This window comes from Carassius carassius, chromosome 31 (assembly GCF_963082965.1).
Source record: "Carassius carassius chromosome 31, fCarCar2.1, whole genome shotgun sequence".
Taxonomy (NCBI): domain Eukaryota; kingdom Metazoa; phylum Chordata; class Actinopteri; order Cypriniformes; family Cyprinidae; genus Carassius; species Carassius carassius.
Window position 1 is genome coordinate 21,601,365 of NC_081785.1, and position 54,464 is coordinate 21,655,828.

Here is a 54,464-nt window from a genome sequence, read left to right on the forward strand (position 1 = left end):
TACAGCAGCAGGTGCTGTATATGGATTTTATTGAAAGGTATTTCAATAATTTATTGAAAATATTATTTTATTGAGAGGTGATCTAAATATTTGTTACTTGAAACTGATGGAAGATTGGACTTGCTGTAGTTCTATGGATGTTTTGTCCTCCAAGTCATGGCTTGGCTACGGTTTTATTTGATGGCAAAAATGGTGGAGGAGGCTTTTTTAAAACCCATTCCTGAGTGCTGTGTTTTTAGACACAAAGGTGCGTTCTGTGTGAAACCCCCCTTAGAGTCTGCACAAAAGAAAAAGCTTTTTAAAAAACATCCTCATGTCTATGATAAACGTCAAAATGCAGTCTTGTTAGGCAGCTCGCTAGGTTTTGGAACAGAACAAGACTCACACGATGTAATGAAGCAGCTCTCATTGAAAAAAGATCTCCTCAGACAATGCCGGCTGTTGGCAGGTTGTCTTTAGCTGACTGGAAGAGTGGCAAAATTACATCATAATTCATCAGCCACCAACCACAAAAAAAAGAAACCCAAATGGATTAAATATCATGTTCTCAAGAAGTTAAGTCACTGGAACAAAAGTAATGATTATAATAGTACCACGGCGAGTTGATAAAATGTGGGCTAAACTTGAAAGTTGTGGCCTGGCTACTCAAAAGTGTTCAAACAGATCTCCAACACAATGTCACCCATTAAACTTCTCAAGTATCAGAAGGAAGGACAGTCTCTGTGAATTTCAATAACATCTGGAGACAGCAGAATGTCAGCAGGGATTAGTTGACAGTATGAGAGAAAACTTCTTACAACTCAACCCCACCCATTACGTTTAGTACCACCCTGTAAATCCCTGAAGAATGTCCCAGTAGCAAGCAGACGTTTGAAAGGTGGGGTCAGGTATGCTATCGTAGCCAGTGCTGTGGAATAACTAAATAAAAGTTGCAATCTTCCTTAACCAAACACAGCATTGCACAATTTACAACTGGGCATGAAACCAACATACTATGTGGAGTTTTAAAGTCTGGTGAAAGAATTTTAAGTTCGATGAATTGCCGTTGCATAGTTGATTCGGGATTTTAGAAAGATTAGAACAGCATGTGTTGCTCATGCGCTTGCATGGGAACTGCATGGTTTAACAAATAAAGATCAGTCCCTTAAGTTAGTCTTTCTCCACGGCCCACAATCTAAAATGAGTTGACACACCACAGCTGTAAAATATAAAATGAAATGCAATCGCTTCAAAAGGGCAAAACATTCGGTTGTGCCATTAATGTCAAATTATTTATAATAGTATATTATTACAGCATAAAAGCTGGTAACTGGGATGGAGAGTGAAGGTAGGGCCCCAAAACTCCATCCCCACAATGAGCTGTAAATCATTCAAGTTTACCCCAATTTCTGATCTTCTGATCTCCAAACCAAACTTTTTTTTAAAGTGGTCATATGATGCGACTTCAAGTTTTGCTTTCTCTTTGGAGTGTTACAAGCTCTTGGTGCATAAAGAAGATCTGTAAAGTTGCAAAGACTAAAGTCTCAAACCCAAAGAGATAATCTTTATAAAATTTAAGACTCGTCCATGCCCTCCTAAAACAGCTCGTTCAAACACGCCCCCACGTCTATGTCACAATATGGGAATAATTGCATAACGCCGCCCAAATGTTCACGCAAAGAAAGGTGGTGAAACCTTTGATTCACAACTCCGTGTTGTGGAGACGCCATTTCATTGTGAAAGCGAAACTACTTTGTTTAGCCTTCCAAAAGAGGACACAACTAGAAATCAGTGGTAAAGTTGTATTTACAACACTGTTCCAGAACAGTTTAACACAAATATTCCGATGTGTGCAGCACATTTTATGGAGGACCGTTTCCTGATCCTGGGAGAGAAGATGACAATGTGACTCACAGTCTGTAAGTACGTTTACATATGTAAAGGATTTGCCACTGATGATTCAAATGCAAGTTTTGAGCAGTGTAGAGCAGCGGTTCTCAATTCCAGTCCTCGCGCCCCACTGCTCTGAACATTTTGTATGTTTCTCGTATGCTTCAGACATTTGTTCTATTCAAACCTAAGTGCCCTGCGAAGTGGACATCACAGGATATTCCGCCATGATTCCAGTTCGAAGCGAACGTATACACTCCATTGAAAGTGCACTGAAGTGTGCGAGACGTGAATTTAAATTGTATTTATTTACAGAGGTGTATGATGTCACATTTGTCCGTGTGTGAAGACGTTGCACAAATCCATAAATGAAATGTTCCAAAGTGAGGTAAACTTCAAGAGCAAGCAAGAGGAACTGCTCGTGTAGAGTAGCGCTTGTTGTATGTCATATGTCAAAAATGCAGACACGCTTTTATGTTTATGCAGCACAATGCGTAAATACACAGTACAAGTCATTATAATCAGTAATTATGTCCCTACTGGATGCAACAAATGGCTCGTTTGTAATGGGTTTTATTGTTTTGGTCTTGTTGTGCCACTGTGTTCTGACCGGGACACGCAACACAGTATGTTAAGGGGCGTAACATTTCCGACACTGGCTTGAGGCATTCGGCCAATCACAAAGCACTGGATAGATGGCCAATCAGAGCACACCTCACTTTTCAGAACGATAAGCTTTGTAAACAAAGACATGTTTCAGAAAAGCAGGGCATAGAGGAGTACAGTATGTGGAAAATAATGGTTTTTTTGTTAACCTTAAACCGCATAAACACATTGCATTACACCAAATACACAAAATAATGTTATTTTTAGAAACATCATATGACCCCTTTAATGGTAATGTTAAGTGGAATTCTGGCTGTGAAATCTATAAATTCAAGTCATAACAGTAACAAGTAAAATAAAATAAAAAGTCAGCACACAACACACGTAGTGAAAAGCATTCTCACAGATGATTAGGTTTCCCAATTATAGTTTCTGATATGAGATTACCTTGCTGGCTTGTGGGGTGTTAAGGATGTGTACAGTGCTGGGTTTGACACCGTTGGCTTTGGCTCTTTTGTAAAGTGCGAACCGGCTTTTCCTTCGCCCTCTGTCTCCATTGGGGAGTGAACCATTGTACCTTTTTAAAAAGAGAAAAGCGTAAATTAGATGACATTAGATGAGGGAGATTTTTAGTCTTGTTTCAGAATATAATTTTCCATCAAGTGGAAATAGTGCTTCACAGCTTTATATAGATCCCAGGCTGCCACATGAGCAGAGCAACACAGAATCCAGAAAGCAACTCAGGTTTCTGCAGAACTGGAATGCTCATCATTCAAAATGAGCTTTGTAATTACCATGCTTTTGCACAATTATTAAACCACACTGAAATATCCCTATAGACAGTACACGCTATGTGCTTCAAGTATTAGGGAAGGGGCTCTGCGTCATCTACAACACATTCTCACCACACAAGGTACTCGTGATAAAACATTACAAAACACTTTCACTTTAAAACAACGTTGCTTTAATGTGTATTATGAGCAAAATGCTCCAGGTTCACTCACTGTATTCAAATCTGCATAACTAAATGTTTCTGTCCACAAGATATGCAAATTTAAAATCATAATAGCATGTCTCCAAAAACATTTAAGAGATTGCAGGATTTCACATTTGAAATGAGAAGCACATTAACAACTAATAACTCAAAAGTTGTCCTTAAGTTTTACACACACACGCACGCAAAAAGACCATCTGAGGTTTTAACAAGAACACTACATGCAAGGACCAGGTACAAGGTTTCTTTTCTACACTTTAGGATCAACTGAGGTCCGAAACTTTTAAAGAGAACAAGTGCGGATTCACAAAGTGATTTCATGCCATTTTCTTTTAATTCAAAATGCAAAGTGGCTGATTTTTTTTTTTTTTTACATCAAATCTTAAGAGGCCCTTGTGGGTTTCATTAGGAAATGTTCAAGTTGTCAAAGTTCATTTAAAGTCAGACCTCTCTGTTCCCAATGATGATATATATCTGAGTAAAAAAAATGGAAGGGCAGGACTTGATTTTGTCCATCAGAAATTCACTGGATTGTTGTGGATTGCCCATTACTGTAATGGATTCATGTGAATTAAAAAAAAATAAAAATAACAGGCATAAATAATTTGCTATAAACACTGCAACATTCCATAAAAAATCTAATTTTGATTTAATGGTCAATAGAAAAATGCTAGCAACAATCTATTTACCGTAATACTCTCTGAGTTGGCACAGAAAATAAAAGTCTACAGATTCTATCAGTGTATAAAAGTAAATAAATTCATCAAGCTTCTGTACATCACCCAGATTACTAAATTAGGTGTGTTCATAATCATAATTAGGTGTGGTTGGATTTAAATATTTGAATATAAATATTAAATATACTTATGTAATTGCTGCAACATGTGAATGTTCTCTTAACAGCATGTGCAGATCTCATGAAGTTACTTCCCTTGCGCAGGTTCCTTTTAATGTTGCATGCAAACTTAGTATAATCTGAAAACATAACTGTCACTTACACATAGTAAAGAGAAATGTGCATCATAAAATGACACTCATTTTAAACTCACACAACATTTAATTAAACCCAATACATTATTTAAACAAGCTACTCATAGTTAAACACACCATAGTGCTCAAGACCTCTTAGACTAAATGCTGTCAATACAGAGACTTCTTTACGGCTAATGCTCTCAATGTCAAATGCAGAAATGTTAATCCATGCATTTATGACCTCAAGGTTAGATTATTGTAATGCTTTATTGGGTGGTTGTTCTGCACGCTTAGTACACAAACTACAGCTAGTCCAAAATGCAGCAGCAAGAGTTCTTACTAGAACCAGGAAGTATGACCATATTAGCCCGGTCCTGTCAACACTGCACTGGATCCCTATCAAACATCGTATTGATTTTAAAATATTGGTTATTACTTATAAAGCCCTGAATGGTTTTGCACCTCAGTATTTGAACGAGCTCTTGTTACATTATAATCCTCTACGTCCGCTACGTTCTCAAAACTCAGGCAATTTGATAATACCTAGAATATCAAAATCAACTGCGGGCGGCAGATCCTTTTCCTATTTGGCGCCTAAACTCTGGAATAACCTACCTAACATTGTTCGGGAGGCAGACACTTAAATCTAGATTAAAGACCCATCTCTTTAACCTGGCATACACATAACATACTAATATGCTTTTAATATCCAAATCCGTTAAAGGATTTTTAGGCTGCATTAATTAGGTAAACCGGAACAGGGAACACTTCCCATAACAACCTATGTACTTGCTACATCATTAGAAGAATGGCATCTACGCTAATATTAGTCTGTTTCTCTCTTGTTCCGAGGTCACTGTAGCCACCAGATCCAGTCTGTATCCAGATCAGAGGGTCACTGCAGTCACCCGGATCCAGTACGTATCCAGACCAGATGGTGGATCAGCACCTAGAGAGGACCTCTACTGCCCTGAAAGACAGCGGAGACCAGGACAACTAGAGCCCCAGATACAGATCCCCTGTAAAGACCTCGTCTCAGAGGACCACCAGGACAAGACCACAGGAAACAGATGATTCTTCTGCACAATCTGACTTTGCTGCAGCCTGCAATTGAACTACTGGTTTCGTCTGGTCAGAGGAGAACTGGCCCCCCAACTGAGCCTGGTTTCTCCCAAGGTTTTTTTCTCCATTCTGTCACCAATGGAGTTTCGGTTCCTTGCCGCTGTCGCCTCTGGCTTGCTTAGTTGGGGTCACTTCGTCTACAGCGATATCGTTGACTTGATTGCAAATAAATGCACAGACACTATTTAACTGAACAGAGATGACATCAATGAATTCAATGATGAACTGCCTTTAACTATCATTTTGCATTATTGACACACTGTTTTCCTAATGAATGTTGTTCAGTTGCTTTGACGCAATGTATTTTGTTTAAAGCGCTATATAAATAAAGGTGACTTTGACTTTTGACTTTGACTTCTTCCCATTGGCTCCAGCTCTCAATGTTAAAGTAATGCATGACTTCATTTTTAGAGGGAACAAGACTTTAAATACTTGCTTGGTCCTGACTAAAGCTCATTTGAATTGTTCTAGATCATTAGACATAGTGCGTTGGAAGTCTGTCTGAAACAGGTTTCCTTAGAAGGCACCTTCATAGGCAGCTGCTTTAACTTTCTGATTCAACCAGCATGATGTCTAATGATGTCAGTATGAAAAGTGAAATACAGTTTGACATGCCATGTTAAGGATGCATTTATCTGAAAGACAATAACAGGTTGGATGTGAGAAATAACAAAATAAATAATGTTAAACCCATTTTGAATTACACCAATCAGGGAGTTCTCTACATCTGAGATTCTTTAGGTTTATCATGTCCTTTCAGAGGTCAGAGATTGAATGACACTTCATTGTAAGGCCATCTCAGTGATTGGCAGAAACTTGAGAGTCAGCAAGATCCATCTCCCCACAGCTATCAGTCACAGAGGAAAGACACCATTACAAAAGGTGCATTTTCGAGGGTTGTAGTGTCCCACAAAGTCTTATCAAAAAGCTCAGTCAGTCTAACGAGAACAATGAACAGAGAGAGGAGGACTGGAGGCTCAGATGTGCCTGTGCCCAGATCAATAATACCCTCTTTCAGCCTCGGCTCTCTGTGTGCCAGCAGCCAATGCCAGGCAACCCCACTGAACCAGGGCAGCGGAAAGTTGGTACCATGAATTGTTTTTTTGGTTCTTTTCACCAGGAATATGCTACAGTAGGTCTGTTTGGCTCATACAGGTTATAAAAATTTTATAAATCAAACATTCCAATAACTTTTCATGCATCATTTCATGCATTCTGCTCAATTTTGAACCATGTCACAGTTGTATAATAAATGTTTATTCACTTGACATATAAGAGACACAAACCACTTCTACTGATAAACCTTGATTTTAGTTTGAAATTATCATTTATTATTCATTTTTATCACACGTCATATTTGTCGTTTTTCAGCTCATTTTCCTGGGGGAAACCACCTGGGTTTAAATCGACACACCAGTTACATCACAACTTGTAAACTAATCTCTGAATTCTAGATGATATACTTGCAAATATTTTTGACATTAAAGGCTGACATGTATGTCTCTGTCATATTTAAAATTACATTGTGTATTAAATAAGAAACTTCTTGCAGTACCTTAACAATAATGATTTATGAAAATGATTACTTCAAGAAACTTTTTGAAAACGTTACATGTGTATCTAGAAGCTGCGGTTGTTTTTTTTTTTAAATGCAAGTTGCCAAATAAGGAAGGCAACCACTGTAAGGATGTGAAATCAGACAACGCTTGTGTTACAAAACAAAACATGACACTCTCTCCGAGTAATGTTAACCACAGACCTTCTTAAATTTACTCACACCAAAAACCACTTTATAAAAATAAAATTAAAAAAACCCATAGGAAATTCCTGAGGGAACCCAGGGCGCCTGCAGCCAGCCAGGCTACAAATTGACATCAAATTAAAGACTGAAACAACGTTTTCTGTGCTCTTAGATAAGCTGCCTCAACAAAAACATGCGTATCTCAGAGCCCATGAAATTCATCTGTTGTGGTTTTAACCCTGTAAAGACTGACATATGAAAAAGTCCAAAATCAATTTTTTTTTAAATAGATAAATTACATTTTTTGGTCAGGTTTTTATTACTCCTATCCAATAGTCTGGGAATATGGAGGTCTCGTTTAAGGAGAGAGAAACACCAATTATATTCAGAGGCCCAAACTCAGCAGAAACATGCAATTTGTCCCTTTATATCTTGCCTAAGATGTGTTTAAATGTTTAGTTTTATTAATCAAAGCTGTGTAGCTTTTGTGGATGCAAAACATATAATGCAATTCAATACAATGATGCATAATAGAAATAAACGTTCCTCAAAAGCCTGATATATAATAAAATGTATATATATAAATATACATACATATATATATAATGGATAATCAAGTAAATCAAAGTTGCTTCAGTTCAGTAAATGTTCATCTTGAAATGCTACTAGCACATTTGAGATGCTTGAGGTGAAATATCTCAGATCCAGAGTTGGGATGATTTTGATTGTAAAGCTATCGAAATAATGGTTTTGCACATTTTGGATTGCCTTTATCGGACACATCCAAACCAGCACATACAGAGCATCTTTTAACTAACGAGGAGGAAGACATCCAACAAATTTACAACCCAGCAGAGCGAGCAGAAAACGAGACGGTCTCTGTGCTCAGTCACAGAACAGGAGGGGGAACACATAACTTTAGTGGGCTGCTTCCAAATTCCTCCACCGCCCTTCATCTCGTTGCGACTTCCCGTGCAGAAAAATGAGAAAATCCCATCAAGATCCGATCTCTGAGGCCAAAATAAGAGCCTTGAGGATTAAACCAGTTCACAGCTAAACCATCCACCCCCCATGATGGAGTAAAACGCACATCACATTTACAAAACGTGTTTCTAAATCATAGTGATAATCACCCTTAGAGGATGATTTTTCGTGCATAAAAATAAGTGCATACATGTAGTTCTCAGAGGCTCGTAAAGCTCACAAAGAGCGCACGTGTTGTACTTGTGCAGTAACGTGAGTGCGTGGATTTTAGGAGCTGTGTGTAAACAAACTATTTCCGTACTCTCCAAAAACGCAGTTATGAACTAAACGGAGGCTCAAAAATGTACTTGAGGGTTTCTGAAGAGCCCTATTGTGAGATTATTAAAGGCACGTCAAATAATGTAACTTAGAAACAGCGCATAATAGAATCCAAGTAGTGTCAATATTGGACAAACACGAGGAAAAATAGCTGCGCGTGCGGACTTACCCCAAAACCACGAGCTCGCCGTACTTTACGGGCTCTTTGGTGGGCGCACAGTGTTCCTCTTGACCCGGTGAAAACATGAGGCTTTTCAAACAAACACTCTCTCAATTACACGACGAAACGGGAAGAGAGACTTCAAAGGACACTCCAGGGTGACAGATTTCCCATTTACTTGCTCCCAATCTTACTTTTCAGAAAATAAAAAATAAACAGTTAAATCCTACATCCAAGAGATATTAAAAAAATCAAAATAATAAAGCCTTAATTCTCGGAGGCGTTTCATTATAGGAGTAGTGAATAACTCAGCGCTTCCATCCGCTGTAAGAGAAACAGTACTAGAAGGGTGGAGCGTACCATTCACTTAGAACGACTTTACGAGGGGAGGCATACGAAGAAACTTTCCAAAAATTATAGTGACTATTCCCATACCTTTGTCGTTGGTTGGTGTATGCTTAGATTCGGTAGAGAACGGTGTTTTCTCTGCACAATCTGTAATGGAAAATTTGATACTTTGATAGTTCACCTTTTAGGCTAAAAAGAATTAAAAAACGCACCCCCTCTAACGGCACGATCCAACACAGCGGCGGGTCTGAGGCGGCACCTTCAATTATGTAAACAAAGGCTAAAACGTCGACACATTTAAAGTAATATGCTTGGTTTCTATAATTTTAAAAACAAATCTTATCGATTAGAAATAATAATAATAATTTGTGGAAAAAAAGTTTTTATTTATTTGTAACTGTAACTCCTTTAGTGAAAGAAAAAGCCCACATATCAGTAATCAAATACATGTGTTTGCTTTTCCACTGATTTAAAACAAGACCTCTACGTTTTATTGTGTCATACAGGCACGCTCACCCAAAGTGCAAGGTATGTCATTATTCACCCTCATGTCAGAGTTTTGTTTTTGTTTTTTTCGGCAGAACACAAAAGAAGATATGTTGCAGAACATTGTGGTCCAAAGACCCCTTTGGCTCTCATTGCATACGTATTAATCTATCTTTAAAACAATCCCTTTAATTTACAATTATCATTTTTGTAATATGTTGATTGGGATTTGCCATTACTAATAAATTATTTAGACTTTCAGAAGCCCATGTGCTGCCATAACATATGTAAATTATGCAATAGGGTCTGAGAATATAAACTGTTGACCTGTTGTGATTAAAGCATCACCGTGTGAAATGCTGCCAGTCCCATCACAGACATCATGCTGTTCTTACAGCTCAGTCCACATGAATCAGCCATTTGCTACAAGTTTGCTTTTCATCCATTCATGCCTTCACAGAAGAAGCATTCAGATTCTGTTTAAGTGATGGGTTGGGAAGTCGGATAATAGATTTACTGAACCTGTATTTTAAACTTTTTGAGTCACTAGAAATGCACAAATGTTTGTTTGTTTGTTCGTTTGTTTGTTTGTTTGTTAAAGGCGAGACACTGCAGGTGAAAGGGGTAAACGTTTTGACTAATAGATATCACCACACTTTCCCAGATGATTCATCACAGTACAGTGAGACAAGTGTTTTGTATTACAGGTTTTCTGAAATGTTATGTTTATATATGCAAATGTGGCATTATCTCTAATTTGCATACATTTCCAGAATAGAAATCCAGAATTCTTGTTTCATTCAAGAGTCAGAGGAGGTGTTGGACGTCTTTGTTTATGACTCCATAAATCAGAAAATACCATCAACAGCAGTAAGTAATTAAGTAAAATAAATATTTGTCATGTTTTAGGAATAAAATGTTTTATAAATCAGGCAAATGATACAAACTTGCAGCATTGACAAGAAGAAACAATTTTGGGTTCACTTTCAATTAACATTTATATATAATAGAAATAAATAATTTTTTTTTCTTAGAGTGAAGAACATTTGAATAATCTAAAGAACCTTTTCCATTATAAAATAAATAAATAAATAAATGCATAAATGAATAAACATTTGCCCAGTGGAAATGTTTCACAAATGTTTCCTCATGAAACATTCAACCCCTGACAAATAATGACAGAACATTAGTTTGTGGGATTTTGTGTGTATATTTCTGACACATTAAAGGATGAAAATGTCTCTCTTGCTGACGTTTATATTCTCATTCAAGTGCATGTTGTCAGTTTGCTTCCTCTAAATGAATGAATGAATAAAATAGTGTTGTTATTGATCCCAGGTGGTGGGCTTTTAACAAACCTCACGATCAGCCGCTAAACTCTATCACTCCTCCATGTACTTTGATGGTTGTTTAGTCATCCACATGTTCCTGCTGAATGTGTCACCTCCACACTTCTGTAAAGGCTTGTAATCAGCCCACACTTTCGAAAAACAACAGGGCTCCAAATGACTTTGTCACAGCTGCAATTCATCCATTTGTTCTGTATTCATTATATGGTTAAATGTCACAGTAATCCATTAAGATTTTGAAGAAATAAGGAATTATATTTTGCTTAAAGACAATGAAGCCTTCTTGCAATATTTAAATACAAACACACTGACAGTATTTGTTGTGCTATATATATATATATATATAATTATATATGTATATAAAAAAGTCCAGATGCATAAAGCGAAGTTGAGAGAGAGGACAGGCTATAAACAAGCTTCATTTGCATTTTACAATAACTAGTTTATTAATTCATTCATTCATTTCAACTGAACATAAATTTCACCCCATACCTGTATTACAGAGCAATATTAACATGAGTTGACCAACGTGCTTACAATAGTTGAAAGTGTAAACACTAAAATAATAATTTTAAAGTGTTTTAATAATGAGTCGTGCAGAAGTTTGAGGTGGATGAGATCTTTTGAATGTTTTTGAAAGAAACATCTTCTGCTCTCCAAGGCTCCATTAACTTGATTCAAGTTGATTAAACAGTAAAAACAGCAATATTGAGAAATAGTATAATTTTAAATAACTGTTTTCTATTTAAATATATGTCAAATATAAATGATTTATTTATTCCTATCATGGTAACACTGAATTTTCAGCAGCCATTACTCCAATCCAGTCTTTCTTCGATTTGGTGCTCAAGAAACATGTCTAATTATTATCAATTTTGAAAGTTGTGCTTAATATTTTATTATGTAACATCTTTGACGAATAGTAAGTTAAAGAATAGCATTTATAAAATTATCAATTTAATGATCCTTGCTGAATAAAAGATAGATCATTGTATATATGTTTTTATCCACCCTTTTCCGACTGAGAAGATACTGTATACAGTATATATATCTTACTGACCCCAAACTTTTGAAAGGTCTCTCTTAAAATAATGTCTACTCATCTTCACTAATAAACAAACTAATGTACAGAATATACTTCTTAATTTTTTACAGAAGCTCTTTTACCTCGTTACTTTTAAAATGCATTAATTTTGAGAGAATTTGAGTGAATCATCTATTTAGAACATCCCAGATCTTGTGATTAATTACTGCAACACCAATCTCTTTTTAACCAGTTAGTTGCACGGTAGGCGCGTCCAAAAATCTGCTTCTATTGTTCTTACATCATGCCACTTCTGACCAAACAAACACAAGAACACAACATCGTGCTTAGTATGTTGATAAATAACAATGCCGTGTCAATGACTGCAATATTTCTCATCTTTGCCAACATGCTGACAGCATCCTATGAGCACATGTGTTCAGACAGAGTTTTTTACAGAAGTTACAGTCAACCCTCTCCCAAAACCCTCCACCCCTCCACACACGTGTCTGGATGAAGGATCAAAGACTCGGTCGCTGATTCCATCTTGATGGATAGCAGATGCAAAGAAAGGCATGTGTCTGGTTTAAAACTTTGAACTATGAGAATATAACTGCATATACAATTTATGAGCATGACGCATGACAAAATGTTTGCGCAATTTAAAGTCAAGATCTGGACTTAATCATAATTTCTTTTTCTATCATAATGCATAACCACTACTCAGGATGATCTGAAGACAACATTGCAATGCTAGTTTATTTTGTGGGTGACTGTCAGGGTGTTGCTATGCCATTGTTATACTGTCTTTTAGTGGATCCCTAGTGCTGAAGAACTCAATCTGATGATCACAGTTATGAAAGTTAAGAATGTTTATGACTAACAGTTCGAACTCACAGTGACTCTTTCTACGACAGCAGAGTCAGTAAATTATGCTGGTATTAGTTAACCTGTGTGAGTCTATCAGTCTGTGAGAGCGTCAAGAATATCTCTGAGGACGTTGACTCATGAAAGATATCAGGTTCAGGTCAGAGGAGTAATGTCTCGCTCTTCGTTCATGTGATATTTTACACCAATCTCACCTTAAAGCAATTAAACCCTCGGATTTTAAATTGATATGTTCATAATAAAATATATAATTCCATACTATCCTTACCATCTCTGCAGTATAGACTATGGGCGTTTCTACTTTTGAAGTGAAGTTGCAAATTAGTGCATTTAAAACAATTAAAATTATAATCAAGCACTTTACATGTGCTTTAATAAACATAAGTGTACCTCTTTAAAAACACAACAATATATGAGTAAAACGTTTAATTTGACATCATTACTTTTTAAAACGGCTGGCTATGCGTTAAGAAACAGTCATGAAAGTGTGCTCTCTTATGTATAAGTGGCCTTTTATTTCAATAATGTATAAATAATGATACTCTGAAAGCATGGAGATCTGTTTGTAGGCTTGAGGGTAGATCTAAACTGACTTCTTTCTTTACCCCAATATTAAACAATCCTGATTTCACCCCAGGAATTTTGGATGATGGTTTTAAACAATGGTATAATTTGGGACTTATTAGGCTTGGGGATGTGTTCTCAGACAATAAATTAATATAATTTGTGGAAACAAACTGGAAGTACCAGTACCAATTTTTTTTCGATTCCTCCAATTGAGACATTATATTACTAATAACACAACACTTGTTAGAAATTGTGAGATATCTTCTATTATTTTTATCTTCCGGAAAGATGTCTTTGGGTAGATTTTATGGTGCTGTGTGTTCAATTTCGTCTGTTGATACACAGAGAATTAAAACTAAATGGGAGGAAGAGTTATCTACTAATATTGATGATGAAACATGGGATGACATTTGGTCTTGTGCTCAGAGAATATAGATTTGTGCATGTACAAGAGAAATACAATTTAAAATCATACATAAACTCCATATTTCTCCTAACCGCAGGAATATTTTTAACCCCTCTCTATCGCCTATGTGTTTAAAATGTAAATCTGAAGTAGGTACCTTAACACATTGTTTGTGGTCATGTAACAGACTGCAAAGGTATTTTAGTTTTTTATTTTAGTTTTTGGTGCTGGGGGAAATTGAAAAGATTTTTAATATGCAGTTGGATTTTGACCCAGTCTCATTGGTATTGGGTATACCTAATAAATGCATAGTTTTGTCTGCTAACAAGAAATTGTATAATATTATCTCCTTTGCTGCCAGAAAAAATATTTTACTTAATTGGATTAGTGATAAATCTCCATCACTTAAAGTTTGGCATAAGATAATTTTCGTTGATAAGTTATCGTTGGGCCAGTGGCGCAATGGATAACGCATCTGACTACGGATCAGAAGATTCTAGGTTTGACTCCTGGCTGGCTCGCTCTGTGCTGGGGGAAGTTGTGGCCTAATGGTTAGAGAGTTGGACTCGCAATTGAAAGGTTGTGAGTTTGAGTCTCGGGCCGGCAGGAATTGTAGGTGGGGGGAGTGCATGTACAGTGCTCTCTCCACCCTCAATACCACGACTTAGGTGCCCTTGAGCAAGGCACCGAACCCCCAACTGCTCCCCGGGTGCCGCAGCATAAATGGCTGTCCACTGCTCCGGGTGTGTGTTCACAGTGTGTGTGCACTTTGGATGGTTAAATACAGAGCACAAATTCTGAGTATGGGTCACCATACTTGGCTGAATGTCATGTCACTTTCATTTTTGAGCTGATTCCCCTTGAGCGCCTTACCTATGTATTACATCAAAAAACAGGCCTGTTTTATAAAGTCTGGACTACATATCTGGATTATATGGATCCTCATCTTCGCCCTATTATACTACAAGGAATATTGTAATTGTGTAATGATTTAGGCATTTAACTTTTCTGCCCTATTAATTTATTTTTTCTCTCTTTCCGTAATCTGTTATATATGGGATAGACCTGTTTTATTTAATAATCTGCGCTATGTGTGTGTGTTTTTGTTTTGTTATTGTTTGTTTTTTTCTTTTGTGCGAAGTCTCGTTGTTTTTGTATTACAGTGTAAATTCAATAAAAATAATTATTAAAAAAAGTAAAAAAATAAATGTACAAATAACTCCAAGAACGTTTCTTAATAATCATATGGCTTGACGCACACCACAAGTGCACATTTAAGCACACTTCTTTTCCACAAGGGTATACTGCGCCTTGTATGTTAAAACTGAAAAAATGCAATATATGCAACAGAGGAAAATGTGGTGTAACTCAGAGTACGGACAACAATGCATCCGAAAGCTCTCAATTCTCTATTAAGGAAGGAATTAATTTATTATTATTGTTTTATTATTTGGCTTTCATGGTGGCAAAGCAAGCAGCCTAATGGCTTAACTGAAGTAATGATTCATTCAGTACGTGAGTCACATGTTGGTTCAAACGTGTAAATATTATACCCACCAACAAACTTTAACAGCTTTATGCAGCACCATTCTTATATTTGCAATGCCTAGTTATCTCCACTCTGTGACCCACACTTTGTAAACCACTGCTCTGGAGTTTCATGTCATTGCTGTAGTATTGATATATGTCCACACAAAAATGACTGGAATAGCAGAAAGACACTAATTAGGAGGAGAATGCACACTTTTTGGACTTACATGGAGTTTATCACTACATGTGACTACTTTACCTCCATGATGCCAGTATATGATGGTAACATGTCTATGGTGATAGTGTCATGGACAGAAGCAGGTCTGGGATCAGCTGATTGCAGGGAATGGCTGGAATGTGCTGAGACTGTGCTAGCGAGTCTGCTGACCTCAGAGCCACAAAAGAGTCTTGTTGTTGTCCTTTTAACTTGTTCTTCACCTTTCATTGAAATCTAAATCATTGCAGCTTTGTGGAGCAAGACAAAGGTTAGTGAAAATGTGTGATGAAGGCTACTTTGAATTTGAAGCATTGTGTGAACATTACGAACACGTGATTCATTTAAAGGGGCAGTTCACCTGATCACGTTGCAAACGGTTACCAGCAGCATGGACATTCTACTAAACAACTCATTTTTGTATGTTCGATGGGAAAAATATTACTCATTTTGTCTTATATGAGGGTGATTAAGTAGATGCTTTGCATCAACTGCATTCCGTTCTCGTCATGAAATCTGATGAAGTTGTCATGAAGTTTTCGTATTTCATCGAGAATTAGCTTCACCATGAGAAATAATGGGAATTTTGCAATCACGTTATTATAAAACATTATAAATGTGGGGTTTTTTCCCGTCCAGACTGCAATTGAGACATAAAATTATGACTGCCCCATGCTGTAGTCAACTCATTACAAGTTCATTTTCTGAAATCTATAACCAGAAAATCAAAACTACTCAAAACTCATTTATACAAACCTCAAAAAGAGAAATCCCACACAATCAGCAAGCAGTGAATTGTTATACTTTACAATTCCAAGATAAGACTCACCGTCACCACTACATGAAAGAAAAAGTTATAACGGTTATAAAAAATAAACTGAGGCCACACTGCATTTTTAATCAAGCATCCCTTTTATTACCGTTCACCTGTTTTACAAAAAATGAATGATCAGTGTTAATGAAATAAGCAACAGTATAGAGTGTGATGATAACAGAAGAGGAGGATGCCTCCGTCTGAGCAGCACTTGAAGAATTGCTTCCAGTGGTGTTTAGCACAGATTTAACCCGTCTTTCACCCACGATACCATAACATGTCCCTCAATACAACAGGCCCCCAGGAAAACAAATACTAAACTAGGCAGAATTAGTCAGGAAAAGCATTTATTGGTTAGAAACTGATCTCTTGCAAGTGCCTCTGAATTTAAGGCTTTCAAGACAAGACCTGATTACATAGTGAATGTCAGTAGATTATAACAGTTAATTTATTTTTTAAAACAACACAAATATCCTCAATGTTCTTTATACGAAAGGATAAAAACCTATCTGGTTGAAGAAAGCTAACAAAAAGTAGTATTCAATGAATTTGGAGTGAAAATAGGTCAAATGAAACATCAGCGAGTCTAACCGTCTGGTCTTTCGGATGCCTTTGCTCTGTATGTCTAGTGAATATGAGGAATGCCACCGCATTCGAGGATCCGGCTCACTGAGTGCACGTCGTCAGGGTCCTTCTGGGAGAGCGGGAGCCCAGGCTGGAGTGTGAAGGGACTGAGCTGGAGATCACATGGTAAACAGGGCTGGGATCGGACCGTGGGTTATTCTGGTGTGATGTCATGTGGCTTTATGAGAGCACACTGAAGTCTTCCTCGTTTCATTACAGTTTATTATTAGAGTATAATTTATCCCCATCATCCTGGAACAAAAAGACATTGAGGCACTTGTTTAACATAACTTGTTTGGGAGCAAACATTGCCAAAAACAGCAGTCAACAGAATGCTAAATGGATTTCCAGAGTCACTGGAAATTACAGGTAATAAAAAAAAAAAAGGAACGTACCCTTTCGTTTCCCTTGGTAAGCTGTCTGTTGACAGACTGAAGCAGTTCTTGTAGTTCCTGTACTGTCTGATTCAACCCTGCAGTCATCTTCTCTTTACGGTCGATCTCCTCCTAAGAACATGAGTCAGACAGACATTTTTTAAATGTCAACATTTTCCAAAGGCTAAAATAAATGACCACACTTGCAGTATCACTGGGATACTTAGAGTTTTTATTAATACTTGTATATTTTCGTTTGTTTTCAGTTGTAAAAGTATGCATAGTTTTGTTCTGTACTATTTAGTTAAATATCTTTACGTAGGTGTATACATGCATACATACATATATACATACATATACATATATACACACACTCACCTAAAGGATTATTAGGAACACCATACTAATACTGTGTTTGACCCCCTTTAGTCTTCAGAACTGCCTTAATTCTATGTGGCATTGATTCAACAAGGTGCTGAAAGCATTCTTTAGAAATGCGAGTCCATATTGGTAGGATCACATCTTGCAGTTGATGGAGATTTGTGGGATGCACATCCAGGGCACGAAGCTCCCGTTCCTCCACATCCCAAAGATGCTCTATTGGGTTGAGATCTGGTGACTGTGGGGGCCATTTTAGTACAGTGAACTCATTGTCATGTTCAAGTAACCAATTGTGACATGGTGCATTATCCTGCTGGAAGTAGCCATCAGAGGATGGGGACATGGTGGTCATAAAGGGATGGACATGGTCAGAAACAATGCTCAGGTAGGCCATGGCATTTAAACGATGCCTAATTGGCACTAAGGGGCCTAAAGTGTGCCAAGAAAACATCCACCATACCATTACACCACCACCATCAGCCTGCACAGTGGTAACAAGGCACGATGGATCCATGTTCTCATTCTGTTTACGCCAAATTCTGACTCTACCATCTGAATGTCTCAACAGAAATCGAGACTCATCAGACCAGGCAACATTTTTCCAGTCTTCAACTGTCCAATTTTGGTGAGCTCGTGCAAATTGTAGCCTCTTTTTCCTATTGGTAGTGGAGATGAGTGGTACCCGGTGGAGTCGTCTGCTGTTGTAGCCCATCCGCCTCAAGGTTGTGCGTGTTGTGGCTTCACAAATGCTTTGCTGCATACCTCGGTTGTAACGAGTGGTTATTTCAGTCAAAATTGCTCTTCTATCAGCTTGAATCAGTCGGCCCATTCTTCTCTGACCTCTAGCATCAACAAGGCATTTTCGCCCACAGGACTGCCGCATACTGGATGTTTTTCCCTTTTCACACCATTCTTTGTAAACCCTAGAAATGGTTGTGCGTGAAAATCCCAGTAACTGAGCAGATTGTGAAATACTCAGACCGGCCCGTCCGGCACCAACAACCATGCCACGCTCAAAATTGCTTAAATCACCTTTCTTTCCCATTCTGACATTCAGTTTGAAGTTCAGGAGATTATCTTGACCAGGACCACACTCCTAAATGCATTGAAGCAACTGCCATGTGATTGGTTGATTAGATAATTGCATTAATAGGAAATTGAACAGGTGTTCCTAATAACCCTTTAGGTGAGTGTGTGTGATGTGATATATATATCTCTCACACACGTATGCAACCCTATAAAATAGTGGTATTTAAACTTATGATCATTATTAAGTGATTAAATCAGTTCTCCTCAAATTCACACAGGTGTCCTAGTACAGTAACCTCTGGTGTAGCTCATCTCATTAATCCACTCACATCTGACAACCAAAAACTGTCCACATATGTTAAATCGTATATTGTTTTATCATTTAAAAGCTAACAGACTTCTCACCGTTTGCGTGAGGCTGCTGGTCTCGATCAGGTCAGCTTGGCCTGCTTCTTTAATGATCTCTGCCTGAATCAGCTCCAGAGACTGCTGGGCCTGTGACCATGTGACACAGCATTCAATCAGAGGAAGACAATCACAAGCTTCTCAACCACTTCAGTGTTTTCAAATGTGGATGGTTTACCTTATAAAGATCTCCAGCCACTTTCTGTCGCTCACTCTCCTCTGTCTCAAGCTTACACAACGTCTCAGTCAGCCGAGTCTTAAGCTGAAGAAAAACCCCAGGCAAATATCACTTTACTGACAAGTCAATGATGGACAGTTCACCTAAAACGAAAATCATTTACTCACCCCCCCCCCAACTCTTTCAAAACCTGTATGTCCTAAGACATTTTTTTCTCTAACACAAATGTTTGTGGTAAAGTTTTGGTTATGATAACAGCTACTTCAAAAGTACACCGACATAGAAATTTAAATTGAATAAATGTAACTTTCCTTTACAAAACGGTGAAGCAGGTGATGACTAAATGTCAAAACGGAGAATAAAAGGTGACAGATCATACAACAGACAAACATTTACCACTAGAATAAATAAAAAAAACACACACTACTGTTCAGAAGTTTAAAGTTGAGATTTTAAGGATTTTTATTTTTGGGTGAACTATCCCTTTAACTGTCACTTCTCATCAATTGCCAAAAAACTTAATGAGCCCAGATCTTTTGAACAGTGGTGTGTGTAACAGACAAGAGCTGAGCCTTTATGAATGAGCTTGTGCTTGTGTGTGCATTTCCAAGTTTGAAGCAAAGGTGGCAGTGAGTTAAACCGTGACCGCAGAGATAACAGATCAACACATCATAACTTTGGCAAGCTGTACCTGTCATCTTTAATGTTTCATATGATCAGGACTTGATCTTTTCTCAAGAACAGCATTTATTGTTAAATTAATGGCAATTTTTGATGCCGTTTTGTCATTATTGGATCATGACAGTGTAATTTTTGGGAAATGAATTCACATTACAACTGAATTAATTGAAGATAACAGATAGTAAGCCCTTGCCATAAAGTCCATGCCTTTGAAGCGAGCACCCTCACCCATGTGAGCTCAAGAGGAGAAAGGGAAAGCTACTTCAGTTTAACCAGGGGGACGTCTTACCAAATTCAACTCCTCATTCTGCCTGACGGCCTCGGTGAACGAGCCGTCAAGTTTGCTTTGCAACTCAGTCAAGAGATCTCTGAGCTGAAATGAAGTTTGAGATGTTTAAGGAACGAGTGGCGCTGAGAAACTAGGTGCTGGCTTTGGAGGAAGTCTCTGAATTTGATACAATAAATAATGGTCTTCCTATTTCCAACACATCCACGGAAGATCAAGACTTGTAAAGTTCTACTGAAGAAATGTTGTGTTCCCCGAGAAACATCCAGGAAAGATAAGCATTACTGATTACCACAGAAAAGAATTCTGACTCGCTTACAATGGAAGTAATTGTGGCAATATTTCAACCTTCTACTTGGAAGAAACAAGTCGAAAAAATGTCTTTCTCTGGTAATCGACAGCGTGCTGTTAAAGCATTGAGCTTAACTTGCATTGAACCCGGAACATTCCTTTAAGACAGTTCTATCCTCAGTCCAGACAATAAAAGCTTACTGCAAAGATCTGCAGGTTAATGAGAGCATTGAAAATTGGCATTTAGTTTAGCTGCTAAAATCTAATGTGTTAGACATTTAAAAACGACACAACCACAAGCAAAAAAAACGAGAATATAACAGAACGAGAGAAGCACAAGCATGCAGTAATGCTTCTGAATGTCAATAGTATTTGTGCTAACCTCGCTGACCTCTGACACATAGGTGGCGCTCTCCCGCTCCGCTCGCTCCAGTTCAGCCTCCAGGTGCTGTTTGTCTCGCCTCAACTGCAATATATACATTGCAAAGCAGTATTCAAAGGCATATTCTTCAGCAGGAGCTATTTTGTTTGTCAAATTCAAGGTGAAAGTTGTACTGCGTTTGAGAGCTGATAAAGAGCAGGTTCAAACTGAAAGCAAACTCACACTCTCCACATCTCCATCTGAGCTCAGTCTGTCCACTTCCTGTTCCAGTGCAATTATCCTCTGAGTCATCTAAACACCAAGAGCATCACATTTTTACTTTGCAGTCTAACCTGACGAATCTTATAAAACTGCTAGGTCACAGTAAAAAAAAAAAAAAAATTACGCATTAAGACTATTATATAAATAACAATTATGCACATTTTAACCCAAATTGTCTTTTTTGGTATATCACATTCTAATAATTCATTTAGTTTTTTATAATTAGGTAATACATTTACTGGACTTTACTACTATTAGATATTGCATAACTAATATTATAGAATAAAATATAACATATATAATACAAAGAATCCGAGAAAAAAATGATCACTATTTCTGCAAAAATATTAAGCAGCACAACTGTGGTGACACAGAAGACTGCAGTAATGATGCTTAAACAAAGTCAGCTTTGCTATCATCGGAATAAATTATAAAATATATTAGAAAACTTTATTTTTTGTAATCATTTCATATTGTTTTTTTTTTAATTAGCATAAGAGTAGTCTCTTATACCATTACAAAAAAAAACTATAACTCTAACTTATAATATAATAACATATAATAGTGTCAAAATGCATTGACATGATGCAATGAATCCGACAATGACTGAATGCATCAACTGCCAAATGCAATAATTGATTTACTGAAATACTACTAACGATGCACTGCAGGATTTATTAAAGAATCATAATCATCCTTTTTTGCATTAAACCCGATTAAAATGTCAAAGGAGTAGTGTAGGTCTGAGGAAAGCCAACGTAGAGTGTTTGTTTTTACCAACCTCTCTGAGATCAGCCTGTGACTGCTCCAGCTTCTCCCTCCAGCGCGTCTCCTCCTGCTCCACACTGCTCTGTAGCCGCTGCAGGATCCCTTCCTGTGCACCCAGCACCATCAGAACCCCTCAATAACATCACTACTCACCCCTCAGCCCACTGCTGCTAACACACTGTCAGCTGTCACACATTCAGACAGATGCCATGAACTTACCGTCTCTGCTAGCACTTTCTTGTACGTCTCACAATCTTTCTGTAGAACTTTCTGGGCCTCCTCAGCCTCCTTTAACTTTTCTGCTAAAACCTGTCCAAAAAACAAATCTTGTACTCTTCTGAATGTTTATGCACCCACTTGATTCAGAAAGCACTGGATATTGTCTCTGGAAGATTTACAGTGCATCTGTACCTGGGCATCTCCAGCTCCTGAAGCAGGAGCAGAGGTCACTTCTCCAGCTGATGTCTCAAACTTCTGTAGCCACTGCTGGTGCTTCTGCATGATCAGAAAGTAAATGTACATTAGAGGATTCTGCAATCATGCACAGGGCACTGAAATACACTGTAAAAGCAATGCACATTTCTGCACAGATGTGAATCCTTTTTCAGAATATAAATTAACTGTGCTTTCCTTGGACAACTGTGGTTACATAATGTTTTTGCTTTGCATGCATGCATGCATGTGTGTGTGTATTGTGCACCTGGTCTGTGGGCAGCGGCACGTGTGGCAGGAGTCGGTGTAGTAATGCTCGGCATTCGGCCTCCGCTGACTCCAGCACCGTCTGATGCTCCTGAGGAAAAACACAGATCAAACACCCCATCAATCAAACTGCTTAAAGGTGCTCACATAACACTTCATGGGTCAGTCACCTCTCCATAATCAACACCACAAAAACTGTGCCTAGATCTCGATCAAGCCCCTGGTGCTCCCAACCAAAAATAAGAAATTTCACTCAATCTCATCATAAACTCTGATGTAATATTTATCACATGTATGCACACAAATTACAAACACATCTGTTTAGTCCTAGACATCAACTTTTTATACTTCTAACACTGAACACTTTTAAACCTCTACCCTTATCAACACATTCAAACAAGGAAACCTCTAAAACCCAGCGCTGAATCACAGGAACTCAACAAGAAAATTGCTTTATAACAATTGTAAAACACCGTATATTTAAAAAGAAGCCAAAAAGCACAAATAAATGAATAAAAATAAATACAATTCTACTTCATTAGACATTTCTGAACATTGCTAGCCTTTAAAGTCACTATAATACACTGAAGCATTTACTTCAACAGTGTGCTGCTTTCCAATGAAATGGGGTATTTTACAAGAAAAATAATCGTGGACTTTGAGTAGTCAAGTAAACAGGATATTTAAAGGGAAAGGTTGATACATAAATTAAACTTGTAATCATTTATGTACCCTCATGTTGTTCACTCTTCTGCAGAACAAAAGTAGATATGTTGATGATTCTTGTCAACCAGTTTATTTCTCAAAACATCTTTTATGTTCCACAAAAGAAAGCCATAAAAGGTCGACCTGGGGAAATTATGACCAATTTAATTTTTGGATGGATTAATCCTTTAAATCAGAAATAAGTAGGAGTTTATATCCATTGGGAACTGACTGGGATTGTGATTAGTCAGTGTTACACACCAGAACGGATCCAGATCAAATAAAAATGTGCTACAAAAATACTAACCAAGGTATTACTTTTTGATTAGAAAAAGATTCACATTTATTTGGTATTTGGAATAACATGCACTGTTGATTTTTCTTCACAATAAGGTTTTGGACATGCAATAAATCAAATTTCATTTTGCTTTAAATGCCAAATAACAAAACTATTTTTATTTTTTGTACGCATTTAACTGAATTGAACAGACCCACAAAAGAGTAGGAAAAGAAGCTAACAGAAATCTGTCGAATGCTGAGTTTGTCCAGCAGGTGCAGGGCTGGGATTGAAACAGCTGGAGGTGACCGAGCAGATGTCACTCTGGACAGTACATGCCGTCCACTCGACTCGAGACAGCAGAATTACTCCTGATGTAAGCAGGGTTAGTTATAGCCTCAGGACCGTTTATAGAGTCACTGCTTACTCTATGCCTCGCTACATTTAGCTGAAGCCCATGAAGGGGCAGGAGTTTCTGGTTACTGACAGGTCTACACACCTGAGAGAGATGATGAGACCTTAAAATGTGTTGGGAAAGGGGAACACGGGATGGATGAAACCAATCTAATAAAACATCTTCCAAAATAAATTTTTTTTTTGGATTTGTTCATTTTCTACCCAATTTGCTGTTGTGGAATGATTGTGATTAAGATTTAAGTTTGTGCCGACAGAACAGTGGAAATCAGGTGATCAGCATGCTGGGAAAGAGGAAATCAAATGACACGATGGGCATGAAATGATGCTTAATCTAATAACAAAAAAAAAACAAAAAAAAAAGGATTAAAAACAAATAGCTGCACACTCATTTCAGGCGTCTAGTTTCAATTAAAAAAAAAAAACACAAAGGAGAATGTGTTTCAGTCAAAATTTCTGAGCAAATTTCAAAGCACATTGCAGCTTTTTACAGCTCTCAGCATTCAACATATTAGTAGCATGCAGCTGAGCAATTTAGAGTTGTAAAATGAGTACGCAGCCATTCAGGAAGAGGTTAATAAGGAATGAGAACTTTACTGGTCAATAAATGGCAGAGGCTTATTGGAGATGCTTTGATTTGACTCTAGAGTGAAGTAGTTTGGGAGTTGTGGTGCGAACCTTGGCGCTCTTGGCGAGTTTTCCCTGAAGTATGGTCTCGGTGGCTGACAGTGCCTCCATAGCGCTCCAGTTTTTCTCCCGGAGCTCCTAGTCAGTTTCAGAGAAACACCACTTTCAGTTCAGCCTGCACTTTTGCCAAACAAACGATTGTCCCATTCATTTTGCCATTCATAGAACCATGTATACAGCCCAAAGCACAACCTGGGCAGGTCCATGTACCATTGTTTTACACCGATATTAAAGATACACAAAATTATGAAGGTTAATAAATAACAAAAAAAAAAAAAAAAGTTTATACATGTGCATGGAGTTTAAATTCCCTAACAATGACCAAACTTGTCCTGCAACTCAAGGAAAAAAAAAATGAAAATGTACCATGAAGAAGGTTCAGCTAAAAAGCAGTCGAACAAATGCATGATGTATTCAAACAGATTACATCATAGCATACCTAAAATAGAAAAAATAAATAACATTTACTGAGGTGATGTACACAGGTGCTCCTAGACCATCTAAATCAGCGGTTCTGTTCGTGTGATACGACAGTGATCTCAGACTTTATACTGATCACTGACAACCACTATGTAAAAAAAAAAAAAAAAAAAAACCTTTTTCTAGGTCACTGACATTACTATCTCATTAGAGTATATCATATGTATTTTCATGGACATATGCGGTTAATAATTATCACTAACACTTAAAAGTACCCACAACATTTGTACGAAATGCATTTCTCAAAGGTTCTGGGATGCACAGCATCTGGTCAAGTCTTGAGATCTGCCATTCGGATTCAAATCACCCGCTTTACATGCTCATTAGCATGTGCATAAAGCAAGAAAAGCTAAAGCTTGGCTAGTCCTCCTCTGTCTACAGGAAGAGAGCTGCTCTTACATTGTTCTTCTTACGATGAAGCTCCACCGACTCCCTCAACTCGAGCAGCTCTTCCCGGAGGTCAGATATCTGCTTGTCCTTCTCTGCCAGCCTGAAGACAGACACGGAGCAGAATGTGTGTATTACGCCAGTGTGATAAGCCTTTATTATACTAGAACACATACTCATATATCATATATAAAACAACATGAATCTTACGCTGTTAATTCCTGGCTGGAAACTGCTAAAACGGTTTGCTTTGGGGAAAAAAAGAGACACACTACTGATTACATCAATGCAAGATACAAACTGAATGTCACAATGTCAACACATTAACCTAAAGTAGATTTGAAGTGTTAAATTCATAGTTTGTTGTGGTTGTTCGCTGCATCTGATATGAATTTCTCAACTCTCTTACCTGCTGTTGTTGAATTTCCTTCTCCAGTTCTCCCCGCAGCCTCTCAACATCCTGATCCTTGGCCATTAACCTAAGATATACACACATGCTTTATTAATCGTTACAACTCGACAGTCATTTTGTCTGGGAAGCTCCTAAAGAATCTTGTACATTATAATAACTGTATGGTGTCAAATTGTGGCCAAAAGATTAGAGCAAAATATACCATTTGGTAAAAGCTACAATTGGCGGCTTTTTATTAATGGAACAGGTTTTATTAATGGAATATTCTTAAATATCACATAAATTATGTTTCAGGAATTGGCTTATCGAACCAAATTTGAGATCTTTGGTAAGTGCTGGGTGATACGTCTAAAAATATTAAATCACACATAGTCAATTTTTTTTCTACAACACTCAATATCCTCCAGATATTCATCATTTCATATTAAAATCACAGTAGTTTGTTCTATATTATGTAATATAATCCAGATATGTGTTTCATACCATTAATACAGAGCATTCCACATGTTTGTTAGATCTTGAAAATGAATGTAAACATGACATTGTTTGTTTACAAGTAAACTTAACCTTCAAATTAACATTCTGTGTTTTAATATAAATTCATCACCTGAAATGCTGAATAGTTCAATTCATAACAATTAGTTTATTTATTCTTTTTAAAAGTAAATCAAATAAAAACATGAGACATAATATTACAACAAAACACTGCCAGTTTTTTACTTTTGTAATGTGATGAATTTCAAAAAAGATCCATTGGGATTAATCGAGGAGCAAAAGGTCATGTGACAGGAGTGATACATACTGAACATGAAGCTCCTGGATTTTAGAGTTTGACTCTTGAGTTTCTCTGCTCCTCAGCTGCACAAGTTCAGTGTTCAGAGTCTCGACCTGCTGTTGTAGATCCTGTGAACACACACATATAAGTCTTTAATACAGACAGTTCTAGAGCACTGAATCGTCCAAATGAACAGAACTCACTTACCTCCACTGCCTTCTTTCTCTCCGATTCTTTGTTCATCAATAACTGCAAACGTTCCTCGACTGATCGAATGTTTTCATCCTTCTCCTGAATCCTGCACAAATCAGAAAGTTGAAATACTTCAGCACTCAAGAAATAGTTTCTGCCTTTATAAACTCACATTTAATGCGATTTCTAAGTGCGTGTTTTCCAACCATAACAAAACTTCATAGTAGCATATTGCAGGAAGTCATCATAGTGGCAAAGATGGTGTGCTATATTATAATTATTATTTATAGCTGCCGAGAAAATGTGTGCACATGCAAACAGCAGGATTTTAATGCGTAGAAGCATACATACAACTGCTTGCATGTGCACATCACACACACACACACACACACACACACACACACACACACACAAAGAGTGAATCCACATGGGCACATGTATGGTGTAAAGTACAGGTATAACATTTAGATGCTAGGTTTAAATGCTCTTTCTTGTATGTTAGTTTTGTTTGTTTTTTTCGTCAAAATGATGGAAAACAATATGTACTTTTTCGTTTCCGTTTTTAAAAAAAGTCAGTAAATGATTAAATATTATGTGTACCGCACCCTCAAACAATCCCACCTTACAAATGAGACCAGATCAAGGGTTTTATCCAGTGGTGTCATATTTCATAGAACAGCACAATCACACTGCTGTCTGAGGTTTCATTTGTATGTGGTGTGCAGTTTAGTATGTCAGTAGTTATTTTTCTGTATGTTCTTGATGAAACATACTGGGAGGCATTAAACTGAAAATGGGCCCCGCTCTGGACTGGTTGTGACTACGCAACTTACTTCTGCTGTAGCTCTTCTAGCGTCTTTTGTGACATTGTCTGGAAAAATGTGTTGGAAAGAAACAGGATGAATGTGAGCAGGCAGTTTTGGCAGGTATTAATCACAATATCTCTCTATCCTCACAAGCAATGTCTGTGTGTGGTAATGGTTCTCACTACCTGCTCTGTGGCATGTTTCTGTACTGCCTCCAGCTGCTGTTTCAAATCTTCATATTCATTTTTGATTGCCTGTATAAAAAAATAAAAAATAAAAAAAAGATTTAACAGCTGTTGCAAAAGCATTCATGGTGCTTTAGCTAGTTATATATATATATATATATATATATATATATATATATATATATATATATATATATATATATATTAATACAATGTGTGTGTGTGTGTATATATATATATATATATATATATATATATATATATACACACACACACACACATTGTAGATTAATTAGGAATTAACAAATTTTTAACACTTCTTAAAGACTTCCTTGTTCACCTTGAGTTCGTCTTCTTTATTGGCCACCTGAATGAGGCTAGACTCCAGCAAATTCTCCACCATTCTCACCTTCTCATCACGTTGCTGGAGGCTAAGATCACAAAACAACACCCATTAATTACTGATCATTAATAAACAATACACGGCACTGCGTTTATAAGGAACTTTTTTTCTGCTTGGAAAATTTTAATTTTAATAATTTTTTTAATTTTTTAATTTTAATAATTTTTTTGCAATAATTCTTGTTAATTATTTATAATACTGGTCATCCCTTGAAAATAGTATGAACATTTTTTATTTATATGTAGACATACTGACATTTGATTTTTAAAATCTATCTAACATGAAAACAGTTTATAGGTATTGGCCTGATTTTTTAAAATCAGTGTAGCACTAGTGCGGTCGGTATTTTGTTTATAATTCTAACCAATTTCAATGCACTCACTTTTGCTTTAGTTGATCCATAGATACAGCCTGAAGAAAGAGAAGAAACAACAGTGGTGTGCGTTAGTGTATAAGTGCATAATGGATTAGTGGATAGAAAGGCAACTGAAGTCGAACCTGCTCAGATATCTGTGCCTGCAGATTCTGGAGGTCCGTCTTCACTGTCAGGTTTTCATTGTGTATGGCCTGCAGAGGGCAGAAGGAGGGCCGTGTGATCATTACACAGCGGAAATCACACTTCAGTTTAACCGGCGTGAGCAGGAACGAGGGTGGTGACACTTGCCTGCATTTTTGTCTCCCTGCCGGCGCTGCTGCTCCTCTCAGCATTAAGAGAATCTTCTAGACTCTTCCTCTGTAGCTCTTTTTCAGCCAGCCTAATGAGAGACACATGCAAGATAACATATAATGAGGTTTAAGACAGCTGAATGCCTTAAGCTGTGTCCCAACAATGTGAGGCATGATAAAGCGTCAAGAGATAAATCTGTTCCATGTTAGGACTTTTGGCTGAAAGTAGAAGGTTATATTGGTCCAAATCTCATTCTACATATCTGTTTATTAAACCACAGATACTGTAATTTGATTGCTTCACATAGCAGTTTACTTGACGCTGAAAACTGACTTGTCAGGATGCAGAGTCAGGTCTGTTTGACACCACAAGCATCAGCATTGTACAAGTGAAGCAGCAGGGTAATGCATTTCATGCTTTCACCAAGTGATTTCTGGGTTGAAAAGAGCTGGGTAAATACAAATCAATATTACAGTGTTTTTATAGCTGCAGCCATTTGTTTTTGTGAAATTAAATCAATTAATACGTTACCATTCAAAAGCTTGGGGGCAATACGCATTTTAATAACAGCAAAAATAATAATTAATTGAAATAATATTACATAAATTAATCCTTTTAATCTGTAAGGGTGCATTAATCGGACCAAAAGTTACAGTAATATTGTTACACAAAAAAAAAAATCTTTATTTCAAATAAATACTGTTCTTTTGAACTTTTTATTAAAATCACAAAAAAGCCTAACCCTAAAAAAAAAAAATCCAGAAATAATATATATTGTGGTTTCCACAAAAATATTAAGCAGCACAATTTTTTTCAACATTGATAATAATAAGAGATGTTTCTTGAGCAATGACGCTGATAATTCAGCTTTGCCAAAACAAGAATAAATTACATTTTGTAAAACACAATTTATGCTCACTGATTTAAAGTTATTTTAATACTTTTATTTATTTATCAAAACCTGATAATTAGCGGGCAGTTCAATGCCTAATTATTCAAATACTAGCGTGCGTTAACACAGCATTACAACAGCTGGCTGATCACAGACACGGAACAACAATAACCAGACTCCGTTATAATCATTCTTGATGACTTTAATAAAGCAAATCTGTCAAGCAAACTGCCAAAACACAGACAGCATGTGACATGTCCCTACCAGAGACTGTAATATACTGGACCACTGTACACCACAATAAAGCATGCACATCAAACTGTCCATGGGACAGAGTGGTCTTATATCGACCGTCAGGCAGAAGCTGAAATCAGCTAAACCTTTAATAAGGAATGTAAAAAGATGGATTTACAAGCCAGCATCGACTGCACTGATTGGGTTGTATTTGAAGCTGCTGCCACTGATCTGGACGAGCTCCCAGAGAATGTATGTAGTATTTGGATTCTCAACAAGGTCCATTGCCCAACACAAAATCAAACTGCCGAATGCATAAACTGTATTTTCCTGCCTGTCAATCTAAAGGAAACGCTGTGTATGGCATTTGAGGTCATTTGTAAATTACTATAGACAAAGTCTAAATGAAACAATTTGCAACTATTACGGTTATTACACTTGTATACAAAACAAGTGTGTGTAGAGTGCGTGACATCACGTGTACTAGTGCTGGTGCCAGTAGACAACCGCAGGCCACAGTCACCATCACACCCCTACCCACACCAACTCTCTACACAAACTTTAAAAGCCCATTCCTGCTTTAAACGCGCCACCATCATCCCAATCCCAAAGAAACCCAAAAATCACAGGACTTAATTTGTCAATGGATCACCAGCTTCCTGGGAGATAGTGAGACTGGCGAAATTCATGTCAAACAACTGCACCATAAGCACTGGTGCTCCTCAGGGATTTGTGCTCTCCCCACTACATTTCTCCCCGTACACCAACACCTCTGCTGCCCCCTCAGTACAGTCATCAGACTCATCCAGGATGATGATGACTCTGCATACAGAAGCTAGGTTGAGCAGATGGATGTCTCGGGCAGTCTTAACAACCTGGAGCTGAATACACTCAAAACAGTGGAGATGATCATGGACTTTAGGAGAAACCCCCCCATCACTCCCCCCACTCAGAATGAGCTTTATCAGAATCAGAATGAGCTTTATTGCCAGGTATGTTCACACATACGAGGAATTTGTTTTCGTGACAGAAGCTCCACAGTGCAACATAATGACAGTGACAGAACAAAATACACAAAATGTAATATTTTTTTTTTAAAAGTAGCCAGTGAAGTTTCTGCCGTGTACTGTCAATGTGAATACCGCAACCTTACCTATTAATAAGGTTGTTAAAATATATATGCACCGTTTACATGTGCAGTGTGAAACATGCTTTACTTTGTGCAACACTTTAAAACAAGGAAGCTTTGCTGTGATCACTTACAGTTTTTGAAGCTCATCGAAATGTGATACTGCTGTAGCCTAAGAGGAACAAAAAAAAGACTCTTAGAGATGACTGTCCACCAACAAGTAGAGACAGATTCACCTTCATCCAGGAACCCACACACATACCTGAGTGCTGAGCTGAGTCTGAAGATTATCAATCTGAACTTTCAGCATTTTGTTTTCTTTGAGAAGATCCTATAAACGACAATGTTGTGTGATAATCTGCAGCCATATGACATGCACAAATGCTTCTTTAGAGTTCAAGGCGTACAGTGATTCCTCAGGTACCTGGACTTGTTCCTGTAGTTGGTTGTCAGGCTGCATGGAGTGCTGAGACACCTCCAACAGCTGCATGACCTTCTGCTCCAGAAGCTTGACCTTCTGCTGCTCCTGCTCTTTAAAGACGAGTGTGTCCTTCAGGCTGCTGTGGAGAGTCTGGATCTCCTTGTTTTTACTGGTTATCTCGCTCTCCACAGCCATCATTTGATTCTGCAGATCTGAGAAGACACAGAAGACGCTGGTTAAGTGATGTGTGCTGAACACTTGATGTCTGTAAGAGGGTGTGAGTGTTTGTTTCTACCTTGTTTAGCAGCCTGAAGCTTTTCTCTTTCTGCATTCACGTTGTGCAAATAGGCCTGCAGCTCTTCCCAACGACATTTCACATCCTGCGACAAAAGATAGAAAACAGTTTCAACTCAATGGGGATTAAGTAGCTAAATGTAGTGGCGCTACAAACAGATGCTACATTTGAGAGACATAAAACAGAAGCTCAGCTGTTTTCAAGAGTTCCTATACAAGCTAATTCTGCCAGTGTTGTAAGGAAAATGTTATTTTTGTATCCGTGTATTTAGGCAAGCACCTTAAGCTAAAAGTTGACTTAACATGTTGGTGTTCTGTTTCATCTCAGAGCGCATGCACAGAAATCCTCAGCACAAGTTCTCTTTTGTGCTTTTAAAAACATTTATAAATTGAATATATTGATTGTAAAATCAAGCATGTCCCATTTTGCAAAAGTCAAAATAAACTTTTAAATCAACTCTTCAATTGAACGTCAATTAGCACAGCATGTGAACATAACTGTTTAAACTAACATCCCACTTCTAATCTAGTGCAACATATTTTATACACATCATAAAACTCTTAAAAATGTTTATTTTATACATTTTGTAAATGCCTTGTTTGGTGTTTTAATAAAAATGGGACTCATGGGATGTTAAAAAGTTGTTAAGTTGTTAAAAGACGTGTATTGTGCAAGGCTTTGTGACAATGATATGACAGGCACCTCCAGCTGGGACACATTCTGCTTGTAGTTGACTTCGAGACTCTTCCGTTGCAACTCTTCCTGCTGCAGCTTGTTTTTGGTCTCTGCTAGCTCTTTCATCAGAACGGTGTATTCTGAATGCAGTTTATTCAGCTCGGATGACTGCCTGAAAACACACATTAAATGTAAACCATCCAAGTATAAAAAATCTTGTGAAAAGTTTAAGTGTCAACATGGAAGTGCTCTAAAGTGGTCATAGTATGAGGAATTACAATTTCTTTGGTCTTTTGAGATAAAATAGCTTGACTGATCATTTCAGTCTGATCTTAAAGGGATAGTTAATTAATATTCCAATTTCTATCCCTTTAACAGTGTATTTGCCACATCTGAACATTAATTAATTTGTGAAAACCCTATTTAAATTCCAAAAAAACTAGAAAAAGGCTAGAAGATGATCATAAAATATTACATTAGCAATCCTGACACTATAAGTGGACCAAAGGAGGGGAATTTGGGAGTTGGTAGGACTCACTTGGTCTCCATCTGGTTGGTGGTGGAGCATCTCTCCACGGCGTCTCTCAGGATGCTGTTTTCCTGCTGCAGCCGAGCGATCTGACCGTCCAGCTGTTCTCTTAACTGTTGGAACTGCAGAGAGAAAGATCACTTGTCATTGGATGTTCTTACTCATAAAAATACAACATCAAGCATGCTTTTTTATGCTGTTATGACTAGACCCCAACCGATATATCGTTTTGCCAATTTTAACGACCGATATGCAGCCGATTTGAACTTTTTTTAACAGAATAATGCAGATAACATGCTTCAAATGGTGTCATTATGTATTTTGTCTGGCAGAGCACACTCCATTGTTTGCTACTAACGACCTAAATGAAACGCTTTAAAGCTTTAGTTTATCGAAAACAACAAACTTTGAACGGCCATATCTCCGTAATGGTGCAGCAATTCCACTCCAAATTTCGGGATCCCTTCAACTCAAGGAACCCTGTCAAACACAAAATGAGTGTATGTCTACGAATGGGACCACCCCATGTCGACAGCCCCCAGGGTTCGGGAGTTATTGGTGGTTAAATTCATGGTCCGGCGACGAACGATCCCGGAGGGCTACTGAAGCACGGAGGGTAGAGGGATCCCCTGAATTTTCTGGAGATCTGCCAACACGTTCACGAGACGGATACACCAGTCAACACTTTCACTTCAGTAAGGAGATCTCCTTCAAGCAGCATTCAAGCCTCATGCGAAGTGGACTTCACATGATATTCAGCCATGATTCCAGTTCCAAGGGAACGTACACATTACATTCAAAGGGCATTAAAGTGCACGAGATGTAAATTTAAATTGTATTTATTTACACCGGTATATTATGTCACACTTCTCAAGTAAGTTTTGTATGTGTGTGAAGACAAATCAGTTAATGAATGTTCAGAAGTGTAATAAACTTCAACGGAATAAAGTTAAATGGAATTGAATTAAAGTAGAATACACTTCAACTTTACTGTTCAGTGCACTAATGTCAGACTCATTTCGGATAATAAAGTTTACTGTTAAATTGTTAAATGCCCTGTCTCCATTACATATCTTTGTCACGTCATTATAAGTGTTTGATCACCACATTTGAGCGATCATATTATGTATATGTACTGTACATGTATATATTCTGTTTATGTATATACTGTATTCTATATAAAATATATATATATATAAAATATATATATATAATATATATATATATATATATATATATATATATATATATATATATATATATACAGTCAAATGTTTGGACACACAAATGGGAAAGTGTCCAAATTTTTGATTGATACTTTACTATAATATACACGAAGAATATCGGCCAATATATCAATATCAAACGTTTTACTCCCTTATATCAGTATAGGACCCAATAATTTGTCTTCCATCAAGATTGATTACCTTAATCTGCATCTCCTGGTAGCTCTGAGATTTCACCTGCATGATGTCTTTCTCTCTGGCAACACGATGTTCATGCAGCACAGACTCCACACGGCCAGTCTTCTGCCTCTCAGCTTGCAGTTCCTGAAGTCCCATTCAATAAATTATTTTCCATATTGTCTTAAACAGTCTAATTAATTAGAATTTTTTCTCAAATTAATTTCAATATTATACAAGTTTATTTACTTTATATGAAGTATACAACTTTTGCAAAAATAGTTAACAATAGTTAAGTTAACAGTGTTAACAACCCTGAGATGATTATTTTCTAGTAATAAACAAAGTAAACCTAAATATTTAATTAATTAATAACCAACAAACCTTATTCATGGAAAGCACCACACACATCAAAACCCGGTACTAACATAGGAAATATAAGTGAAATAAATGACTAACCTGGCTTAACTGTTTGACTTTGCCCTTGGCGATGGACACCTCCTCCTGAAGTGTGCTCAGAAGACGATCTTTCTCTGCGAGCTGCTGGGCCGAGGGCTCAAACTTAGCTGCAGACTGAGAAAGCAAAACCAGAATAATCATCAGAAATCTGACAACTCAAGCTTTCACTATCAAGCACATTGCATCACTTGCACGATGGTAAAAAAAAACACTAAAAGAAAAATAAAAGTCAATCTAATCCTCTAACCTTATACCAGTTGTCCAAAGCGTTGGGACTCCTGTTTCGGAGCAGTGAGACGAGACTGACCAGATCAGAATCTGACAGCACAAGTCCACTCAGACTGGCCAGTAGCTCCTTGAGCTTCACCTCGGAGTTCTCTGCACAAAATCAGACACACATCAGCCTCTTGCTCACGCCATCAGGAAATTATCACAATTCCTAAATCCTCAGTAGGCAGTATTTAATGGGATCATAGGATTTGATGTCTCTTAATATGCCTTCTTTAGGACATCCTTTGTAATTTCAAGATGGTGGGGAATGCAGGGAGAAATGCCAATTATGAATATACTTATAACTCATTCAACATGGAAAAGCATCAATAAATTTTTTCAAAATAATTAAAATCTGGCTATATTCCCCATTCAGTGTACTACTGTAAAAAAAAAAAAAAAAAAAAAAAAAACCTGTATTAAAAGATACCAAGTACCTTTGTTAGTTTCGCTCTTCTGTTTCTTGCCATGTTTAGCAGGTGCCGGAGCAGGGGGCGGAGCCTCATTGTTTTGGTTGTTCTGCTGGTTCGTCTGAGTGACTGGGGCTGAGGACTGGACATGTGCCTCATCCACTGAAACATATATGACCACAGGAATTATTAAAGCAATACAGAACTAAAACCATTACTCATCATGTTGTTCCAAACCTGATTAACTTTGTTTCTTCACTAGAACACAAAATGAGAAGTTTAGAAGAATGTCCATGCTGCTCTTTTCCATAAATAACAGTTAATGAGGAAGATAACTTCCAAATGAAAGTTAAAAATGCACTACAGCAGGGTCGGAAATTAACGGGTGTGTGGCAAAAATGCTACAAAAATGAACAAAAACGCCCCGCAAATTCAAGATAACGGGGAAAAAAATGCCCCTGCACAACTAAACTTTATATATTACAGCTGTCACGATTAAAATGAAATGTTACACTGAAAGAAAAGCATCCATGCGTGTATGCGCTCACTGACTGAATTCTCTCATTATATAAACAACAAACTGCAGATATGATGCAAGTTAGAGATCAACTTTCCCTATTAGAAGCTTGATTGATTGTAATTTTGTAATAGTCATCTATTTTGCCTTCATTGTACAGTTTTTTGGGGTGATGATAAACATGCTTTGTGGTATTGGTTTTTGTCTTCACGGGTAAAATAAGAGAACTGTATATCAGGTACCTGTGGCGTAATCACGGACTGTTATAAGGACTTTTATAATTTTTTTTTTTTTGGTCCTCTCATCAGTGTTTTGTCACGCAATATGTTTTAAGGAGAATGGGAAGTGACGTACGGGGAGAGGGAACTCTGGAGTTGAATCGGGGAAGCGGCCTGAGTCTAGAGCTTAGATCGGGCCCAACAAATCAAGCCCGACCCTACCCGAGCCCGAGCACGTTGTGTCCGAGCCCGGCCCGGCCCGTCCACTGTAATTATGAGCCCGATTTAAACCCGACCATTTTTAATATGTGGGCCGTTATAACCAGGGGCGGCGCCAGATTTTTTTTTTTTTTTAACCGCAGGTGCTGCTGTGCTAGATCATTTAGACTACGGGGGAGCTGCGCAGTTATATATATATATATATATATATATATATATATATATATATATATATGCGTGCCACATTTAATGCACGAGACTAGGCCAACACATATGTTGTCACTCCCCACGACTAGTTTAAAATGTTTCCATACCTTCGATTTTCCTCCAAACTTGCTCAAAGTTAATTCTCCTGTTTTAATTTTTTTCTTTGCTTCTTCAAGCTCCATGTTGCACTTATTCTACTGAATAGTACAGCACGCACAGCAGGTGTGATGCGTCACGCATGCGAGACTGCGAGTGGACGAGACGCTGCGCATGACACGTGACGTGCTTTATCAAGGGCCCGACCCGACCCGGCCCGAGGACGGTAGCGGGAAATATCGGCCCGGCCCGGCCCGCGGTGTTTAAATGGACAAATTCAGAAAAAAAATGTCAAAATGCCCGTCTTGGTAAGTATCCTACCGCAGACATGGCAGGCGGCTGAACGCAGGCCACTGTATCAGTGTATTCTCTTAAAGTGACAGTCTTTATATTAACAGAAACAGCAACAACAAAGAAACCACTCACTGCTCTTGATTAAAAAGCTTTTATAACTTTAATAAAGAATAATCTTTAATTTAAATAGTTCAATAAGCAATGCTGTTTTACATTTGATTACTTTATTCAATTTCTGTACCTAAAAACTTATGCTAGACCTGCCAAAAAACAAAACTGAAAATCACTGTTTATTGTTTGTATCTTTACTCTATTGTATTTATTTGTGCTGCTGCTTGTAGTTGGCTAGAATATTCTTCTTTTTTATTAGAAAGTATAGTTTTTCCATAAACATAGGACATACCGAACTGTGACTCTAAAACCGTGAAACAAACCCAACCGTGAAAAAGTTGAACCGTGCCACCCCTAGTATTAATGTGATATAACTTTCAATACATTTTGTTGAACTTTTCTTATTGATTTTTCGTTAAGATACAATTAATTCAAGTCTACATATGTACATATCGATTGTATATTTTTTCCTTAAGTGGTTTTAAGCTGCTACTGGCTTTAAATATCCCAGTAGGTATTTGATCCGCCCATTACCTTATTTGTGCAAGAAGTACTTTTCCCTTGCTGTTATAATGTAAGTGAAATTGTTACAATTTGCATCAACATAACATAGTGCCCTATGATTTCCATGATGCCGAAACACAGAGGAATCGCTAAATCCAGTCATAAAAACGGATTTGCTGTATAACGCAGAATGTCATGGAAATTTGTCAAAGATTAATCAACTAGTAGGTCATTACATTTATGGGCTTTACGGAACCTTGCCATATATCTAACAGACCAGATGCCCACTTTATTGATTCACTGACATTTCCTTAGGCTCTCATCGTTGACTCAGAGAATTTTAACCTCTCTAGTTTGTCTGATTTTGGCTTATTCTTACCTGTGATGACAGGATCCACCTTCTGCTTCTTCTTCCTACGCCCACTGCCGCTCGAGGCAGTTTGTGGTGCTGCTGCTGTGGCAACAGGGACGGCTCCGTCCTTTGCCTTTAACTCCACCTCGATGATCAGAGGCTCCACCTTCTTCACCACAGGAGGAGACAGATCAGGCTTGGCCTCAGGTGGATGCTCTTCTGTGAGAAATAAAGGGTCAGGCATCTTTAGAGAGGAACATGAGAAGAAGTGTTCTGGGTGGTTGTCAGGATGCTTTGAATGGTTTTTGAATGGTTCTGGTTCTGAATGATTTTTAGTAGTGATGCACTGGAATTTCAGCATCTGGAAATATTTGGCAGAACAAAAACCAGCTGTACATGCATGCAAAGCGCCTGCTTCATAACTGAAGTATACTTTTGGGCTTTACGGTTCACAAACTGGATTGCATTCGTGAATGAGAACATTGCATATTTTTAAGGAGCAATTGCATAATACATATTCTTATTTGTAGGAAGTCCACTCACCAGACTCACTCTTCTGCTTCTTGGCTTTCTTTTTGTTGGTAGTCTCAGTGGGGCCAGGGGGCGTGGCCTGACGCTGCAGTGGGCTGGATTGTTTGGTCAAGGGGAGGGGCGGCTCCTTACGAACAGAAGGTTTGGAGCCATTGACTTCTGGTTCTTCTGAAGTTGGAATAGTAGTTGGGGTTTTACGGGAAAGGGGTACAACCGTTGGGGCAGAAGCTGGAGCAGCAGTTGGAGAAGCTTTTGGCTTTTTCTCTTTCTTTTTCCTCTCTCTTATCCCAGACAGAGGTTCTGCCAGGACTGGAGCAGCAACAGGTGGATTCACGGGCACCACCTCAGAATCTTCATCATTCGAGGTAGGGCTAGTGGCATCAGATATATTGAAATCCCTCAGGTCTTCCTCTGACTCGCCGTCCCCACCTCCTCCCAATCCACTTCCACCAGTCTCCTTCTTCTTGTTCTTCTTTTTCTCGTTCTTTTTACGAGTATCGGGCTTGGCCAGAGGCAATTTGAGGTCTCGTTTTTGGTAGGCCAGAACCTCCTCATAGGAGGTCTCTTTCATGAAGAGCCAGAAAAAGAGGAACATAAGAGCAATGACCAGCGACGGTGCCAGGATGAGAAGGTACTGTGAGTCAGCCATGTCCAGCGCCATTCTTGAAGAACGCAATAAAGAACAGAAAGACAGAATTGAGAACAAATGTTCAGTCCAGCAGGATGCATGACAATTTGGCCAAACAGCCACTTGACAAATGCAATCTACAAAGAATCAAAATTTGCCAAAATACTAACATGAAAAAAGGCATAATATCAAGACTACTTAACCAAACCAGATGGTCACTCATTAACTGTATGTAAATGTAAATAAATTAATGGGACATCAGCCAAACTAAACGGTCAAATATCATCCACTCGGATATATCCGCTCTGGGACCCGGTTAAAAAAAATATCAGTTTCACGCCCCCAAAACGCCGGATCCGTCTGGACGAAATGCCTATATGATACAAAATGTATGCATAAACAACTAAACGTGTCTCCGTGTGAAAGGAGACTAAATGTTAAATTATTAAATTAATGATTGTTCTGATCTGTAATAGGCTATGTTACAAGTCAAATGAATCGCAGTTGATCCGTGAACCATACAGACCAGGTATGCATGTGATTCGGAGATTAATTTGCAAATTTACAAGTTCAAGCGATTTTAAAAGCACAAGAAGCAGCGAAAGAACTCGATTCATTACCCAAGCACTGTTTTCAATGTGTGCAAAGCAGTTACACACACCTGAAGACGCACTCCAGGAAAAAAAATATCACCTAATTACAGTTATCACCAAAAATATCAAGATTTTACTTTGTCAACATCGAACACCCCTAGTGGCAACCGCATTACATCTTGCAGCTGCAAAACCACAAACATAGCTGCTAACAGTTAACCAACAATTATTTGGAAATATAAGCCTAATGTGACGGCACAAGACGAAACCTGTATTTGGCAGCAGTGTGTACAGTACATGATGATATGGCATCCTTTTCCTGCAACTACATAACACTCTTTGGATATTATATTGCTTTTGTAGCATCTAATTCTAAGCAACAGACCTACAGGTAAATCACATCATTTTACCCCTCAGAATCAATCTCATTATCATCTTAAAAACCTTGAGACAAAGTTGTGTACTGTCAGTTGCTATCCATTTGTACTTTCAACAGGTAATGCATTACAGAATGCCTCAGGCAAAGCAGAATCGTCACACTTTGGCACACTTATTCAGCAAATTGCATTGGCTGTTCAAATATGGCCAACCAACAGTATTCACTGACTGCTCTGTGGTTGACTTTTACTTGCTTCTCTTACTCTAAAAATCACACCTAATCGCCGCCTCAATATTTCTGGCTTGTCCGTTTCACCTCCACCCTTTAACAGTGGTATGATCCAATTAGTATGTGTGCTGAAGGCAGCAATCTGGGTTTGCTGACATCAAGCTACGCACCCATGAGCGGGCAACACTCACTCTCACACGTCCACTTTTTCAGCGAGAACACAGACTGTAAATGAGCATAATGATCACCGAGCTAAATAACAAAGCTTAAACAGCCTCTATAATATAAAACAAACAGCATTTGTTTGTTGAACAGATGACACTGTGGAGATATGCAAAGCCAGAGCGGTCATTCAAGACACCCTTCACTAACTCAATTGACATCTCAAGCACAAAATCAAGCGCAGAGGGGCTTTGCAAGCAACAAAAATATCACTCGAGTACACTGATGCAGAGTGGTCGCAGATCTAAAAACAGCACTGACTCCCCCTTCAATGATAATCTATACAAAGCTTAGCCACTAAAAAGCCTCAGAGTGACCTTATAAGAAAAAATCTTTTCTGAAGGGAAAGTCAGTTTTGCATTTGGTTGACATTCAAGCCAGTGGAAGTAAACAGCATCAAAAAAAAAAAAAGGTCTGATCAGTGTTCTTTTAGTATCAATATAACTATTATAGTTTTTGTTAATATTTTGATTTAGATATTATTTCTATATTTTTATTTTAGGTAAGGTTTTATTAATTTTTTAGATTTTATTGATTTTTAGTAATTTTACATTTAAAATAAGAAATTATGCCTTGGGAATTAGCTGATTTATTTTTAAATCAGGTCATGTTTTTTTTTTTATTTAAAGAAATGCAATACTATAATGTTTCAGTTTTAATTTGATGATCATGAAAAACCCAGAGTCGGACAGAATGAAATAGTTTACTACCAATAAAAAAAGAAAGAAAAAAAAATCTATGTCTTGTCTCATGTTTAATTACGACGAGGCAACAAGGAAAAGACGGCCTCTTAATGGAAGCCATAAAAGTGGATGTTTGGTTGAGTGGTTTCGTACAAAACAGAAACTGTACACTATTGTACTGGATGTCTGGCTGAATTCTGCCTTCAGGACAGTGAGGAAAACCAGTGACGAGAAGCACCAGATCCTGGAACGGCCGTTTGCTCTGTGTCTGACTGGAGTCTGTTCAGTTCAGCATGTCCGAGAGATTCACTGTGTTGGGAATATGGATAAGCCGATTACATTAAGAATACATTAAGGATCACCATTCTACTGCAATTTCCCAGGAGTCCTTAAAGAGGCCATCAGTCTCCAATTTCCGGTCACATCTCACAGTGTTACTTAGCCAAAAGAAACCATTTCCATGAAAGATGCATATGAACTCTTTATTTATAGTATGTCATGTTCTTAACAAGCAAATAGTCCCATTAAAGGCAGAGATGGAATCAGGGTGGAACTGGAATGCATGTCATTTACAAAAATCTGTATAATAATAAATAATATTTTGTCTGATCTGATTGTGCTTTCAGTTACCAGAAAAAAAAGTGTAGTATTATTAGCTCTGCTTAAAAGATTCTGCCTTGTTTAAACAGACTAAAAAATGTTTGAGCAATATTTTCCACTGATATACATATTTTTATTGGTTATTGATTATATAGGGTCTACCAATAAATGGTACCATATTGTTAATATGCAATACAGTTCACATTAATAATGAATTAAATTCATTATTATTAGCAAAGTATTCATAATGAATGTTTTATAGGCGTAGTCTAATAATCATGCATTGTGTCAAAAAGCAGAATTAAAACAAAAGATTAAATCCATATCCATTATCAGACACATACAAATAGTTAGTTTCATTCATACAAAGATAATAATAATAATGCATATTCTGCATGGGCGTAAGTATTAAAGTTGTCATTAATATCAATAAACAATCATATCTGCTTACATAAAATATTTGTTTTAAATATACTAAAATAGAAAACAGTTCTTGTAAATAATTAAATGTTTAACAAAAAATGTTGTTTTTTATTAAAATGACTACACTTAGTTTGCTTATCAACTACTCATTGCAGCCCTAATTAGTCAGTTAAAATGTTGACGTAAATGTTAAACAAAAAAAGCCTACAATATAATACTAGTGAGAAAATACTTATGTGAAAGCATACTAGATTACCGCAAATGAAGGAAAGGAATTTTGAAAACATACAAGACAGGACAAGCAGCTGTTGAGGTGTAAGCTAAATCTGCTCATTGCCCTTACTTGCATATTCCTTGTTAAGTAAGTGGAAACACATTTCTTAGGCTTCACGTGTGTTAGATTCACACAGCACACAGATGGGTGTGGTGCGATCACTTGCTTTAAACTACGTGTGCTTTTCTGTGCCCTGCTAAGATGAAAATGGAAAACAAAGGTGTGAATCACTTAGAAGCAGTGTGTCTGTAAACGCTGCCATAGGCTGAGATGTTTAGCGATGGCGAATTTGTCAGAGACCGTTGATTTATGTAGCTGGTGCCAAGCAAAGTGGACCGATCTACTCAACAACACAATGCCGCACTGCCATCTGGATTAGTAAACACTTTGCATGGCTATGTTCAGAATACCATACTGCTATGCTATTTCTATTTCTGTAGCGTAGAGCATAGTATGCAAACTGCATGCATGGAATACCCGTCTGGCTTATATTTTCCAATCACAGAGGTTACTAGGATGGGTATTGAATCCCACAATGCAATGTGGTCAACCATTTTCAATGTCATAAACCAGATGTAATACCAACCCTTATTTTAAATATCTCATTGATCAGGCAGCCAAAATTTGGCAGAATTTATGAATCATTTACTTGAATTAAAATGTAACAATATAAATACTTTCTAAAAAATTTACATTTTAGAATTTAAATGTATTAAAATCTTCATTATTTCCAAAATTAAATTCCACAATTAAAAATGCAATGCAATGAGGTAACGTGATATATTTCTTCTTACGGTGCTAACTAAATGTTTTTCGTTACATATTGCAAACAGTTTCAATTCCTATTTTTACCAAATTGGAGGCAGTATATATTCCAATTCAAACATAGCCAATCAATAGCTGGGTTTCCTTTTCTTGTGTGCACAATTGAAATATTTTTTTTGGGGGTTGGGATTAAGGGATTTTTATTTTCTTTCGAAATGTATTTCCATCACTCGTTTCTGATGCAACGTGCATAAAAACAGGTGATGGAAACAAAACTATTCCCATGATCGACTACTACTCACATGACTTTTGAGTCCCTGAACTGAAATATACCCATTATTACACTATTATTTGTACAGGACTGTTTAAAACATTCAAATGGTCCCTCAGAAACATAGAGGATAAGGATAGGAAAGCCTTTCTTTGTTGTGTTGTGAGTTTCAGCTCAGGAGGCACAGGAAGTGAAAATGAAGTCATCTACTTGTCTTAATTACGTAAACCTCTCTGTGTTTATTTAAATACACACTTCTCAGATAAATAGTTTAGACAAAGAGGTTGAAAATCAGGGTCCGTATTGACAGCACTGTGTGAAAAGAGCAGCTCTTCACCAATATTAACAAACTTACAGACTTCACAAAATGCTTCAATAATACAATTCTCTGTAATAACATTTTCTGTTGAAAGATGTTTTAGGGACTGGACATATGCTTTGTGTTTTAATAAAAAGCCAATGTTTGTATTAACATCACAGGCGATGACCATGATAAGCTACTTGATGTTGCAAGGTAAATCACAACATTACAAATTTTGAAAAAAAACTGTCTTTTGCAAGGACTGTGTATGGCAAAATCTTATAAAAAATTATGGATAAATATCAAACTAATTGATTATGCATATAGAAACTAGCCTATATATATATATATATATATATATATATATATATATATATATATAGTGAGAGGGAGATAGCAATAAATACATACTATACACACACAGACACACATATATATTCATATTTTGCTATAGATACATACAAATATTTATATGGTGCTTCATGGAAGTGGGTGGATGCTAAAGAGCGCAATTTGCTTGTTTTGATTGTCTAATTTGTGGAGATTTCTTTGCAGAATCTTGGGTAAAAATGTAAAACAATTATTTAAATTTTTTTTTAAATAATACAAGCTGATGGCTTCAACAAAAGCATATCCTTTCAATTAACATCCTTTGAGCTCACATTAAGTCTGTCTTTAAAGCTTTATACTTTGCTTTTTTTTTAAGCAATTTTTCATGGTCAAAATGACAGGCATTTTTACTTCCGGAAATCCAACTGCTATGAGTCATCTAAATTGTAGATTTATCTTCCCATTAGAAATGACTGTATATTTTAAATATACCTGCTAGAAGTAGTAAACTCTTAGAAGTGTGCTACACCAGGCATGGATTAAAAGCCACAGCACAATCCTGATTTCATGAGGTCGAGACCCATGTGTCCCTGTCATGAAGGCTTCCTCTCATTTCTTTGAATGGCACGTCAGTGCGCATGCGCAAACTTAAAGTGACTATTAAAAGCCACCCAACTACTACAGACAATCCTTACAGTTACCTGCATCGAGAAGAACGTGCGAAGAACCAGAACCACTAGTCAAAACAGGCTCCAGTGGCAGTGTTTCTGTGAAAACTCCAGACCAAACAAAAAAAATTTCACTGTGAGGAAGATATTTACACTAACAGGTCTACAATAAAGCTCACTCCTTCGAGATAAGGTAACAGTAGGTCAGGACAAGGAGCAAAGTCCGTACAGAGCGCCTGTCCCTCGCTGAAATAACTGCATGACAGTCGGGATTAAAAGTAGGTCGACCTGTTCACTAAGAAACTGACTTACACTTCACTAGCCATAACTCATGACAGACCAACTAACCTTAACCAGCAGCACAAGCACAGCGTGTTTCAGCTCGACGGCGGAAGGTGGTGAAAATATCAAAATATCATAAAATCTTCAGCTCTATCGCACTTATTAGTATCACTAGCTTAGCTTTAGCTTTTAAAGAAAGAGGCGTGGATTGTTCGGACATCATCAGCTTGTTCATCAGGCTTAAAACCCGCACGCAGAGCACAAATAAACTAGCATCGTGAGCTCGCGTCCTCTCGGTCTACCGACAGCCTGGATCTCAAGGTTTCAGCATTTAAACCCCTGTCCTGTGTCCCGGCGGTGCTGTTGACGCATTAAAATTCACGTGTTTTTGACCCATTTGGCCTTCCATATAGCGGAGCGCACAGCGCGCTAGGCCCCGTGCGATCTGCTCCATCCACTCACGCTTCACTTCACTTCCACCGTCTGGATATAAAGCCGCTGCTTCACGTACCTGCGGTGGTGTGTCCTCGATATTACTGTTATTGTCGGGATGTGAAGGCGTTCCTTAAGTGGACGCGCTGTGGACTGTGGCTCCGGGCCGGTTGTAGGCGGCACGTCGGCTTGTTTCGCTCCGGCAGGGTCAGGTCAGACTCAGTGTGGGCTGAAACGCAGCGAGGGAGAGGAAGACGGAGCCCTGCCAGGGAGCCCAGGGATGACGAATTCCGGAAATCTCGCGAGCGCTGGAGATCTTGCTCTTGATGAATGGGCTGGAGTTCACGAGCTCAGAAGAACAGCATGACTAGTACAGAACTGCATGGGTTGGTTTTACTCACGATGTTTTTAACCCTGTAAAGCCTGACATATGAAATAATAAAGCAACTTGGCCTCAATTCAGTAAATCTTCCAATTGAAATATTAATTTCAGTATGAATGTCATTATTTTGTTAACTTTATAAAAATCTATAGATTTCACAGAATAAAGACACATGTACCACAACTTGAAATGAAACTAAAAGTCATTTTACTGCTAATTGCTACAAAGTATGAACTATAAGTCAGATGACAGAATGCAAGCGGTAGATTATATTATTTGTTACAGAAGGCTTTAAAGGGTTAAGTGCAGATATGAATACTCTAAATATAAAAGGGTGAATTTGGCGGTTCAAGTCTCACTGGCCTAGCAAGCTAGACTGACTATTATTACTGATACTGACTGAACATGTTCTGACTCAAGCTAAATATAAAAACTGTAAAGCTGGGTTGTTTACTTTACTTCAGACCTTGAGTTTGTGTCTCTCCACTCGTCTGTGCATTAGTTATGAGGTATGACTGGTCACTCCTCTGCAGGCTACACTGTTACAGAAATATGTGATGACAAGGGGCTCATAGACTCGTTGAGTGAATGATTCACTGCTTCACTCATAACTTGTGTTGTTCTTAAACGAATCTGTGTTTTTAATGAGTTGGTTGGAGGGAAAGGTTCAAGACTCACTCAAAAAGACCTTCTGGTGTTGTTGTTCCAAATATCAGCACATCTATGATCACCAGCTGTCAAGCCAGAGGTGTGCCAATATTTGGAACATCAGCACTCTTTCTTATGTGCTATTGCTTTAATATACCACCCACAAATACAACATGTCAAAATCTCATAGACGATTACATGTACAGTAGCCGCCTGATTGTAAGACATTTACATTAAAAACATTAGCGCAATGAATGAAATGGGTTTTTTCTAGGCTTGATTGTGTTTATGGGGGTGCAGTCTAATGTGTGCTCATGCTTAGTTTTTTTTATTTTTTGTACATAATTTACCTTTATTCCACACCAATCTGTCCCTTCTCTGAACATCTCGCCCCTTTCACGCTCAGAATGAGCTCCGGTTATTTTGTAAACAATGACGTTCTCTATATTTCCTATCAATTTGTGCCCAATTGAGACGCCGAGAATATTAATGAAGCACGGCTCTTAGTGGTATGTTTGTTTGTTGTTTGTTGTATAACGCTTCTCATTGTTTTGTGAAAATAATTGTATAAATGGAACAGTTTGTTGGAGCTGATCTGACGATCTGAATGAGAGAGCGAGAGAGAGATGCAGAGCAGGGCGATGCGTGGAACAGGATTGAGAACCGCTGCTTTAGAACATTGGTTTTGAAACTTTGGAATCCATTACAATCGTTCGAAGACAGGATCCTGATTCATATATGAACAGATTTTTACGTGCACCTCTAGTTTTCTCTTTCTCTTCTCTAAACTAAAGCAGCACAACATGGCCCCGCAACCCTTTGACCCAGGAAGAAGCTTGTTGTAGTCTCTTACCAGCTGTTTTTGTAGGCAACTGCCAGGATTTTAAAAGATGATATATCCATTTGCATTGAACTTTCAGTGCTGCAACTTTGCAGATAGATTGTTTTATGCTCAAAAAGCAACACAACACACTAACTAACAATTAACCACCTCTTTAAACAAATGAAATCCATCCCCATTATTCCAACCCATCCCATTCCTCGCCCCAGACCTAGGCCCAGACGTAGACTCTCTGGATCCAGGCGTGAGTTTCAGGCTGTCTGCAGCAGTCCGGTGGCTAGGTGATAGACTGCCCCCTTGTGTTTCAGTGGCAGGGTCACTATAATACTTGGCCTGTGGACAGGACAATAGAGACACAGGGACATCAGACAGTCTGTGCAGGCGGTGGATGTGTTCATAGATCTAACTCAGTAACCTGGACACCACCCTGCAGTCTACATAAATACCTCTATGGTTAAATACTCGTTATAAAAGAACAGGTTCATGTTTCATGTTTAACAAAGATGGTCAGTGCAAGATGTTAGCGTATACATGCAAATATAGTTCACAGAGCTGAGCATCTAAAAGTTATTACCTGCTGTTTTCAAGTGAGGTATAATATGAACTGAGTCATATGTATGTCTCATATACTGTATATTGCCATTTTTCAGACCAAAGAAGAGCCCCTCATTTTGCAGCAGCTCCTGGAAACAGTTCAAAGAGAAGATTAATGACAGAATAACAGAATGAGAAAAGTCGGACAGATAACAGGTAATCACCTGTATGGTGTCCAGATATTTGTTGATAGTGAACACATCCAGCAGAGGTTCAAGAAATAGTAGAGCGTAACCGCCGCTCTCTTTTAGTGTAGTTAAAGACCCCAAACATAGTGTGCTCACTTCTGTTTACAACAGAATATGGTTACTGACATTCAGATACATGCAAATTATGAGTATAGAGTCAACATAGTTTATTACAAAATTTAGGCATAGCTTTATGCCATGCACACCCCATGAAAATCTATGATTTTTTTTTACATTCTTTGGTAAGTACTTAAATACGATAAAGTGTAACAGGGCTGAACTTGGGGAAGGGGATGTGTAAATCTTTGTGAACGGCAGGTGTTAAAAATTCTCTGTGGAGCTTTGAGTTGAATTCTTTAATATAAATATGTGGAGGATAACTTAAGAAAAGTCATGTCCTCTAACCTGTGATCTCTATGGTTTACCACTAGCTCCAAGTTGCCTGCTGATATTGCATCAATCCTGGCTGTTTTCTCACTGCTTGTGAAGATCACGTTCAGTGACTTAGGCTTTAGGAGCATATACATTGAGTTCTGAACAAACTCAAAGTCCTTTAGTAGGGCAGATGCAGAAGCCAGGCAATAGTATCTACACACAGAGATCATTTAATTTGATACTGTTTAATCACATTTATCATATATGTCTTACATGTATAGTAGGTGTAATTATTTTATTTATAAATATACATTCTTATCACTCATCTGAAACGGAACTGAGAAAGGCAAATGATTCACACCGACAAAAATAACCTCTGAGATAATGTCTTTCTTGAGTATTTTTATGAGCACATTTAGGTGTAGTTCCCATACTACTACTTCTAATGTGACCTATCTCATACATCCAGAATCCTGAAACTAAAACTAAAACTTGAAAAAGAACACCTCCATCAGGACAGCGCTGAACTCTTCGTCTCATTGAAGTACTTCCTCAGAATGGCAGTGAATGTGACTGACTGCACACACAGCTCAGTGGAAAGAAGCAGCTGTTATTCTGAATTAAATCAGAGCAAGTTGTGTGCACAATCTCTAGCAATAGTTTTCACTTGCAGACTGTACTTTGTAAGTCACCCAGCCCTGATTTATAGCCAGGATAGATGCAGTAAACATGTATGATACCGGGAAAGTCTCTGTGATAGGTGTGTAGAGTTCAGCTCCTTGTCCTTTCACATTAGATTTGTCATCATGTTATGCAGCTTGATAATTACCTGTATTAAAATTCAGCATCAGTTTGAATGTGTTTTACAAAGAATGTAGTCCTCTACTGCACGATACAGTCTCTGGGTAAAAACACACATTATCTTTAAGCAATGACTTTACATAAAACCAATACAAATCTAGTTTCTTGGTTTACACTATTCTGGCAGTCGTTTAAAAATCTTTCTTTTCTGGCATAGTGCACTATGTGGAGGGCTCTGTTCTGGGGAACTGCCCAAAGCAAAGCGTTCGTATTGATTTTTTACCCATCTCAATTCAGATTTGTTAGGGAGTAAACCTAATTTTAAAATATTTAAAATGTACTATTTTAATCTCATGGGGAATTGCTTTAATAGAAACATTGAGTGACAGTGGAATTGATATGGATTCAGCCACTACTGAAAGTTTTGGGGTTGTCATGCTTTTATTTACATACAAAACCAGTCTTAAGTCCCTGGGATATATTTTTAGCAATAGCAAAAAAAAAAAAAATGTAGAATATGGACATGCAGAATAAGGCATTAAGTACTAATGAATAGCCAATATGATAGTAACATGCATGCTAATAAGCAACTAGTTAATAGTAAGAACTGGTCCTTAAAATAGACTGTTACCATTTTGAAACTCTGGCGGGACAGATTAGACTTTGGTGGACCACCACAGTGTGTAACACTGTATCTAGAGAGCGGATGGCCTAAATACAATGAGGCCCAAGTGTATGGGCCACTTTGAAAAACTTTGGATCTAAAATCTAAATGAAACCCTTGAAAAATAGATTTTTCATAGATTTTTCCATCAAAATTTTTACTCAAATTGTTAAACAAATAACATTTGTATCTTGTAATTCTTTCTTGTACTTGAGACCACAGGTCTCCACTGTTTGGTATAAACATTTTTTATATAATACAGTTTAATGTTAGCAAAAGAGACACACAAATTGTTTTAATTGTATTATTTGCTGTACAATATTTTATCTATTTCAAAAAAACAGAAATGTGTATTATCTGTTGATAAAACAGTTGTTAGATCTTGTTTCAGTTATCATGTTCAGTTTATTTAATGTAGCTTGTACCATTCATGTGATTTTGTTTTTTGTTTTGTCTGTCACCTCCAGTCTGTGTTGTGTCTGTGAACACAGCTGTCAGAGCAGCATCAGTGCAGCGTTTGATCCTGGGCACCATCAGACCCGTGTGAAGTGAGCAGTACAGAAGATGACGGAGGATCCTGCTGTCTATGGATTACGTGTCTGAAGTCGATCAGGTTTTGTGGGGTTTGAGAGCTGCTCATCTCTTCAGCTCTGCTGCACAACATCTGTCTGCTTTCACAGGGCTTTAGAAAATAACAACAAAAAAACTTCAATAAGTACTCTGAAAATAAATGAAATGTGTCAAAGAAATAGTAAATTACTATTGCTAAATATTTCTCAAAATCCTAAATTGCTATGTATAAAATTATAACAACAAAAATTGTAAGACATTATACGGTATTTTAAAACACCTTTTTCATAACATGCACACTTTTCACTGTGCTACAGAACTTCTATTTCACAGATAAATCTAAGATATCTTATCCTAAAATATCGTTATCATAATCCTAAAATAATAATTAGTCTATCAAATTATTTAGTTGAGATTACTAATTTGCAGTCAACATTTGCTGTTGTGCCATCTAGTGGTTATATGTAGATACTGCAGCAAATGAACATTCACTTGGGAAGCGAATTCGACTCCTTTAGGTCAAATTATACTTAGTTTACTCTAATAGTTAATATTAAACAAACATTCGGTACATAAATTATGTTTATTTATAGTGCTTTTTGATAACATTTAAGTTAGTCAAAGCCAAGCTGATTGTTCATAAAACGTAGCGTAGAAGGATTTTCAATGCTTGGTACTGTTACTCAATAAACTTTTCCATTTCTTTTGGAATATAACTATAATGTGTTCAGTGTTTGATTATACAACCTTTCTTAACGAATTTAACTATTTTAGTACGTCTACTCCCCTCATGTGCAATCAGATTGAAGGTGCAATAGGAGATCTTCATTAGCCTGATAGCACTGATAGCGAACGCCCCACCCTCCTATGGAATTACATTTAGTTCAATAATAATGAACGTAACTTTATAAAACTGAACGTAACTTTTTAAGAAACTATCAAACATATGCCATTACAAAAGAAGAAAAACACAATGAAAATGAAAAAAATGAACTCAGTCGCACAAATATAACAGGCTCTTCATTTTTTTAATGTTTTTCAAAGATTGGTTTTCGCTGATCGTGGATTCTGAATGCATTGCCACATATTTCACTTTTGCTTTGCAGTTTTTCGTTTGAAATTTTGACACAAACCTCTCGTGGGGGCGGGGTTAACAGTGATCTACTCTGATTGGATAGTGAGCTTTTGATGGACAGGTGCTCTCTGAGCGGGAAGTACAGACGTCACTCAGTGGCTCCAGAGAGTGGCGCACATATTGGAAAGCTCTCGCTGTGATTTGTATTACTAAATATGTAAATAATATTTGACATTCGATGCCAACTGGCCAACTGTAGGCATTGAAGACAACCCTCTCTGCATTCTGGATCAATTGCAGAGGCTTGACCGTACATGCAGGAAGGCCCGCAAGGAGAGCATTACAATAGTCCACTCTGGAGAGAACAAGAGTTTGGACAAGAAGTTGGGTTGCTTGCTCTGACAGGAAGGGTCTAATCTTCCTAATGTTGTATAAGGCAAATCTGCAGGACCGGGTCGTTGTAGCAATGTGGTCTGTGAAGCTTAACTGATGATCCATCACAACTCCTAGGTTTCTGGCTGTCCTCGAAGGAGTAATGGTTGATGAATCCAGCTGTATAGAGAAGTTGTGATGAAGCAATGGGTTAGCTGGAATCACCAGCAGTTCTGTCTTCGTAAGGTTAAGCTGAAGGTGATGGTAATTCATCCAGCTAGAAATGTCACTCAGACAGGCTGAAATGCGAGCAGCTACTGTCAGATCATCTGGTTGGAATGAGAAGTAGAGTTGAGTGTCAACAGCATAGCAGTGATAGGAAAAGCCATGCTTCTGAATGACAGATCCTAATGACGTCATGTAGATGGAGAAGAGAAGTGGTCCTAGTACTGAGCCTTGAGGAACCCCAGTAGCAAGGTGTTGTGACTTAGAAACATCACTCCTCCAAGACACACTGAAGGATCTGTCAGAAAGGTAGGACTTAACCCACAGGAGTGCAGTTCCAGAGATGCCCATCTTTCTGAGGGTGGACAGGAGAATCTGATGATTAACAGTGTCAAAAGCAGCAGCCAGGTCCAGCAAGATGAGTACCGAGGATTTTGAAGCTGCTCTTGCTAGTCGCAGGGCTTTAGTAACCGAGAGCAGAGCTGTCTCAGTTGAGTGGCCACTTTTGAAGCCAGATTTGTTGCTGTCCAGGAGGTTGTTCTGTATAAGGAACATAGAAAGCTGGTTGAACACAGCTCACTCAAGTGTCTTTGCAATGAATGGAAGAAGGGATACCGGTCTGTAGTTTTCAAGAAGCGCTGGATTTAGAGATGGTTTCTTAAGCTGTGGGCTTACCCGAGCCTGCTTGAATGCTGAGGGAAATGTTCCAGAGTGAAGAGAGGAGTTGATAACGTGAAAAACCGAAGGTATGACTGAAGAAGAGATCGCTTGAAGGAGGTGAGTGGGGATAGGATCAAGTGGACAAGTAGTAGGATGATTGGGCAGGAGAAGTTTGGAGACGTCCATCTCTGAGAGTGGGGAGAAGGAGGAGAAAGAGTGTGCGTTGGTTATTGTGATGTTGTCCTCAGTCTGCGGTGTGGAGAATTGGTCACTGATGGTTCTTGTCTTATTTGTGAAAAAAAAACTGCAAAGTCGTCCGCTGTAAGAGTCGAAGGAAGAGGTGGTGGAGGCGGATTAAGAAGAGAAGAGAAAGTTTTGAAGAGTGTCCAAGCGTCACAACAGCTGTTAATTTTGTTGTGGTAGTAGGATGTTTTAGCCGTGAAGACATTTGCAGAGAAGGAAGAGAGGAGAGACTGATACACACTGAGGTCGGTAGAGTTTCTTGATTTCTGCCATTTCCTCTCTGCAGCCCTGAGTTTAGAGCGATGTTCACGGAGAACCTCGGACAGCCAGGGGGCAGATGGGGCGGTGCGTGCTGGTCTAGACAACAGTGGGCAAAAGTTGTCCAAGCTAGATGTTAAAGTGGAGCAAAGAGTGTCCGTAGCGCTGTTCGTGTCCAGAGCTGAAAACTGAGAGAGTGCAGGAAGCGAGGATGAAACCACAGAAGGCGATAGGCGAGATGGAGAGAGCAGGGAAGTGCACAGGGGGGTTGCTCAGGTTGCCCGGGCAACTGCCCATATGCCCTTCTCGACTCCCGTTGCCCTTCCAAGGTACAAAATAAATAAATAAATAAATCGTACAATGGATGCAGAATTTCACGTAGGCCTAGATAAAAAAAAACCGCAAAGCCTCATTCACTTGCATATTCGGCACCGAAAGTGAAAGTCAGTACGGTAAGGGCAAGCTCTGTTTACGTGGCTGCAGCGCTGCACGCGACCAGCACCTGAGCTGAGCTGCATGAGCGGACCTAGAAGGAGATTGTCGCGGTCAGTACCGCCGCTCCCTATACGCAGAGTACGCAGT

The 54,464-nt window shown here is 38.0% G+C and overlaps 2 protein-coding genes and 1 non-coding gene across 3 annotated transcripts in view; 1 reads left to right on the forward strand and 2 right to left on the reverse strand.

Annotated features, from left to right (window-relative positions):
* peli2 (pellino E3 ubiquitin protein ligase family member 2) overlaps nucleotides 1-9,100 on the reverse strand; it is a 24,892-nt gene extending 15,792 nt beyond the window's left edge. The window contains exons 1-2 of the mRNA XM_059519352.1: nucleotides 8,776-9,100; nucleotides 2,923-3,052 (exon numbers count right to left, since the gene is read on the reverse strand). Coding sequence (XP_059375335.1) covers nucleotides 2,923-3,052; nucleotides 8,776-8,852 — 207 coding nt within the window. The 5' untranslated portion in view covers nucleotides 8,853-9,100. The remainder of the gene's footprint in view (nucleotides 1-2,922; nucleotides 3,053-8,775) is intronic.
* A 5,182-nt stretch (nucleotides 9,101-14,282) lies between these two features.
* Nucleotides 14,283-14,355, forward strand: trnar-acg (transfer RNA arginine (anticodon ACG)). Its single transcript has one exon. It is a non-coding gene; the product is annotated as a tRNA-Arg (tRNA).
* Nucleotides 14,356-16,467: 2,112 nt separating this feature from the next.
* Nucleotides 16,468-45,635, reverse strand: LOC132111767 (kinectin-like). The gene is made up of 36 exons (XM_059519353.1): nucleotides 45,306-45,635; nucleotides 38,920-39,569; nucleotides 38,404-38,595; nucleotides 35,886-36,020; nucleotides 35,426-35,556; nucleotides 35,179-35,292; nucleotides 34,744-34,866; nucleotides 33,326-33,438; nucleotides 32,815-32,959; nucleotides 32,113-32,197; nucleotides 31,821-32,029; nucleotides 31,659-31,727; nucleotides 31,531-31,568; nucleotides 29,139-29,229; nucleotides 28,973-29,041; nucleotides 28,857-28,885; nucleotides 28,412-28,502; nucleotides 28,072-28,140; nucleotides 27,914-27,951; nucleotides 27,096-27,186; nucleotides 26,916-27,016; nucleotides 26,129-26,180; nucleotides 25,912-25,949; nucleotides 25,714-25,804; nucleotides 24,826-24,912; nucleotides 22,753-22,842; nucleotides 22,464-22,547; nucleotides 22,272-22,361; nucleotides 22,066-22,158; nucleotides 21,246-21,314; nucleotides 21,024-21,107; nucleotides 20,354-20,437; nucleotides 19,384-19,467; nucleotides 19,206-19,295; nucleotides 17,412-17,522; nucleotides 16,468-17,268 (listed from the first exon to the last, which is right to left on the reverse strand). The coding sequence occupies exons 2-36, from the start codon at nucleotides 39,566-39,568 to the stop codon at nucleotides 17,230-17,232; spliced, it is 3,768 nt and encodes a 1,255-aa protein (XP_059375336.1). The 5' UTR covers nucleotide 39,569; nucleotides 45,306-45,635; the 3' UTR covers nucleotides 16,468-17,229.
* Nucleotides 45,636-54,464: the final 8,829 nt, after the last annotated feature.

What these genes read in the sequence shown, in the direction of transcription:
- LOC132111767 (XM_059519353.1), bottom strand. Translation starts at nt 39,568, where the DNA reads ATGGCGCTGGACATGGCTGACTCACAGTACCTTCTCATCCTGGCACCG. An exon ending in AACTACAGGAACAAGTCCAG is followed by an intron (nt 31,728 to 31,820) that starts GTACCTGAGGAA and finishes TGTCGTTTATAG; the next exon opens with GATCTTCTCAAAGAAAACAA. An exon ending in TGCCGCTGCCCACAGACCAG is followed by an intron (nt 22,548 to 22,752) that starts GTGCACAATACA and finishes CTGATCATGCAG; the next exon opens with AAGCACCAGCAGTGGCTACA.